This window comes from Sinohyriopsis cumingii, chromosome 1 (assembly GCF_028554795.1).
Source record: "Sinohyriopsis cumingii isolate HCF-2022 chromosome 1, ASM2855479v2, whole genome shotgun sequence".
Classification (NCBI taxonomy): Eukaryota; Metazoa; Mollusca; class Bivalvia; order Unionida; family Unionidae; genus Sinohyriopsis; species Sinohyriopsis cumingii.
In genome coordinates this window covers 105,769,266-105,841,354 of record NC_142961.1, presented here as the reverse complement: position 1 = coordinate 105,841,354, position 72,089 = coordinate 105,769,266, and the positions used below count along the sequence as shown (strand labels likewise).

Genomic DNA, 72,089 nt, shown 5'->3' with positions numbered 1-72,089 from the left:
GTTCTTGCTGTTGTTATCATATTCTTTACTGTCATCACAGAAGTGATGAGTTGTCTGTGATATAATATATTGTCACGCCATTTAACGTTAAGAAACTAAGAAACTAACGGCTCTCTTGCACTCCCTTTTCTATGTCAATACCAATTTGGCTGACATTTTATCATCAGAGATCAAAACTAATTAGGCGCTACATAGAATATTTTTAGGCAATGCTTACGTTAGACATAGTCATGTAACAGTTTGTACTTTCAACGCATTCCTTTGCATTTATTATGAGTCATGTGTCTGTTTTGCAATTGCCTTCGACCAAGACTCATGCAGAGCCCAAAGCGGTTAAGCTACACAAGAAACTAGCTTTGCACTGTTCTGTGGTAGTTTGTTGAATTGATTTTAATCAGCCCCCGATACACATATTCCTATGATGTATCCTGTACACACAGGACAGTTATTCTTTTAGGATAATTATACTTCCAATAATAATAATTAAAATAATAATAATAATAATAATAATAATAATAGCAATTTACAAGATGAGGGCAAAATAGGAGAAACCCATGCAATTGATGTAATAACTATCATTTTGGATATTGCAGGTATATATCGTTTAAGAATAGAACATATGTCAACCCTCAGAACTAATTTATCTCGGTTGAGTTGTAAGAAAGAAATCGTCCTGTCATAGGCATTTGGTTACCAAATATATGTGCGCGATGGTTACCGGTACATCAGTTTACCGCGGTATTTGGTTCACGTGGTGCGTACCACTGTACTTGATCACCCTACCGGTACTTAGGTAGATTCTGTCAGTATGGAATGTACGGAAATTCCCGAGTAATCTTACTACAAATGTATTGATATTAATAGCATGTTTTCATTTCTCATGACACAATAAGAAAAAAATATTGTTATTTTGCAAACAGTTGTATTTGTCACAAATTAATTCCGAATATTACAAATAGAATAACATTAATCACGTATCTGACATGTGTCGCACATGCCAGCGCCGTTGCCATATGAGATGTTGTGAAACATATTCGGGAGAAATCTAATATTTGTAACAAATTTCGAATTTTAAAAATGAATTGTCATTTTTATTTATTTGCTAGCATATGTTAATGTGTTAAGTACATACATTCCTTTGTAAGATTGAAAAGCATCCTACAATTCTTCGGAAAACAGACTGTTTTCTGTTTAAATTCTACGCCTTGTCTTAAGTCCACTAAATATTTTCTCGTTTGTCGATAAGTGTGTTTTATGTTTACTAGCCCTCTCTGATCAATATATTGTCCGGTTGTTTGAATCCCACTCAAGGTTTCGCTTGATATATATATATATATATATATATATATATATATATATATATATATATATATATATATATATATATATGTGTGTGTGTGTGTGTGTGTGTGTGTGTGTGTGTGTGTGTGTTAGGACAATGACTTTTACAGTGCCAAATATAATGTAAGCTACTATAAGGTACTGATAATATTTTTTTGTGGATGGGGGTCTTTTGAGCAGAGATATTTTTTTTTCTTCTTAAAGATCATTATTCTTGTTCAGATGATATAATGGATAAAATATATTGTTTTTGTTCTATAATCCAGGTCAACATATTTCTTCAGCTATTGAGAAACGGAAATTGTTAAAAACAGGGGTCAGTGCTTCTGCCCAGATGTTAGCTTATTGGTTCCTATTTATAACTGGGTATACTCTAGTACGTAGAGCGGTTATGTTCAGAAATACTGTGGTTTACCGTGGTACAAACTTTTTCGTGCTACCCAGCTCTCCACGCAATAGATCACTTGACTGAAGATATATAGAAGTAGATTTATGATTATTGCTCGTCAAGACGCGGAATATATGAATTTCAAAGATATTTAAGGTATTTTTATGTAAAATAAAAAAAGACACTAAAGTCCATAGAAGAAAGCAGACCTGATTGTTCTCAATGATATACTGATATGCCGTTAAAACAGATAATTATTGTCTCAGGTTCGAAGCAGTTAAGAAGCTGTCAATTGCCGATAAGTGCAACTTTAGATTGTTACTTGTGTATTTTTTTAAAGCCAATAAGGCTTATTCGCCTGAATGCATATTAACGAATTATGATTATCAACCTTGCGGTCGAAAATTTTAAAACGTTATACGTAACATGAAGGAAGGTAACTTGAGAGAAACCTAAACTATTTAGCTTGCATGCAAATGAGTCTACATTTACGTATGATCACAAGAGCACGAAAAAGAATGTCCTTCGCTGTCAATTCTCTTATGGGCATCAATTAGCAGCTTTTCAAATCCCGCACCTACTAAACAATAACGAGAATAATCCTCCTATAAAGAAATGCTTGATCTTCTTATTCCATAACTCCACTAAATCTAAAATAAAGAATCTTTCTATACCAAACAATGAAGCCTTCAAGTTTTTTTGGAAGATAATACGAAATATATTGGACCTTGTACTCACGCTAATTGCACAAAATGAATCTGACCCCTACAACCCTCCTCACTTGCGGGAGTTACTTGGGCAGTTGCCACATTATAGGGTGTGCATGTAGAAGGCAAGCGATTTATGGTCACAAAACAAATTATATCGCCTTGAAAATGTTATTCTCTCTTAGGGTTGAATTCGATTCTAATGGTTCACGTTGCGAGTTTTCTACATTCGAATGGATGGTACTAACAGCTTCCTCGCCAGGCGCTCAGCATTAAGAGGTTAGTGTTAGGACTGGTCGACATAGGGTCAGGATTATGTGACTGGGTGGGACATTATTCTAATTGTCTGCGCATTGATGGCCTCGTGCAAGACGTCACTATAAACTGCCACACTGCAGACATCGTAGCGATATGATTGAAAAATTGTTAAAGCTACGTTAAAAATCCGAAACACACATACACACGCACACGCACACATTCGACTGGAGTATTTTGATAGGGATGTGCCCGTATGTGTTTGTGAAACAGGAGAATATCTCAAAAAGTAATAGACGTAGCACTCTTGCCTTAACACCAAACGATGCATTGTGTTTTGTATTTGAAGCCCAAGTGGTCTTATTATGAATGAAAAAAAAATACCTGTTCTCTTCCTGAAATATGAGCCCTTGATTTCTATTTTCCCAAGTGAATAATTTAAACTTGACCAAACTTATAAACAAAAGCTCCCATATGAAAACATGCAACTTGGACAACTGGTGGGAAAATGCCTGCTCTTTTTTAGTTAAATTAAAATATGCAAATTAAATGAAGTACCGGTACAGTGAACTAGTTTAATGCAATGTACATCTACATACCATTTACTATATACTGAGCACTTAGCACCTGCTGGAGAAACCGAAATTCCTTTTGATCCTCGATCCTGACGAGACTCGCTCCCAAGGCTTCGCAGTATTGCTGAAACGGGTATACAGATTTTTGGTGATAAACCCGACTCAGTTGGATGTATGTACTTACCTGCAAATGTGGCATTTTGTTTATCAATTCTAAAATGAATCTTTTTCTGCTGATGGAAAACTCTTACCCACCCTCCTTCTGTCTTGTTTTTTTTTTAAAACTTAGAACCAGACAATCTTACTTTCAATTATCAATTAATAATGTGTTCATGCATCTATCCTTTAAAGTATATATATATATATATATATATATATATATATATATATATATATATATATATATATATATATATATATATATATATATATATGTGTGTGTGTGTGTGTGTGTGTGTGTGTGTGTGTGTGTGAGAGAGAGAGAGAGAGAGAGAGAGAGAGAGAGATGGTTACTATAGCAGCATGCCAGGGTTCCGGTCGATCCACGAATGCATAGCAGTTCTTTCCAAAAGATTTCCAATTCAGGTCACAGCCAAAAACTGAAAATTCATTATAAATTATTTGTAATACTGCTAAGAACATATGATAATTACTAATGTCATATGTAAATACTAAATAAAAAGTTTGATTAAAAATGGATTGTAAATTTTACCCAACACTCAAACTGTGTCAGGTCCATGAAATTAGATAAATTTACTGGAATAGTAATATATTCTCGATTATTCACTTTTACGTTTGAGTTGGTAAATACTTGGACTAAATGGTTAATCATTGGAAAACTGGGAGATGGTGGAAAGCAGCGGACAGAAATAAATGTCTACTTTTATTTCAGGCAAATACGATTTCAAAAATTACTAACGTAATAAGTAAAACATGAAATAAACAACGTTAAGTTCTCATTCTCCATCAGGCCTCGTTATTGCATCACAGTTAGGAAACTGCGACAAATCTGGCTCCATGTCAAAACTACTTGGTGTAATCTAAGCGTTTGGTAGTGATAGATGTTTCTGATTCAGTCAGTCTCAATTTTTAATCTAATTAAAATCATATATCCACTGTCCTACGTGAATATCTGACAGCAGCAGCATAGGGGTCATGTTTTGGCGACCTTTGAGTCAGCCAATGGAAATGCAGTTTTCAGAAATCTGAACGTTAATCAGATTGTTCGGCACACATTGATAGGATTCAATCATACTGCTGAGTCTCCCAAACGCGACGATATAAAACTTCATCTGAATGGCTGATAAAATTAGCAATTATGGTAATAACATAGGTCACCAGAACATGACCACTAAGCGGTCGTGGTCTGATCCTGACGTAGGACAGTGGAGATCTGAGTTTAATTAGATTAGCTGTTTTTGTTCTAGGTGAATAGAAATGTATATAATGTTGTCAAGTCTTAATTCATATATAATCTAGGATTACAAACAAGAAAATGTTCCGCAATCATTGCTGCTACAAATGACTTTAATAATTATATCACCATTCACTCAGCTATAAAGACACTAAAATCAAACGTGTTTTATCTTCCTTTATTATGATTCACCATACTTATACATAAGAATGGAAAGTAAGTAAATGTCTACGATACTAATGTGATATAAATTTAAAAATCGTATGATAAAATAAGATTTATTAACATGAATTTTCAGATGTTTATACATGGGTATTACTTTACAAATCGTATGATTAATTAAAGATGTAAATGTGCATAATCATATTTTAGACTGTGGCATAACATTACAAATAATTGAACTAACTGGCATAATCATTCATTCATATGGGTTACTGCTGTAATTGGTGTTTATTTTATTTATTTTTTGTTCACGTGATTGTTTAACAAAATCATAGAGCAGTACTTGTTTTACTACTTATGACTGTCTTATTTTATACAATGACATTAGCGTTCATATAGAACTGCATACAAATCGTTGTGGTGATACAAGTTGTTGACAGAATTTGGATGCAGACAAAATCTCATCCCTTGTTTTAATCCCTATCCTAGCATTGTTAACCTGATGCAATACAATCATCCTTATCAGGTAACAAGAAAATTTATATTTTTGATACGCTAAGAATAGATATCATTCAACACGGTCATCTATTACATAACTTCAGTGTTATGATACTTCTTCCGATCTCATTTTACAGTTTGAAAGCGTTGCTGCTATTCGCAAAACTGTAGACCTAGACGATTTCGTATAGAAACATGTGCTACAAAGACTCTTGTTTTACAACCTAGAGAATAATATAATCTTATTTGCTGTGTCTCACCTGTTCTGGCGAGGATTGAAACGAACAGCAGCGACACCACGTTCGTCATCTTGTCGAAAAACATCCACACACCGTCGCTTTTCAACTAGGAACCAAATCATTGCATGTGCACTGTTTATATACCAAACCCGTCATAGTACATAGTTTTTATGTATTGAATACCTATTCTAAATATGTTTCAAATAATAGGCCCGACCAACTGGCAGTATATTACCTTTGTTTCTTTTTTTTCTTTTCTTTTGTATTTGAAACCAATACCTTTTAAAATTATTTTCAGAAAGTTGACGAGTGTCAACACAGTAAAATTTGATAATGGGCATGTTGCCTTTAAGAAACTGTTAATGCAATGTTAATCAGAAGGAACATACTCTGACTAAAGAAATAGGCCACAAAAATGTGCTGGTAGAAGTTTGCTGTTTTATTGCTTTATCATAAAAAACAAAAGAAAATCACCTTTAAAAGTGTATCATTTTATCTAGCAAACTGACTGTGGAACAAAGCATTAGCCGATACATATCAAGCAGCATTTTTTTCAATAGGAAAAGTTACACGGAAGAGGCCTCCAGTGACTTTACAAATTCAACAATACATATGTACAGGTAAATATTTGTACCATTCTGTCCCTACTTCAAACTGATACACCGAATCATGTACAGTGTCTGTACTTCAGTTAATTTAAAGTAAAAGATTGGTGCAATAATCTAATATAAAGATTTAAAACATAATACTTAAAGTGATATCGACCTGTCATTTTGTTGTTATCAAGTGACTTTAACATGAAACTTGATTATGTATAGAGCTTGTTTCACTTATCACATTATCAGTTTTGGGGTTCGAACCCGCGACCTCCCGCATCCGAGGCGGGCGCTGTAACCACTAGGCCATCGGAGCGCTCTTCACGTACCGTTTTTTGCTTTAAATACAGGTAGAAGTTCTTTCTGCCTATTCGCTTGTAGCATCCATGGCGTCTTATGAATGGCAAAGTATTCATATCAGTTCAAGAATTCATTAACATTTTTGCGATCAAAACCTCAACAAATTATACATAAACATAACAATGATCTCGATCTCTCTCTGTTTGTCTGTCTGTCTGTCTGTCTGTCTGTCTGTCTCTCTCTCTCTCTCTATGGTTTTAACTTAATTTTGGTCCCTATGTGTACATTTTTCATGGAAAGGTGAAACATCATACCATAGTCCTGCTATCTTATGCAGTCTGAGACCATTTCATTACCAAGGATGTTAAATGACATGAATACTTGCAGGTTGGACAGCGTATGTCATTTAACTATTCTTATCGCATCTCTGTGATACAGGGCTCAATGTACTAGCAGGGCTGTGCTGTATTCTGCAATAATATTTGATACAAAAGCCGTATATACTTAATATAGAACGGTACACAATGGGCCTTACGATGAGTAAAATAGTTCAAATGTGAACAGTTCATGTGTACATGTGTGTGCGTGTGTACATGTGCAAGAGACAAACAGAAAGATTGCTTGTAAACAAAACACACCTCTGTTACAAATTAACAGTGCTTCATATGTCAAGTTTATCGCCTACCTTTGTCAGGAAGAAGTGAATTATAACAGGAGATCAGTCATTCCACAGACGAAACAGATTAATTCGACACTACGTAAAAAAATTACAAGTAAGTTTTAACATTCCGAATCGTAGTTAAGAACCGGCTTAACTGGTCTTCTTCTTCATCCTTCAGATGAAATTAACCCTCTGTGATACTAAAGAACGTTGGAGATGACTAGCGAAACCAAAACGGTTATTCAGGAGATGTAGAAATAAAAACGTTTTCAAGCTGCCCACCATAGCGGCTAAGTTGAAATTTTTATCTTCGTTTTTAGGAACAACATAAAGTAGGAATTCTTTTAGTGTAAACTCCCTATCAATACGAGCATTCGCTCAGTAAAAATAGAAATACAAGATTATCCAGATAGATTGCATGTGAGATCAGCACCATTTCTATGCAGAACAATCTTGACATCATAGAAAAGCTTTTAGTGAAAACATGTTGCTATGACCATCCATGCAAGAGGAGCAGCCCTACCAAGAATTTCAATGAGCCTATTTGTGAAGGTACAATCACCAATTGCGAAATATTACAGTGAAGTATGTCTTTTCTTTACTTCATAATAATATCGAAAGAAGAGTACATTACTTTATATTAAACATTATAAATTTATATTAAGAAAACACCTTACCAGCTCACACCAGTTTATGTTTTTGTTTGTTTTTTGCCTTGCCTTTAAAAATCTGGAAGAAAGAATATAGTAATTTTCTTCACATACATTTAAAAAAAAACTTTCACCAGTGTCAGTAGTGTGAAATTGCCATGATTGAAACTCTACTCTATCTCTGTCTCTAAGCTACAGTCAAAGAAAAATAGGTTACCCGGAATAAATGCACATAGAGTTTGTGGATCGATCACTCTCCCTCTCGATCTCTCTTACTCTCTCCCTCTCATCTCTCAATGAAATGCAGATTTGTCCAGGAGGTCATTATTACTCATTCTTTCATTAACTCACCGCTCCGGTGTCCTAGCGGTTACAGCGTCCGACTTTGATGCGGAAGGCTGCGCATTCAAATCCCCGGCCTAGTCATATCAAATACTTAAAAAATGATACTAACAGCTGCCTCGCTAGGCGCTCAGCGTTAAGAGGTTAGTGTTTGGACCGGTTCGACTGGTGTCAGGATAATGTTACTCGGTGGGACATCATGCTACGTGTCTCCGCCGTGATGCCCCAGTGCTTGACATCACTATAAAGTGACACAATGCAGACATAGTAGAGATAGGACTGAAAAATTGTTAAAGCTACGTTGAAAATCCAAATCACACACACACTCTTTCATTAGCTTAGATGTACAACAAAATGAACCAGGGATATCACAAATACCGATATCCCAAAGCTGATTTTTCCAAGAGAATTAAAGCAAAGTTGAGATTAAGATTGCATATTTTTCTTTTCAGATAAGGTATTAACTGACAGCTAAACAATAACACTTCATGTTGTTTTGGCATGGCAAAATATAACTCTAGTGAAACACATTTTTTATTTATGGAAAAGAACTCATAAAATGATACGTTACTTACTTCGACAATCATTTCGCATTTTTACAGCATCTTTAAAAAAAACTAAACGAGCACAACAATAAAAAAGATAATGTAAAATCAATGAAAAACCGTGTCATGCTGTGTCTCAACGAGAAACAATTGTTATAACACTTATTAATTTTTGCATATTACATTTGACATTTGCGCTACTGTTCTTTCCGATTTATTTTATCCTGTCCTATTACTGTTTCCATTGCAAAGTATAATTCTGCATCGTTTAATAATATATTTCTGCTTAAATACTGACTACATTTTTGGCGGGTGCCCCGAGTGGCCGAGTGGTCTAAAGTGCTCACTGTTACTGATCACTGCCATCTCACCTCTGTCTGCGTAAGTTCGAGTCTCAGGTTCGGCTAACGTGGGTACGTGAGAAAGCCTGCCAGTAGCTTATCGTGGGTTGGTGGTTCTTCCCCGGGTTTTCCAAAGTTCTTCCTCCACCAGTTATACTGGCCGCCATGTATCGCCTATCTTGTGCTGAAAAATAGCGTTAAACCATACAACAACAACATTTCTGGCGCCTACTTTACAAACTAATCTTCATGTGTTATATTACCTATTTTTAACACCCGGCAAATAATGTGGAGAGTAACATTATATGATAATATCAGTTCGTCCATTTATCTCTACATCTGTCTGCTCTATGTAATGTTTCCTCAAAATAACAAGTTTTACAAATCAACCATTATCAAACTTTGTAAGGGAAAAGAAAGAACGCTATCGATTTCGCTCTCAGAAAGGTTACAAATCAAAGTCACAGCGAATGAAAAACAACCAAAATGTTTCCTCACAAAAACTTATGCAAAATACATAAATGATTGTCTTGATCTTGCTTGTGTTTTAAGCAGGCGTGGTAAATTTTATCCAAAACTCTACCCATATTGCCCTGGCTATCCAGGAAGATCCTTTTCATTGTAAATAGAAACTCCACTTACTGTATGTGTGTGTGATTTGGATTTATAACGCAGCTTTAATAATTTTTCAGTCATATCGCTACGATGTCTGTTCTGTGGCAGTTTTGAGTGATGTCTAGCACTGGGACATCATGCTGCAGAAATATAGTATTATGTGCAACTAGTCACATTATCCTGACACCAGACCGGCCAATCCTAAGATTAACCTCTTAATGCTGAGCGCCTAGTACATTTTCTTCATGTCTCTGGTATGACTCGGCCGGGGTTCGAACCCGCGACCTCCCGCATCCGAGGTGGACACTCTAACCACGTGGAGCGATCTCATGTACTGTATTTTTACTAAAATATTTAGAACGAGTTTTACAAGGTAATAGCAACCATTGTGACATTGTTCATATTTTCATGAATTAGAAAGTGTTTTTAGATATATTAGTTGTGGCTCCCCGAAAAGTACTTTAAATATGCATTATTATTGTGCAGTGTAGGTCTGTACAATAATTTTCAATGCAACCTATTCTATCATCAATGATATATTTTCCCAATTTCTTACTTATTATTATCATTATTATTATTATTATTATTATTATTATTATTACCATTGTAATGAAATGTTTCAGATGTAACTTTGCAGAAATACATTTCAAAGGAAGTGCAATAACTTTATATCGTACCTTGTTGATAATTTTGTCAAAAGTTGGATTAACATGGAAGAATTGCAACTTTAAGCTAATGTGGAACATACGAGTTATCAGAACGGAGACTTCCTGATTGCAAATAAAATGTGATGCAAATAATCTAACAAATTCGAGGTATTCTTGATGCTAATCAGTATTTTCTTGCATAGAAATCTGCTGAAATTAAGAAATACTTCCCTAGCATGGCTGCTCTAGAGGTATCACGTAGATGAAAGAGAGAAAGAGAGACAGACAGAAACAAAGACAGAAAGACAGAGAGAGATAGAGAGACAGACAGACAGAAAGGCAGATAGATAGATAGATAGATAGATAGATAGATAGATAGATAGATAGAAACTGCTGAGTTACTTTTCATTTCGTCTTGATAATTATTCGTTACTTTTGAAAATGCATATAAATTAAAAACAATTAACGCCCAAAATCAATGATACCATGTTTTGTTTTGTGTATATAATTCGACAAATTCTGAAGAAATGAAACTCATACTTATGGCACAACCAACGGTTAATTGTCATTCATTGTTTGGATTACTTTGGGGCTAACGTCTCACATTTAGTACCATGACGGACGGTTAATTGTCATTCATTATTTTGGATTACTTTGGAACTGCTGTCCTCACAGTCAGTATCATGACGGACGGTTAATTGTCATTCATTGTTTTGGATTGCTTTGGAACTGCTGTCCTCACAGTCAGTACCATGAAGGACGGTTAATGGTCATTCATTGTTTTGGATTACTTTGGGGCTAACGTCTCACATTTAGTACCATGACGGACGGTTAATTGTCATTCATTATTTTGGATTACTTTGGAACTACTGTCCTCACAGTCAGTACCATGACGGACGGTTAATTGTCATTGATTGTTTTGGATTACTTTGGAACTACCGTCCTCACAGTCAGTACCATGAAGGACGGTTAATTGTCATTCATTGTTTTGGATTATTTTGGAACTAACGTCACATTTATAACCATGACGGGCGGTTAATTGTCATGCATTGTCTTGGATTACTTTGGAACTAACGTCTCACAGTCAGTACCATGCCGCACGGTTAATTGTCATTCATTGCTTTGGATTATTATGGAACTAACGTCACATTTATTACCATGACGAACGGATAATTGACATTCATTGTTTTTGGATTACTTTGGAACTAACGTCTCACAGTCAGTACCATGCCGCACGATTAATTGGCATACATTGTTTTGGATTACTTTGGAACTACCGTCCTCACAGTCAGTACCATGATGGACGGTTAATTATCATTAATTGTGTTTGGATTACTTTTCTCTCTTATCACACCTACTCACCACCATTTTATGCATGTTGTATGGATATCCAAAGTGCAAAATAGCAAACACCCCCTTACATTTTTGGCCCTATGATACCTTTGCTGGGTACATCTAGAATCTAAATACTACAATTTTAAATCAAATTACAAAGTTTCTCCCTTAAATAGTGTTGAAGAAACTGTCCTGTATTTCTCATACACTTACGCACGCACGTGAGGACAGCCAGAATTGCACACACGTGAAACATAGTCAAGCATGTGAAAGATAAATTTGGGTTTGTATAATTTTAAAATCGTAAATGTGCGACTTAATGTAATCCTTATGTTTATCATATGTTGAAAACTCCATATGTTATACATGTTAAACAGATATGACGAAACATATGACAGACATAATATTGAAACAGAATGTTCCAGATCTTTACGGTAATTGATGACATTTTGTTAAACACTTATAATCTATGACGTATAAGATCACCACAATTAGTAAACAACTCATAAGATTGTTTTAACATATATATTTTTTCTGTAGGAATAAGAAAGGTACAGTTAAGACTATTAAGGTTCGCCCGAACTATCAGCTTATTACACTCATTATGTGAACATGTACGTGTGACCTACTAATTTCTACTAATACCTACTAATTGACTAATTTCGAAGTTTACATTTGCAAATTTAACATAAGAAGGAGAAGCTTTACAGATCTGAGACGATTGCGGAGATTATGATTGCTTACCTTTAATAAATGGCATCATTTCATATATAAAATACTGGGCTCATTTGATCTATTACTGTGTGTAGTCGTCGTAGGTCGCTGTTATTGCTGTTTATAGCTCAATGAGCATGCGCAGGATAATTCCAGTATATTACTTCTGTATGGAGGGAGATAAGACTTACCAAATTATAGTTCAGCAACGGATTTTGGATAATTTTCAATAATGTATTTTCCCCTGATTATAATTTCACCAAAATGCATCCTTTTAGTTGCAAATAATTATCTTTTTTGCATCGATTTATAGTCTCAAGACCAGTTAGGGTTTCCAACAATTTTCCATTTCCTTCAATATCTAACACTTTTCTAATAGTCTTCTAACTTTAAGCGGTTTTACAGCTAAATTCCAACTATACGGTATCTACATTGGAATCGGGAGCCAACACGCTAGTTCACAAGCGACGAGACAACAGAACTCCTGAAGCTCAAATTATGCGCGTATGTACAGCAATGTGCAACAGTCAGGTTTAAGAGTCAATATAGCAAGATATGGCTGTCAACGTTAAATTTAGATTTCAATTACATCTGTATTTTATAAATTTTTATTCTGGAGTTATTTTTACCACATGAAGCTTGATTCAAGATCCTTGTCTCTTCCTACGTGTACCTATTGATGGCGCTCTACAGTTTCGTATTTTGCATCGAAAAAGAACTTCCCGGCTTTCCTCACTGGTTATGCTGGCTATTTAAAAAAGACCTTGAATATCTTAGGTATGATTCAAAGAACTTTTAATTCCCTTTATTTTGGTGTATGATTGATCGGTGTAATATGGGTTATAGAGTATATAGCTTGGCTTTACTCCAGATCAGCACTTTTCAAAAAAGTGCTAGCTCCACTTGGTCATTTTCACTTCCTGAACTTCAGGCATTTGGTAATTCATTCATTGCACTTTCAGAAGCTGGTATTGTCTAGTCTGGCAAAATTCATTTTTCCTATTTTAATAGGTGCTATGGATAGTGTACTTTAGACTAATTCAGGCTGACTTTTTTAGCACAAGTGAGCAGATATTTTAGTTAGCAGTGTGCTTAGATCATGTACAATTTCCAAGAGTTCAATATCCAAAGAAATATCATCCACATTACATTAATGTAGCATAGAGGTGTGCCAAGATTCTATCCATTGTGCATGTTTTAGATGCAAACAACTTCACCTTACATACGTCACTCTCTCAAAAGTACGTAATAACTGGTGAGCAAGAAAAAAGGACACGTTATTTCTGATTGCTACAAATTGAAAAATAGGCATCAGAATCAAGACAGACATATTCCAAATGCTCTAATTTCTATGAGGTCAAGGTCATGATCATGTATTGAAAGCAATATATTTCTTGGGTCTAATAAACCCAATTCTGGTTGATTATGGAGAATTATGAACCATTCCTATCGAAGGGTTCTATATCACTCTTGGGTGATTCGACCAATCCTATCCCTATTAGAATATTAAGGGACACAGGAGTTTCTCAGAGTCTTTTATTGTTAGGTACTTTGCTTTATACTGAGAAGACTTTTTCTAGTGAGAGTGTTCATATTCAAGGAGTAGAGTTAGGCTTTGTTAATGTTCCTCTCCATGGTGTAAATTTGTCATCAGACTTATTCTCAGGACCCGTGACAGTCTCTGTTCTACCCATTGAGGGCGTTCATTTATTACTAGGCAACGACCTAGCTGGAGACAAGGTTGTCGTTAATCCACTTGTAACTGACAAGCCTTGCTTGGATCAGTATGTGGATCCAATTGATAAAGAATTTCCTGATGTATTTCCAGCTTGTGCAGTTACCAGAGCTATGGCAAGGATAGCTCTTGAGAATGATGTAGATAAGGAAAGTATTCCTTTAACTGACACATGTATTGGTCAGGTTTTTTATGAGGTCACGTTCACTCTTTGTTTGGATCAGTCAGAAGGTATTGATCACAGTGATCCTCTTTTAACGACTCGTTCTCTTTATTCTAATCAGGGTGATAAACGACAATCACTTGTCATTGAACAGCAAAAAGATTCCGAGATCTCCTGTTTGTTTCAGAAGGTCATTAGTGAAACTGAAGCTACTGAAGTTACTGTCTGTTATTTCATTAAAAATGGAATATTATGAGAAAATGGAGACCTCCCGAGGTAACTGCTGATGACGAATTGTCAGTGAACCATCAAATTGTAGTTCCAAAACCTTACATACAGGAAGTACTTAGTCTGACCCATGAAACACCAGTGGCTGGTCATTTAGGGATCAATAAAACTTATCACAAGATCTTAACTCACTTCTATTAGCCAAAAATCAAAGTGATGTTTGTAACTACTGTAGATCTTATCATACCTGTCAAAATGTAGGAAAACCAAATCAGAAAATTCCCAAGGCTCATCTACAACCTATTCCTGCCTTTGACGAACCATTTAGTAGAATTATGGTAGACTGTGTTGGTTCCTTAACTAAGACCAAGTCAGATAGCCAATACCTGTTGATCATAATGTGTGCTTCAATAAGATTACCAGAGGCAATTCCCTTGAGGAAAATAAAATCTAAAACAATAGTAAAAGCTTTGATAATGTCTTTTACTCAGTTTATCATTTCTAACCCTGTCCAATCGGGTCAAAGGTCAAATATTAGGTCTGGAACTTTCCATCCTATTATGCTTGAATCTGTCATGCAGCAATTTAAGTCAAAAGTGAAATTATGGTTTCATAGTACATCCATGGAGAGAACTTTTGAGTTTTGTAATAATGGAGTTCTGTCTCTCTTGCTCAGTCTTCAGATTTTTCTTCAGTTTAGATATTACGGCCCTTAAAAATAAATTATAGGAGTACCAGTATATTGTAAGAGATAGCCAGGTTAAACGATCAACTAATTTAGTTGTACCTGTCCCACTCAGTGAAGATTTAAGTGAAGGAATATCATCGGATTCTACTGATATTGGAGTGACAAATCTTTGGAATTCAGAAATTATGAAAGATCTGGACCAGAAACTTTCACATTTGCAAGAGCAAGAAACAAATGAACTTAAACAGTTATTATTTGAATATGAGCATTTATTTTCAGATGTTTCTACAAGAACAAATCAAATTTCCATGACGTTGAAATTGTAAATTCTAAACCTGTCAAACAACATCCATACAGGATGAACCCTCTCAAACAGGGATACTTGAAAAAAGAAATTCAGTATTTACTGAAGAATGATTTTATAGAGCAAAGAGTGACCAGAGTGAACATTTCGTATGTGTACTAATCATAGGAAGATGAATAGTGTGACAGATTCATTCCCATTACCATGAATCGTTGACTGTATTGTTAAGATCGGGAAAGCCAAGTATGTCACCAAATTTGACCTTCTGAAAGGATTTTGGCAAATTCCACTAACGGAAAGAGCAAAGGAAATTTCGGCATTTGTGACTCCAAATGGACTTTACCAATATAAAGTGATGCCGTTTAGGATAAAAGGTTCGCCAAGTACATTTCAACGTCTGATGAATATGATTACCTCTGGTCTAGACAATTGTAATGCATACATCGATGATGTCATCATCTACAACGACACTTGGAAAGAACATTTAGCAACAATTCGGAACTTTTTTGAGTCTCACAGATGCATGTTTGACAATTAATTTATCTAAAAGTGAGTTATGTCGTGCTAGGGTAATATTTCTAGGAAACATCGTGGGACATGGACAAGTTAAACCAATAGATGCTAAGGTCAAGGCTATCTCTAAATTTCCCGTATCTGTTAATAAAAAGCAACTAATGCGATTTTTGGATATGGCCGGAAACCATCAAAAATTTTGTTCCAATTTTTCTATAATTGCTGAAACCCCGACAAATGTATTGAGTAAGACAAATAAGTTCCTTTGGACTGAAAAATGTCAGGAGGCTTCTGACAAGTTGAAAATAATACTTAAAAGCGCGCCAGTTCTTACAGTTCCAAATTTCGGCCAATCTTTTAAACTGTCTGTTGGTGTAAGTGATGTTTGGGGTTGGAGCAGTTTTGATTCAAGAACATGAAAATTGTATTGATCATCCAGTGTGCTATTCTTTCTAAGAAATTCAATAAGCACCAGAGAAATTATTCAACAATCGAGAAGGAATGGTTGGTTTTGATATTGGCATTACAATATTTTGAAGATTACCTAATTTCAGCTCCTTCTTCGATTATAGTATTTAATAAACATAACCCCCTTACTTTTATTAAGATGAAATAAAAAATAAAAAACTAAGGTAGATTTTGTTGTTACAGAAATATAATCATGACATCAGGCACACCAAGGGAAACGAGAGGTTAATCGCAGACGCACTTTGCCATTATATAACAATGTATTTTTTCATGTACATTGTGTAATTTATATGAGTTTTTTTTTTTTTATAAAATTCATGTATAATTAGGGTGTGGTAGAAAGAAAGATTTATGTAAAAATCTTTCTTTTTCTTTATGGGGAAAGTGTTATGTATATTTGATTTACTTATATCTGATTTAATATATATTTATTTCAATTTAATTGTTTGTCAGTTTTTTAAACAAATTATCTTTATTACATGATATTGTAATGTAAATGTTTCTCTAGAGATGATACTTCATTCAGAAAATAGTTTGAACTTGACTTTTTATAAACACCAGGTGTTGATCTAAATCCTGACGTTCTTTCAAAATTTGTAGCATCCACGTAAACAAGTTCTATTTTATTTTAAAACGATTGGATGTTATCGATGTCATAATAAAATTGCTTGTTTAAGATCTAAAAAAAATTATGTTCTATTTCTTAGAGTAAAATGATTGGTTTTCGTCAGAGTCACACAGAGAGTACGTGACCTTTAACAAGTATATAGTTTCTGTAAGCTTCGAGAAGATGATCACGTGACTCCTTGCTTACGTTCTGAAGACCATATCACCTCTATTTTGGAAAATTATTCTCAGTAGAAGCTGGGCTGTTAAGCTGGAAGTTGTATGTTGTGCTGTTTGGAGTTATTTCAAATTACTTGGATTCAAAAGGATTAATGCTGTTATTTTTCTGGAAAATGCATGTGTTTATATGAGATTCTTAATCAAAGACAGATCTTATAAGAAATTTATTTTGATTTCCAAAACCGGAGTGATAATTATTGTTTCTACAAGGAACTATATACTTAAAAACTACAGATTTCAGCATACGTCATCGCCTTCCATCTTGGAGTCTTTGTCGGGATTCGAACTTGGAATCAGTAGAACATTTTGTCATTAGGATTTCAAAGATTTTATTCGTGGATTATTCTTGGATTATTTTTGGATTTGATTCTATAAAACCGTAAGTTCATATGTTTTCATTTTTATAGAATTTCCAGGGAAATAAATTATTGTTTATTTCAAAACTTGTTGTTTTCACTCTCTCTTGTGTTACTGTTTATTCGAGCCTAAACACGTGACATAAGATTCGTGCGACAAGTTTGTAATCGTTCTGACACAACTGGATACATAAAGTAATGCCTGACAACAATGCAAATGTTCAAAAAACGTTTATTCATTTTTTTTACACTTTTGACAAAGTGACAACGCATTTAATATGTAAGATACTAGGACCATACTATTAAATATTGTACACTAGGATATTGTCTACCTTTACTGCCGGACATTCAGACAAAGATTTTAAAATGTACAGTTTGATAACTAATAGGATTTCTGTATTTAATATCCATCAGTGTAATATACAACGTGTCACCATTTCATCCGACGATGTCATCACCTCTGTGGTCTCCAACCCTGGAAGAAAGTAGGCACGAAGATGGATGATTCTGGATTACACACCGACAAGTGCATCAAGCTATTTATTAATTTAATTGGCAAGATGATCTTTAGTGCTTCACAAATGAGGCTAGTGGTATTACTTTTAACCAGTTTACCTCGATATTTTTTCTCCTGTTATACGTAGCACGGTACTTGGGTATTTTCCATCAATTGGTAATGTACGGAAATTCCCGAGTAATCTTGTTAAGAATTAAGTTATATTGAAAGAATGTTTTCATTTTCTGTGACACAATAATTCAAATTATTTTTATTCTTTGACAAATGCTAATTATATATATTGTGTGCTCAACTTTCTCCATGATATTTAGATAGTAATTTAAGCTAATGTTCATTTGTAAACAACATATTTACATAACTAACTTTTGTCTATGATTGTAATTTGTAAATAATATGTTGACATAGCTTTTTGAATTCCGAATATTCTAGAAAAATTTTTACGGAATTGTCCAGTTAGAAATGACACATCTTTTTAGTTCCAGAACATTCTATTTCGTCAAGTGAAATAAATAAATGAGTTTGCAGCTGTGATTAGATATAGTTCGAGCTGAATTTTTTATTTAAATATTGATTAGAATTAATAAAGGGCTTATTCACCGCTTGAATTTATAGACACTAATACATTCGATTAGTGTGAACTCATGATGATATTGAGGAACAATACTACCATGTTTAATTAATTCATTGATCTTGCTTCTAATGTAGTGCACTTACTTGACCTCGCAAATGAAGAATCTCTTTATGAAGCAATCATCATCGTTCATGTAATAATCCTCGCGGTTGAAGAGCCCAATACAGTCTTCTGTGTGCCTACTATTTGGCTCTGGGGGCGCCCACATGTTAACTTGCACCCCATTTCTCCATGAAATGAATTGAATGCGCTGATGGCTACGGTACCACATCCAATCTGTCAGAGTCCTATTGTAATATCCAGCTGTCCAAAACTCGATGATCTGTTCAGCTGAAATTTTGTATGGTTATTTCCACTATATTAGCAGATATGAAAACGATATCTCTCTCTCCCTCTCACCTCTCTCTCTCTCTCTCTCTCTCTCTCTCTCTATATATATATATATATATATATATATATATATATATATATATATATATATATATATATATATATATATATACCTGCATCATGTAATACTTAATTTATCGATGAAACAATTAAAGTTAACCGTCAAATTGTACCTGTTTTATCAATATGGCAAATGCAACCTTATTTATTCAAGTTTTGCGATCCTTAAATTAGAGTTCAAAGTCGGGTGGATTTAAATACATTACTAATGCCAGACTCTCGCCCAATAATAGCATATTTAAAACAATTATAGACTACATACCATGTTTACCAAAGTGTCGAAGAATCTTGTTTTGGAGAAATAGGAGCTCTTCGAAGTCTTCGATTTCAACCAGTTGCCAATCACGGAGCTCACAATATTGCTAAAATTTCAAGTAAAATCGATTATTTTACGCACACAAATAATTTAAGAAAATGAACATTGGAAAATCAATATTGCAATATTCTATGTACGCTGATGGGGATAGCTTGGCGACTTTGATATTGCGTAATTTTATCGATGTTCCAGATTTTGCTGGTCTAGGATTTTTAATCAACTAGTAATGCTATATTATTCAACCCGATTCATTTAGTAGATAATTATCGAGGCATTTTCAATTACGGAATCTAAATATTCGACTTCCTAGGCTGGGGTCAGCGATGAAGGAAATCCCATTTTGTTTAAATTAGTTCGTCCAAAGAGAGCCGGGAATCTGGTTCATTGTTGACCAGGCTAATCATAAACTGCTCTTCTGTATAGTTATTAAAGTGATGCCAGGATGGGACGACTTTCCACCTTCAATGTTTCGTGCCGATTAAAAAGCGAACGAATCGCTTAAATGAGTGATGTATTTTGCGAGAATATATCGTAGTAATGACGAGCCGAACAAAACTTTTGCATAGGTCAGATATGGCACGTGTTCTGATTCTACAGCAAAGAAATAAGATGGGAACTTTTCCATTTTGTATTCCTGTTGCAGAGGGTACGATCCAGGAAAACTATGTTAACCCTACCTAACACTATCAAACACTATCAAACACCATCATATACTATCCAAACGTCAATCTCATATGCGAGCGCCATAGATTATGCCGCTGTTTATTGCCAATTGACTGTCAATGGAATTCTCCTACACATTACTCCACAAGATGGCAGACAAGCATAATGGATCTTTTGGTTCTCATTTTCAGGAGTGTATATCTTATAAGAAAAAACAGTATGATACAGAAAACCATTCCAGAAATCCCATGATACTCTCATGTCATCTAGACATGATGTTTACGTGAGATCCATCCTGGTACGTTTATACCATGACAGGTATTGATAAAAAGTTACCATATCACCATTAGTGTTCACAATTATGGATGCACGCAGTTCAAAAGGTGATATATTTAATATAGTCACAACAACTGAAGACCAAGTTGACAGATTTGTAAAGATTTGTTAAATCTCACGTATAATACACAATAAGTAAAAAATTATAAATTATTGCTTTTAATACAAATAAAAAAATGTCATATAAATGTTTTGCCCTTTTGAGTAAAAATTATTTATAAGAGTTATACTAGGCAATTAGACATTGCATTTTATGCGCATTTGACCAAGACACTGAGATAGAACTAAATTATGCATATTACTTATCGTAAAAAGATAAGCAAAATGCATCAAACGTGACATTTTACATATGCATTTGGCCTTCCAAGTGGCAAACATGACGATGCCATGTAATTGGTTCTGCAAGATTGGTCTTCTTCCAGTTAACCCGGTCATGTGACTGACAGACATTTTACACGCGGATTTGTAACTCGATGGCTATCAACCTTTCTATATAGAAAGTACAGTTGTGGTTGGTATTGTCAATAGCGAAAACAATTCTTAAACACTCCTGAAATATATAGAATGGCATTATTATGTGCTTCTTTAAATTTGACTGAATGTCATCTCTCTCTATCCTTCACCGAATATAGTTTTTTTTAAATTACGAGCTGATTCGGTAAGATATATAAGCAGATGTATACTTTAGAAGAAGCTTCGTTCAGAGAGAGAGAGAACCATATGTTTTACTGATGTGGAGTCTACGGTGCAGGTGTAGGAAAGTATAAAAAAAGTAGTGATTTAGTGACATTGTTTGGTATTTGTGATATATAGTTATTGATAATGTTTTGTGTATGACATTTGAACACTAGGTAAATTAGTTTTTATCGTCGTACAATATGGATATTTGTAAAAATATGGAGTACTTTAGAAAGCATGACATAATGATGCGATTTCCATTGCTACTTTAAACTGTTTCTTTTAATGGTTGGTGTTGCGATAGTTTCATGAACCGGCCTTTCTTTTCCAGGGAAGGACTGAGATACAGATAAACTGCAAAGGCAAATATTTAGACATGTTTAACCTGATATTATCATGGCCACTAATTGTATACATGAATTGAAAGTGTTCATCTGAATTATTTACGGCTTAGTGTGCAATACCCTCAGGGAAGGAATGGATATATTTATTGCACATTGTAATGTGTATTCATGATTTATTGCACATTGTAATATGTATTCATGGTTTATTGCACATTGTAATGTGTATTCATGGTAAATGATTCTCATTATCGACCAGCCTGAAGATTCTTTGTCCATACATATCGTTTCATGTATTTTTTTAACACAATAGTAAATATATTACACCTATCACAATCCAGAAAACTTTTATTTTCCCGAAGTGTCTCAGTGTCAGGAAATGTCATGCAACATTACATTTATTATATGTATTCTGTGTGTTTTTAGAGATGGTTTCCTCATGCTTTCTTTCACGAAAGGGAAAATATTACAACACATTCTTTTATTTTGCACATTTAGCATTGAACCCTGAAAAGGATACCAAGTAAGTGGTTATAGGTTTAAACTCAAGACTCATTAATAAGCAAAGTATTGGAAACTGAATTACCAGTTGTGTTCAAGAAGTTTTAACCTTATAGATAGACAGATGGATATAATTCATGGTTGGAAAGACACATGATATGACAAAATGAATATAATCTAGACGTGTTCATTGTTTGCGTCATTATAATGTTTGGGACTGAAAATTGTCTCATTATTATTATAGGGAGTCTTAATTGAGCAAATTAAGGCCACTGGTTCAAATTTCATAAAATAGTAAGCCCGTAGGTTCCAGTCTCAGGCTCGGCCAGTATGAACAAGCTTGTCAGTAGCTTCTCTTGGGTCGTTGGTTATTCCTGGAGTTTCCCCGGGTTCTTCCTGCACTAAATATACTGTCCGCCATGTATAGCCTATCATGTGCTGCGAAAAGGGGTTCAACCCACAAAAACCAACCAACCATATGGCAAATTTTGCATCAAGCGGAGTGTGGAAGGATGTGGTTCCAGCAATAAGAAAATCAAAAACGGATCATTCTGTTTTATACATTATTGCCGTATGTCACTGGGTTAGTATATTACACAGCATAGTCGTGTCGCCATGTTAAAACTTGGTTATGATTGAGTGTTTATTATGAAAGAAATGTAACCAATCTTGGATTTATGACCTAACTAGATTCCATATTATTTACGGCATGAGAGAGAGAGAGAGAGAGAGAGAGGGAGAGAGAGAGAGAGAGAGAGAGAGAGAGAGAACAACCTCGTGAGTGGAATGGATTTCGACGAAATTGTGTAACATATTGTAAACAATTAGAAAATGTGGTTGTAATAGTGAATCTGGATATTTTTATTGTTTTATTTTTCATTAATAAGTAATAACAATCATCACTAGGTCTACAGATATATAAGCAACAGTATACTGTTGAACTATAATTATATGTACCAATCACAGTTTGATATAGGCACAGTATTGTATATTTAATTGCTTTATTGTTATGTATAATTGATTTAATTATATCTGATCTAATATATATAATTCTTTTTCAGCTTGAACTTTTTTAATATTTTTCATTACATGATATTGTAATGTAAATTTATTCACTAGAGATGATACTTTTTTCAGAAAATAGTTTGACCTCGACTGTTAGTTTCTAAATCCTGACCTTGTTTCAGAATTTGTAGCAACCTTTGTAAACAAGTTCTTTTTTATTTTAAAATCATTGGTTGTTTCCGAGGTCATAACGGGACTTTGTCTTTAAGATGTAATATTTTTTTTATTTCTTAGAGTAAAAATGATTTGTTTTCGTCAGGGTCACACTGGGTAAATGTGAGTTGTAACAAGTATTTGCTTCTATAAACTTCTAGGAGATGATCACGCGACCCTTGTTTACGTTTTAGAAAGCCCATATACCCCACGTTTTGGAGAATTAATCTCATTTGGAGTTGGGCTTTTAAATTGTTAGTTGTATGTTGTGCTGTTAGGAGTTATTTCAAATTACTTGGTTTGGAGTTATTTCAAATTACTTGGATTCAAAAGGATTAAGTCTGTTATTTTTCTGGAAAATACGTGTGCTCATATAATATTGTGGAACAGTAACAGTTTTTTTTATAAAATTTTTATTCAGCTATCAGAAATCGGAGTGATAATTCCTTGTTTCTACAAGTAACCGTATACTTCAAAACTACAGAATGCAGCATACGTCATCGTCTTCCATCTTGGATTCTTCGTCGGGATGCGAACTTGAAATCAATACAGCCTGTTGTTATTAGGACTTTAAAAAAATTATTCTTGGATTATTCTTGGAATATTTTGAATTGGATTCTATAAAACCGTAAGTTCATATTTTTTCATCTTTACAGACTTTTCCAAGGAAATAAATTATTGTATTTTTTAAAGCTTGTTGTTTTCACTCTCTCTTATGTTACTGTTTATTCGAGACTAAACACGTGGCATAAGATTATATTAACACTTCCTAAGAGACCCACAATTTAATTTTCTCGATGGTCTTTGTGGTGGTGTAGGGTCGTGCTGGGATTTTCTTTCGAGCTGAGATTGTTCTCAAGCATCAGAATAACATTTATTTCAACAAATATAATGGATACAATTTTTTTCTTTTAGTATATAAATCAGAACAAGACTATTTTCTTTCGAGTTTTTTAGTTCCGGGTAATGCTTTGCAAATAAATTCCCATCCCCACTCTTTCTGAGAATTAATAATCGGCAATGTATTTGGCATGTATCAATACTGTGTATATGCAGCTTATAAAACATGTATTACCACTGCAGAAGTCCAGATATCTTCTTTGTCTATGAATTTGTAGCAGGAGGAGCTAGGACGACACTCTTGTATCCAGTCCCTCCACTGTTTCTCAGTCACTACAACTGAGGGTAATAAGTATACTTATATTAAAATTGCAGCATTAAAACATGTGTCCATTTGTATTTATTGCATAGCATGAGGAATGTTAGTGAAATTTCAACATATAATTAATTTGATTCATTATGAACAAAGCCAAAATTACGGGAATAAAGGATCAACCATTTAATTATTTACTTTGGGGAGGGGGTTGCGAAGATGGCTAGAATTTTCTCGCGAACAAGGACTTTTTTACTTCAATATTTGTTTTCTTAAACTAATAGAATGATTATTTTGTTCCAATTTTGCCTCAGTATACAAGAGACAATACATATCAAGCTCTACATAATACTTACTTTTAGAATATAAAATCAAATTGATGTTTCATTTCCTTCTCATTATGGAAAGCCTACAGCCTCTAAATCAGGAAAATGGACGAACGTTTTAAAAACACTATATTATGACTAAGCAACAGTTCATATCCCCATCCCCTCCGGACCTTTTTAGAAAAATCTAAGATTGGTCAGAAAAATGAATTGCTCATATGCAAGAATAATCTTGAATCTGTAGGAAAATTCGAATTGAGGAGATCATACGTTCAGATATTTAGGACTGACTTTAGCAAAGAAGAAACCAGCTCATTACCGATTTATTTTTATTTTTTATTGTTCCAGTCAGAATAAAGAAAGCCATTTTGTTTTTACCTGCGAATGGCTGTCTTTCGCCGATGTTTTTGGAAATTTAATTTTCAGCGCGCAATATTGGCACTTATCATTCACCCCACACCCCAAAAAAAGGATTTTGCACAGAATTGTTGGACAAGAGGAAACGATGTGGCCACAACCATAAATCAGTATCGGATTCGACGCGACACTGATGCATTTGCGTATTTATGATACTTATTTGTTTTTTCTGGTCAGCACCCCAAACCATTGCCTGCGCTTTCTTATCAATTGCGTATTGACTTGGAAACATGGAATCCAGTCGGACAGAAGAGAGAAATTTCAGAGTAGACAGATATGACGTGCTGTCTTGCTCTAATACTCATTAATAATTCAGTTTGATACAGATAAGAATGCATGCAAAGGAGATTTCTGAATTCGTATATATCACAGTAACCCGTATGTATTCTCATTTGCGTATAAATCAAATACATGGTTTAGAATACGACTGAATTCACTTATTTACATGCCATAGATCTGGTACTTGCTCTGTTCCTCAAAGATTACTGATATGATACTGATCAATTTGCCAACATGTTTATTTAGCAGTTGATCCTGGATGTTGGCTCTCCCAGAAACGGATTACGTAAAAGAAATTGGAGTCTTGATGACGGAAATTTTTATGTGGATCTACAAAGTTAAAAGCTTTTTTTGGGGTGGGGATGGGGACGGTTTATATCAGAAAATCCGTCGTATATGTTTTAATTTTAGATTTTATTTTTCCTGGTATCAACGATTGCCGTATCTCTCATGAGTGTTGAAACCCACGCCCTTCGAGCTAAGCCTTCAACGATCAATCGAAAGTTAATATCAGAAAAAAGCATATATGATCCCTGTATTAAATACTCAATTCCTGATTGCATGTTATTAATAACTAATATGCTGGTTTCGAAGAGGACAGTATGTGGCAAGAATCTTGCAAATGAAATTGGGACTTTCATTTATTTAAATATTGCAATTGCCTTGCACTAATCTCTTGCCGTCAGGTGCTTGTCGGACAAAAACGGACTAGCTCAGGGCGTCGGCCTATCTAATTCGTACAACCTGCCATTTGTAAGGTGATTCACTTAACTGATAAACTGTAGTTTATTTGCTTTGCAACATTATTCGGTGCATGTATGCAAGGTTTATTGTACGACGAACGATTGAAGGAAACGCTTGTTTCTATTTAAAAATTACATAAAAAATAATAAGAATAAAGAGATAAAAAAATTGGTCTGAAAAATCATATGAATGTACACAAATCGTGCATTATATTTTTCAAGTCCAACCTTAATTCGTTCATTAAGTCCTTTTGCATTTAATAAATTCCCACTTATAGGAACAGAGAGGTAGGGAGAATTCCTCTCTAAATCTTCAGTTATTCAGTGGACCGTAGTATATTGTTTCACAAATTTTAAAATTGTTCAATGTTATAACAATTATTTCAATATATGGAAAAAACTATTTTTAAACATCTATTGATAACCTGGATACAGAATTATTATTATTATTGTTATTATTATTATTATTATTATTATTATTATTATTATTTTCTTGGTAGTTATAGAATCGTTAATAGAAGAAGCTCAGGACCATAATGGGAATTGTATTTTTAAAGAATGTATAGTCTGCATGACTTTGGTAAGTAAGAAAAACATTGTTACACGCAAAAGGGCGAACTACTGAGCAAAACAAACAACTTCTCAGTGAGCCTACTTTGAGGATGATGTTTCCAACATGTACATAGACCTCATTATAACTGTCATTATCAACTGAATGGGTTCTTAAAGCGCAACTACTACAAATGATTTTTCTCTAATCACACAATGACCACCCATTGCAGGTTCCAATTTAACACGTGGATGTTTGTTCTTGCATAACATTTGTATCACTCACCAGAAAGCCTTTCCAGACCAGTACGAAACACGAAACAACACAAAAACTCTTAGAAGGATACAATATAGATAATAAGTGCAACTTTAAATGATGGCAGTAATTAAACAAATTACACGGATATATTTATTTCTTGCCATCATTCCTTTCTCAGATAATGTGAGTCAAAAATAGCATATTGTCTGCATCTTGTTTTCTGTTGTGGACGTCATTCTGTCATGTACTTCTTTAGTTTAGCTACTCACTAACAATTCGATAAAGAATGCCACAAAACGCTAAAAGCAGCAGAAGAAAATAATACAATCCCATATACAAATTGAAATCGACATCTGAATGTTCAAAGAAACATAAAATGTCATTTTGGTAGTACCTTTAAGTTGGCATATATGATGACGAACATATAATGGGTGATTTAATAAACACAGCTAGTTTTATATTTTTTGATCCTTGGATATTATCGTAAACGAGAATATATACAACTTGCATGTATATTAGACTGTTACAAAAAGTATCTTCCGTCGAAAATTCAAACTTGTTTTGACTGCGCTGCTCAGATTTGAGGACTTCGAGGTTGCAGATATCAGGCAAAATTTGAGATTTTGGTTTATCAGATGGGTGTTTAGGAACACGTGTAAGTGTTAATTTCATACTATTTCATTATATCATGTGTACATATGCTGCAGTCGACATATAGTGGATATGGCATAACATTACAAATACTCTGACATACACTTTTATCAATTTCTAATTTTTGCAGTATCGGGTCTTATCGAATTTCTTCCTTTTAAATGTACAGCAATACTCTATGCACTGTATGAAAATTTGAATCAGTAGAGTCAGAGTGTGAGAATATCATCAAATCACGCGTTACAGACATTTCAGTGATTGCAATACACTTATTTCCGAAGATGGTACACACTAACGAACTATAGATAGAACAGAAACGGTGAGAAATACAAGTGCCATCTGCCTTTCATTACAACCTTAGGTATACCATATCATTCCGCTGCCCATGCTTTCACAGATCGACACTCAACTTCTGCATTCTTTGGCATCGAGGAGAAATCAGTATTGAGGACACTAGTGGACCTTGCTCAGAATTTGGACGTGTTTTAGATTTGCTGGTGATAATGGTGATAATAAAGAATTAGCCATTGCAGCGACCAATAAATTTGTGAGAGCTCAGGGGACAATTAAAGCAGAGATCAAAATCTTAAATGAACTGATATTAAATTTGGCTACAATACAGTGTCATGAAACTTATACCAAGAAAACTATAAAAACAAGTGACGGCCATAGTCCTTACTCCCATTTCAATTACCGTTTCACCACGACAGAAAGACAGAATGAAATGACTCTAAGCTTTCGAACTACGTGCAGACTGTGTTCAACTGACGAGTGCATCCAGTTTTGGCAAGTACAGTACATTTACCATCATCTTAAATGTGTCGTAAAGTGGTTTAGTCTAGAGAGAGTGACAAAGTGGTTTACACTGGAGCCTCTTACCTCCTATTGCCAGTACTGAAATAATTGACAGTCTAAATACAGTCATTGTTGATAGAAGTTGTAAATCTACACATTAGCAATTCCAAATGAACAAATACGTCAGAGAACACATACGCTTTTAAGTGCTCATAGTTCGTATTGATATCCCCACTCGAGAATGTTATTGAGCAGCGTTTACAGTTCAGAAAGGTAGCGCATACAATTGTATATGAAATCATTGCACAATGTTGTGACGAAGATCACTTTTTATTTTTAAAAAACAGGATTGAAAAGAAAGAAGAGGAAAAACATTCTTATATTATTTTGCATGGCACTAGCTTGATCAGAGACAGAATTAGGTACTAAAGGGGTGCCCAGAGAGCGAGAGATAAGCGTTAAATGGAAGGTGCCGAAGATAAGAGAAAATTCCATTCCTTATCGGCATATGAAATTTGAAATCCTTGCAAGATGCATCGACCATCGCGGATTGCTTGATGATGTAAGATATGAATGTATCTCAATTACGCAGACAGATGAATTTGAGAAGACGAAATTTGCAACAGTCGTTATATTAGTTAGTTTTGCTACAGACTTATAGTTGACGGTGTACCGTGATAATTTGGGCATTACGATTTTAGAGTTGCATTGTTTGTTGTTTCTGCGAGCATGAATAGGATTTGAATTTGAGATAATTTAGCATACTTCATTCCATACATTTTGTAAATCGACGATTTTCTTTTAGAGATACGAAATGGAATAGAAAAAAATTATGAACATCTACATTCATATTAAACGACCGACTGCATGGAGGAGAAGCATGATTATTTTGAAGAAATCAGTAATCTTGGGTGAGAATTATTTATGGCAGTGAAAAAGAGAGCGAAGCTGCTATACAAATGATAAAAATATCCTAGTGCAATTCTCTCTACTGATTTCTGCTTCTCGCATGTACAGTCACATTTTATGATATACAGTTAGTCACTATAATAGATAACTTCTATATATATTTCCTTCAATTTTCCACAGGTTTCATTAAATTCAGTTTATTAGGTATACTATCAGATGCACCAAGACTTTATTTACTTTCACTGTTCACAAACTTGGGAATCACAGTCTCAAAAATCACAAAAGGTTGTGATAATTTCGTGGAAATAGTGGCATTTGAATGTAGCAGATGGAATCTGTTTTTGCTGCTCGTTACCTTTCCGGAACCTGTCGAATCACAGCTTATAAATGTGTTATCTTACGCACGAACCCATAGACCGTACTCAACAAATATTTGATTTTCTGGCCTCTTACCTTAAACATTATTCTTCACAGTCTGGGTACTACCAATAGGATGCATTAAGAGTTGACTGGTACCGATAGCGTGATGATGCAGTCTCCACTCACCATTGTAGTACTTAGCATCCTCCTCCTCCTCCTCCTCCACATCATCATCATCATTGTTATGTTTTCCTTCTTCTTGCATTCGATGTCATCAGATGTCAAATTCCTGAAAGTTAGTCGTTGTATTGCACCTGAGCTCTACTACCATCTACATTAGACATCCATGATTTTGAATTCTGTCATGGGAATGGGAAGGGTTGAGATCCACTTAGTTCATATGTAACACGTACATCGAATAGCGTGTTTGAGTGGTAATAGAGACACAGTTATGTGATACGTTGCTTTGTTGGAAACGTTTAGCTTTTATTTGATATCACAAGTACCTTTTATCGATGCAGATACGCGTACAATTCCTATATTTAATGGGAATTGGTGCTACTTTTGAAAATACTAGGTATTTCACAATTGGGTATGTTGTTTGTCCAAAAGACTTGGTCTTGACTTGAATCAGAAGATGGATAAATGGTAAATTGTCTGTCGGAAACATCAAATATTCCGAGTTGAATAAATAAATCAAGCTGGATTTTACTGAGCCTAAATCTCTGTTTTCTAGCTATTGTCTTGCACAAATATGGTTTAACTTCTTCCAAACCATGAATCATATCAATCAAGTTCTATTTTGATAGCTTTATATTCTTTATTAAACGATTCATGTATTTTTGTTGCAATAACTTTTTCTTCAGCTTCATTAGCAATTGGTTTCTCCGATTTCCTTATCTCCTCCAGTATAATAATATCGATACTTCATTATAGTTCAACAATCTTTACATCGAGCATAATGAGTATTCCATCTAATCATTAAACGTAACACGATAAGAAGAAAACCAGAGAATAGGTTCCTCTTATGTAGCGTAAATTATTTACACAGACTATTGATTGAATATGCTTAAGCAAAGACCATTTCAGTTCGATATTTTCTTCAACCTCGCAACTATTGAAAGATTCGTTATATTCGTTCTATTTAACACCTACAAATTTGTTATTATTTTACATTTAATTTTTTTTTCAATCTTGAATGTTATCCTGCATGTCATACAAAGATACGTCCTCCACGTAAAATATTCCATAAATAGTCTTTTCCTTTAGGTCTTTTAATTTATAAACCGCAGGCTCTTTGTCCATTGTTTTACTCATCGAGTTCCATTTGCCCTCGCAATAGATTATTTTTTGTGAAAGCAACTCGACTTTTAACATAGTAGTATGAATTAAACACTGTTATTGGCTAAATAAATGAACTTCACTGTTACTCATTATATAAATAATGTTATTTATTTAAATAATTTTTATAGTAATTATTTAAATATTTCCAAAAGCTCGTATATCCACGCTTTACTATTGATCCAGAGAATCAGGACCGGATTTAGACATAAGCTAACCAAACTACATCTTAGGGTTTCACAGTCTGGAGGGGCCTCTCAAAATAATTTCAGAATTTGTTTTACAGTTTCGCTCTCTGTTACCATTTACTGAATAGGGCCTCTACAGCTTCCCATAGCTTAGGGCTTCGCCATGTCTAAATCCGACCCTGCAGAGAATAGCCAACTTGTGTTTTGTGGTGCACAATTCGTCCTCTGGACTGGACAAGTCTTTTCTTTCTTAAATCATTTTGGGCGTGCGATGCTTCATTTGACTTAAATACACGGTTAGAGAATCCAGTTTTAAACCCAGACACTTCAGTGGTTAGTCTAGCTCTAGCGCCCTAATAATCTGCGAACTACCATTAAATTGTAAGTGCCCAGAACATTGTAAAATGCTAGTATTGGATCCAAGTCTATTCATACCATCTCGAAATTAATCAAATAAGTGCAATGCTTGCTGGCATTAGCGAGTAGGAAAACCGAGTAAATTAAAAAATTATATTCCATTTTGTCCATTCGAACACTCGCTGGCAACGTCCGTGTTCGAAAATCCGAAAGTTATTTCCCCTTGAGCACAGAATTGCTTCTAGAAAAAGTGTCTCATAAAAATAGTAACATTTTTGGTTGATGATTTCACGCTTATTTCATAGTACTCAATTATGTCATATAGCGTTTTTTTTAAATATGTCTGTTTTATTGTAGTAAACACAAGTATTAATGGAGTTTGTTATATTACATAAACAATTCAAAGTTTAGGCCCAAACGACATAATATTATCTTGAAAGTTAGTTTGGTTCCCTCTCAAGTGAATTATTTTTCACAATAATTTAATCATCAAAGCTAGGCATGTTATCAATCGTTGGGACTGCTTTGCTAGATTCAGTATACGGTAATGTGTATGTTCACTTTTGTAAACAACTTTTGGGTCAATGAGGACGATTAGAAATGTTTCGGACGAAATCTAATTCCGTATATCGCAGGCATATTATTGTCAAACCTGAAAATCTATATAAATCGACACTATCCATGTATTTTACCGTATCTACCGATGCAGATGTATCTAAACTATTGTTTACCATAGCTGCTGGTGTCTATGTCTCTAAAAGTATATAAATCGTGTCATAGTAATAATTATATACTGAAATTTGGAGATATGAGTTGACTTTTATCTTATATTTGTGATAGGGGTGATGGAAAATGGCTCGGGATTTTAGGGCTAAAATTAGGCAGCCGACCTATGAATTTGTAATTTGTGCGAAACAAAACCTTTAAGAAAATTGTTTAAATGAATGGACTAGAAACATGGATCCAAAAATGAGGTCACTTGCGACGGTAGTCAAAATTTGCTAGTTTGGTTGTCCATTGTTTCTGAAGATACATGAAAAACCTGGGTGTGTGCCCATCGAAATTTATGAAACAAAAATCTGGACCCGTGCTCCTCAGAACTTCATAAAAAACCCTGGGCCTGTTGTCTTCTTAATTTATTTAAAGATATTTAAAAAAAGACGTTGAGAAATACGATTTAAAAATTTATTTGAAAAAAAATGCGCCATTTAACGTTATGAAGAAAAAGAAAAGTATGGGCCGGTGGCCTACGGTTTTCTTTAATATTTCGGAAGACAAGAATGGGATAACCTAATATATTTTTCACCCCCCAAAAATACAATTGCAGATGTTCAAAAGATAGTAGTAGTAAGGGGGGGGGGGGCACCCAACGTACAATGGGAATTAGCATTACAGACCCCCCTGGGCAAATCTACGTACAATGGAAATTTAACATGGCGAAAAATTGTGGGCAAATCTACGTACAAGGGGAATTAACATGGGAATAAATCGTGGGCCACTTTACGTACAAGGGGAATTTAACATGGGGAATAGAGTTTGGGCTTGTTTAGGGACAAGGGGAATTGAACATGGGATTTTCTTTAAAAAAAAAATTTTTTTTAAAAAAGGGGTAGGCAATTGAAAGGCTATCTCTTTTCGAGAAATATGGGGGCCCTGAAAAGGGCCTTTGGGTTTATGTTAATGTATTCATTAACATAAATGGCACCGCATTGGTCTTCTTCTTGTCCTTAGGCTACGTCTCACTGTTGGTCCGTAAATCAGCACTCTTTTCAGGCATCCTTGTCTTTCAACGTAGATCCTACGTATCCACAGGCTGGTGTTTGTCCTGTGGACAACGGTCCACTTGGATCCGACATACATGAGTATGTCCGTCCTAAACATCATGGAAGACACAAGGCTGGATGACTCAACTGTGGTCCACATCTTGAAGCGACGAGAACAGGTGAATCAATGCAGTGAACTGCGCTTATTTATAGGTAGAGGTAGGATTGAAACGGATTGAGTTCATTCACCAATCCTAACACGCGTTACAAAATTCAGTCAGCTCGCATCCAATCCGAAGAGAACAGTCTGTGACGTCACGTGGTCTATATAGATTCGTTAGCGCTTGTGTGCAGTCAATCTATGCGACAGTGATTCAACATGACGGAAATTCAGAAAACGATCCATTGGGGTGCACCAGCAGGGGAGACTGCCCAAGGGAACCCGGACTTACTTTCAGAAGAGGTGAATTGGGATTTTGTGGATTTTCTCTCCTCGCAAGAATTTGTTCCGGAACCTTCGTTACCTTCTTCATTACCGCAAGTGGAGAATTTTAGACAGAGACAGAAAGAAGAATTGGAGAAATTTATACAACAACAAAAAGAAGCGGAACAAGCTTTTCTCCTACAGCAACAGCAGCAAGAAGAAGAGGTAAGAAAAAAACAACAACAACAAGAAGAAGTAGCAGCAGCAGCAAAGAAACAGGAGGGTGAAAATCAAACGGTCACGGTACTGTTGGACATTTTAGCGGAGTTAAGAAGTCTGAAACAAATGTATCAGACTTCTTTATTACGACCGAAGAGAATACGACCTTCCCGAGCTAAACACGTCAACCCTGTGACTAAGCCTACCGTACCACCCTTAGTGATTTCAACCCAATCATCATCATCATCAACATTACGCAGTCCAGAAGTAGGCCTTGGCCGTGGCAAAGGCTTAAGGCAGTTAAAGTTGATTGCTTAAACTCACCCCTACACCAATAAAAGGCCATTTTCAGGGCCACCCACATTTCTCGAAAAGAAATACAATTTCAATTTGCCAATAACTCAAACAAAACTCCACCCATTTTACCCCTATAGTATGTGTCTGTGTATGAGTGCGTGAGTGTAGCTTCTTATTTTAAAATCATAACTCAAAGACACTTACCTTATATCATTAATTTACTCTTTTATCCATTTTTTTACAATCCAAATCACAATTCACAACATAACACTTTAATTAAAAGTTCATTCACTTCTTCTTTCTCCTTATTTAGTCTCTCTGTTTTTTGAATTTCTTCACCGTTTTTTCCTCATTTTCTTCCCTTCTTCTTTTCTTCTCCTGTTTCTTTGCCTCTTTTAAATAGAATTGTCTTCTTTCTTCCTCTTCTTCCTCTGAAGAATCCCTCTCTTCTTCTTCTGAAGAATCCCTCTCTTCTTCTGAAGAATCCTTCTTTTCTTCTGACTCCTCTTGTTTCTTTTTTGGGCAATCTGGAGACCAATGTCCTTTTTCTTTACAATAATAACAGGTATCTTGACTTTTGTCTTTTTTAGTCCCTGTTTTTGTTCTTTTTTGACGGTCTGGACACTCTGAAGACCAATGCCCTTTCTTCTGACAGATATAGCAAGTATCTTGACTTTTATCTCGAAAGGAAGGAGAGTAGTCCGTAGGCTGGTCTGAAGAGAATTTTCTAATGACCCCTCGCAAAGCTCTGACGAAACGTTCGATTTGGTTAGTCTCTTCCATCGTTGTGCTCGGCTTGAGAGTGAAATGAATAGTGAAAGGACAAGACACACACCCTTTTTATATACGCTGGTTTGCCATGACTATAAATTAGTCTATGGTGTTTAAACTTGAGTCACTTGACGTTTTGCACTCAAGATGAAACGATCCTATTCATTCGAGAAGAAAGAAGAAGAAAGTAAGAGGCAGAAACGTGATCTATCGCCTCGAACCAGGGCTGAAATCTTGGCACAAATTCATGCCAGTGATTTTGAAGAGGACATGAGTGAACCAGAATCCGAACCCTCTAAACCAAGTTCACCACCCTTAGTCAACCCTGAAAAGTACTATTCCATTCGAGAGACGGAAAAGCGCTCCTCTAGAAAATTTAGAACCACGGCTTACACCTACACAGTGAAGTTTAAAGATTTCAAGGCCGACGTACCACTGGAGAAAGCAGAAGGGTTCATCACCGAGATGTGGGATTCTTTGCTCACCGCACTCAAGCGACAATGTCAACCCAAAGAAGACGATCGCTTGACACTATCCATAGATCACGACGGTTTGAAATCCCCTGTTTGGATCGAGTTTAGCAGACCCGCAGAACTAACCCCTTCCAAAGTCATGGACAAGATTCAACACGTACAACAATCTAATGATCAGTTTGACATCACCGATGGTAAAGCCACACTGAAAATGGCCCACGTCTCTCCTCCTCAAGGGACTGGACGCAAAAAGATGTTATTGGTGGACGACCTTCGCAACACCAAAACAAGTCTCGTCCGAATTCACAATTCTCAAGACCAGATGTGTTTAGCTCGAGCCATCGTGGTGGGACGAACCTATGCCAACAAAAACGACACAGTAGAATGGAAAAGAACCTGGAACACTATTCAACGTTCCTATCGAGCCAAACAACGAAATGAAGCAGAACTCCTGTTACAACAAGCCGGACTGTCCAAAGACACACCCTGTGGCATTCCTGAGATGCAAAAATTGCAAGATGCCCTAGCTCCACGCTACACCTTGAAAGTGCACCCTCAAGAAATGCGTGGGTCTCTGTTGTTTCGAGGCCAAGATTTTAAGGACGGAAAATACATTCACCTTTATCATCACGATGAACATTTCGATACCATTACCAGTATCACTGCATTCCTGGGATACAGTTATTACTGTGAGAAATGTGATTATGGTTATAAGAATCGAGAGCAGCACAAGCATTGTGGATGGAAATGCCCAGGATGTTTGGCCTCTCCACCCTGTCTGAGCGAAGAACCAGTGCCTTGTTCAACTTGTCTGCGCACGTTTGTCAGTCCTATATGTTACCAACAACATCTGAAAATACAAGGTTCACAGAAGAAATGTGCTTGTCAACTGCTGAGATTGTGCCCTACGTGTGGACAAGGCATACTTACCAATAAGGCCAAGGCACACGTATGTCGAGGAAAGAAAAAATGTCACATTTGTCACCACATCGTGGACTTGGAACACGAATGTTACGTGCAAAAATACCAACCCCCACCAGAGAAAGAGGACGGTCACAAGAAGAAAGGCAATTTCATCTTTTTCGATTTCGAATGCATGCAAGAGACCGGCATTCACATTCCTAATTTCTGCGTGGCTCATCGAGCGTGCAAGAAGTGCATTCAAGAACCTATCTTCAGTCATTGCCCTCACTGCAGCAAGATTCCTGGAGGGCGTGAAAAAATCTTTCCGGGACCAAACACGTTAGCCGATTTTGCCCAATGGGTTTTAGACCCCATCGACAAGACGTGGAGCCAAGAGGACATCGAACGTTACGGAGATTGTCATCGTCATGCCACGGTGATGGCTCACAATTTCTCCGGATACGATGGACAGTTCCTTTTGAGATACTATACGGAACAAGGCACCGAACGTCCTAAAGTCACTTTGAACGGAGCCAAAATCATTTTCATGCAAGTGGGACAAGTACAGTTTAAAGATTCGATGAGCTATTTGGCCATGCCTTTGAGTCGAATGCCTAAAACGTTTGGAATGACAGAAATGGCTAAAGGGTACTTTCCTCACTTTTTCAATACGGAAGCCAATCAACACGCCGTTCTACCCCATTTGCCTGAGGCTCACTATTACGACCCCGACAACATGCGTACCGAACAACGAGAAGCTTTCTACGCTTGGTACCAGGCTCACGCCTCGGACCCTTTCGACTTTCAGGAAGAAATGCTAAAGTATTGTCGTTCCGACGTGGACATTTTACGACGTTGCTGTGGAAAATTTCGAGAACTGTTCATGGAACACGGAGGGGTCGATCCTTTGAAAGAAGCTTGCACCATTGCCAAAGCGTGTTCCTTAGTGTACCGCCAACGATTCATGCCTGAAAACACCGTGTCTGTCATCAGTCCTCAAACGACCCACTATGTCAAGCGTCAATACTCGGTGAAAGCCCTACGTTGGTTACATTACTTGTGCGACAAGGAAGACAAGTGTATTCAGCATGCCCGCAACGGAGGGGGCGAAAAGACCATCGGAACGTATTCGGTCGATGGTTGGGACTTAGAAAACCCCAAGATCGTGTACGAGTTTAACGGTTGCTTATTTCACGGATGTCCTGTTTGCTACCCTGACCGTGACATTAAAAATCAGTTTTTACAACGAACCATGGAAGACCTGTACCAGGACACTTGTCAGCGACGGCTAAAGTTGGAACAGGAAGGATACCATGTGGTGGAAATGTGGGAACACGAGTACGATCACCGTATGAAAACCGATCCCGAGTTTAAACGCCTCGTGGAAAGTTACCAGTTCATGGACCCTCTGAACCCGAGGGATAGTTTGTACGGAGGAAGGACCAATGCCACCTGTTTGCTGTACCAAGCCGACGAAGAGAAAGGAGAAGAAATCAAATACTTGGACGTGTGTTCGCTGTATCCCTACGTGTGCAAATATTGTCGCTTTCCTGTAGGGCACCCGCAATTGCTGACGGAACACATCGACCTGAAAAACATTCGACAATACGAAGGCTTGATCAAGTGCAAAGTTTTGCCTCCCACGAACCTATACCATCCCGTCTTACCTCACCATTGTCAAGGCAAACTGATATTTCCCTTGTGCCGTACTTGTGCCGAAACGTGCAACCAAGACCAACCTTGTCAGCACAGCCAGGAAGAACGTGCCTTGACGGGAACCTGGGTCAGCGTAGAATTGTTCAAAGCTCTGGACATGGGATACCAACTGTTAGAAGTGTACGAAATTTGCCACTTTCCCAAGACACAACAATACCACAAGGGTGATCCCAGTCAGAAAGGCATTTTCGCCGACTACGTGGATGCCTTTTTGAAACTGAAGCAAGAAGCCAGCGGCTATCCTTCCTGGTGTCACACTCCCGAAGATCAAATAAAATTCAAAGAGAAATACTACGAACAAGAAGGCATCACTTTAGACCACATCGAGAAAAACGAAGGCAGGCGATCGTTTGCCAAAGTGATGTTAAATTGCTTGTAGGGTAAAATGGCACAACGACCGTGTTTACCCAAGACGGAATATTTGACACAACCTTCCCACTACTTCCAGATGATTCACGACAAAAACAAATACATGAAACACGTGGACGTCGTTCGAGAGGATTTGATCTTGGTCAATTACGAAGAAGATCTGGACTTTGTACAAGACGACCCTTTTGGAAATATCATCATTGCGGCTTACGTGACAGCCCATACTCGCTTAAAATTGTACGAAGCTTTAGAACTGTTAGAAGAATGCGTCCTGTACTTTGACACGGACAGTTGCATCTACATCCATCACCCGATTCAACATCACCCTGACATCGAAGGAGACCGTTTAGGAGCCTGGACAGACGAGCATCCCGACGACAAGATTCTAAGTTTCGTCAGTGGTGGTCCCAAAAATTACGGCTACGAATACCGGGACAAACAAGGAGAAGTGCACACGACGTGCAAAGTGAAAGGACTGACTCTGAATTATCGTACCAGTCGAGTGGTCAACTTTGGGGTACTGAAAGAAGCCTTGCAATCGGGAGAGGATCGAAACTTTAAAGTGACCACCTATCAACCGAACAAGATTGTACGTTTACCCACTCACCACATCGTCAGTCGACCCTTGGAAAAAGTCTATCAAATCGTGTACCAGAAGCGAGTGCGACTTCCCAACCACTTTACTTTGCCGTATGGACACGTTGGTATAAAACATTGGTTGTAAGAGGATAGTTACCCCACCAGAAAGATGACTTCGCCACAGCAAGAATCGAGTGAGAAACCCGATGAGAACTCCAAGTTCAAACCCTACCATTTTCCAGTCTTCTTACCTGACTATTGTGATTGTGCCCGTCGATTGGACACGTTTCAGAAATGGCCTACGGATAGGGAAGGATTACCTTCTTCGCATGTTTTAGCTAGAACAGGATTTGTCTACTTGGGACCTGAGTCAGGATTGGGATACGAGGTACAGTGTTTCGCTTGCGGACTGAAGTTACGAATGGATCTATGTATCTATAAAGATTCAGCTATTCTGGAACATACTCGATGGTCTCCGCACTGCCCTTACCTTTCTATGGCCTTTCCACCCATCACACTACGGTACAATGTTGACGGTACCTTAGAGACGATACCTTCCAGAACAAGACATAAAAAACGTAAAAAAGGAAAGATGTACAAGCTGGAGACTGCATTGCGACTAGTATAAAAAGGGGCTATGGTCAAGATCGATAGTTCATTTTGACTACCAAGACCGAGCGAACAAGATGAATACTTTCAGAGAAACACAGAACAAGTTGTTTAGAAAGGCACAATTCAAGTGTGAGGCTTCTGAAGTGGAATGCGATTGTGAGCCTTGCGATGGATACGATGCTGTACGTTGTGACCTGAGCGATGCCGTAAAGCATCATGGGAACTTTAGTGTCCCTACCCCTATCATGGAAAGTGATGCTGTGCGTGTCAAACCTGTGGAATGCGAAAGTGATGCCGCTCGTCCTCTTGGACATTTTACTGGGTTTCGTTTTAAAGGGGAATGTTCACCTTCACGTCTACCCCCCTACGGATGTCATCCAGCCCTGAGCAAACTCCTACCCATGTCACTCAACCCTCATCGAAACGAACCTGTGAAAGACGAATATTCGTTCCCTGTGCGTTTGTCGGAATACTGCGACTTTGAAAATCGTCTTCAATCGTTCAAAGGAAAATGGCCTAAGTATCTGGGAGGACCGACCCCCGAAGAATTAGCCAGAGCCGGATTTTTCTACTTGGGCGAAGGAGATAAAGTCAAGTGCTTCAGTTGCGGTGTGTCACTTCACCACTGGGAACCGCAAGATTCGGCCTACGTTGAACATGCTCGATGGTCACCGAATTGTCATTACTTACCCTTAGTGGGACCGAGACATTGAAGTAACTTCTTACCATAATCTGTTCATGGATACTTTACAAGAGAACATTCGTGCTTTGCCTGTGGAGTTGAGAGAACGCATTTACCGAGAGCTGGTCAAAATACAAGTGAAACGTAAAGAACAATTGCATCCGTTACGTCACCGGTGTTTGAACCACTGGTACCTGAAGGCTATACAAGGATTGATTCAATTGAAAGTGTTCCATCGGACAGACATTGATGAACGATCCTCTAGTTTTAAAAAGGATTGGTTTGGTATGGACGATTCTACCTACATCATTGTAAACGTACTGCATCGAATTCCAGAGGAAGAGTTAACGAATTACCAACATCTTGAACACAATGTCAACTTGGTGAAAGAGGAAACTTCTGAACGAATTGTAATGTGTAGATTAGTGACTGAACGATTTAAATTCGACACTGAAGTAAAACCATGTTTGTGCAAAGAGTACATTTCTTGTGTCAGACCAAAGAGGATTTAGTATGACCTATTCATGGATACTTTGCTAGAGAACATTCGTGCTTTGCCTGTGGAGTTGAGAGAACGCATTTACCGAGAACTGAACAAAATACAAGTGAAACGCAAACTCAAAGTGATTCATCCGTTTTTAAATTATGCTCTGTTCCAAAGTACAAGAAGACTGATTATGAGTGGATATTACATCAGCCACAAAGTTAAACGAGGCTATTGGCCATCACCCAACGATTCCAAAAACAGTGTATATACTTATGGATACTTTACAAGAGAACATTTTGGGCTTGCCTGAGGAGTTGAGAGAAAGGATTTACCGAGAGCTGTATTGCTTCCGTTACAAAGAGACTATAAAATTAGGCTGCCATGCCACGGCTTATGTCACATATCATTCAACAGATTCCGTGGAAGGAACTCAATGACCATATTCAAACCGTGGATCATTACCATCGATTATTACAAGAACTGTATCCATTCAATTTGGGACGACAAGTGGTGTGTGTCTTAGTGACTTGTTTTCTGGGATTTCGTTTACCAGCCGATTCCTTGTGGACTCTTTACGATCAGTACTTACCATACCTCCATGGCCTTAAATGGTCACGAAAAACTCCTTTTGCTCAAAGCCTTGCGGTTTCATCTGGATACTTCTCGACCTCAACAGGAAAAAAAGATTCGTCAACTTTTAGCTACACAAGACGTGTATGACGATGTGTGTATAGCTTGTGACTTACATCCCCATTGGACAGATGTCCGTGCCTGGAAAGAATGGGGTTTTGAGGCTTGGACCCAAGAAGTGGCCCAGTATGCACAAGAGTTGTTCAAGGAAAAAGTTACTTTTCAACCCGTGTTAGTGACGGTGCCAGAAGAACCCGTCACCCAGGACATGACTGTCGTGGACAGACCTGAAAGACCCTTTCGGGAGGACACTTGTGTGACCTTACCCCCTACTATAGAACTGGTTAGAACATTACCCAAGACATGTTGTACAGACACTTGTTTTTATTCCACGTTCATGGTTATCATGTGCCTTTTATCCTTGTACTTAAGCCTTTGGATTTTATGTATTTTTGTCTTTCGTATTCATGTTTGAAAAAAAAACATTCAATAAACGTGTTCTGAAAAAGTATATAAACTCTTGTCTTGTTTGTTTTTCGTGTCACAAGTGACATTTCTCACACCATGGCTACCTCTGCTGTCTCTGCTCCCTCTTTCTCTACTGTCAAAGTCATCGACGAACACTTAGATCGTGCCAGTTGGGAGGCTTTGTAACTTCGCCATCCCTTTAACATACTCATTGCTGGACCTAGCGGTTCAGGCAAAACCGAATTCGTCAAACGTTTGATCGAACATAAACATCATTTGATCGATCGGCCACCTCAACGGATCGTGTGGTGTTACAAAGAGTGGCAATCGGCGTACAACCTCTTGCGAGAAAGTCAAGGCGATTCCATCGTGTTTGTGGAAGGCATTCCTAAAGAAGACGACGGCATCGTCTCTTACTCCCGTCAAACCCATTTGGTCATTTTCGACGACATGTTAGGAGAAGACGAAGAAGAAATTAAATTGTGGTTCACGCGCAAAGGGCATCACCGTAATGCCAGTGTCGTTTACATCACCCAAAATTTGTTTCAACAAAGTAAAGCCCATCGGACCATCAGTCTCAATGCGCATTACGTGGTCTTGTTTAAAAGCCCTCGAGATAAATCGCAAGTGCAAGTCTTAGCCAAACAGTTAGGAACGCCTTGGCTGACTCAGGCGTACGACGATGCCACTCAAACGCCACACGCCTATTTACTCGTCGATTTGAAACCTACGACCCCCGAGGATTTGCGATTTCGTACTCACTTGTTTCACCACTGGTGCCAAGACGGAGGGCCCGTCCTGTACACGTCTCCGTCCTCGACTTCATTTCAATTCCCATAAAAAAATCTATAAAAACCTCAGACTCTTTTTCGTCTGTCTCACACAGTGTGAACATGATGTCCCTTCAGTCGCATCATCCCGTCAAATTGATTCGTGCCTTGTATGGCATCAGTCGAGAAAAAAAATCCACAAACACGAGCTCGTGTCTTAGAAGCTAGTCTCAAAGAAGTCTTACGATGGTTCACGGTGACGGCACGTCAATTACTCCAAGGAATCATTCAGATTCCTCATCAAACCAAACGCTTTTTCGATCGAAACAAAGTCGCTTTGGTCCAACTGGCCGATCCCCGCATCGACACTCAAACAAAAAAACAAATCATTTTGAAACCTGGAGGGAGCGGTACTCTAGGAGGGGTCATCATTCGCTCTCTCTTAAGATGGGATCCTAATGCCCCTAAAGTTATCCCCAAGACAAAAGTCCAACGAAGCCCCAAGAAGAAAAAGAAAAAGACCAGGTCCCCAAGAAGAATAACCTCTCCAGTGGCGGGACCCTCCTCTTACCAGACACCACCCCGGAAAAAGAAAAGAAGCCCCCAGAAAAAGAAACAGAAAAAAAAGTCCCCAGAAAAAGAAAAGTCCACAGAAGAAAACTAGTCGCAAGAGAGGCACTTCGGCCAGGACGCAACCTTACACTCGCAAACCACGATCTGCCACGGCAGTGACTGCGTCTCCGGCATCCTCACGTTTGTCCACTTCTCCGTTGATGACACCAGGAACTGAAGAGTACTTGGAGACGTTGATTACACCAAGAACTTCTCCGTTGATGACCCCCAAAAGAACTTCCCCAGTGGCAGGACCCTCCAATTTAGTGGCAGTGGCTGCTGCTCACAAAGTACCTTCTCCCAAAATCAAAGTCCATGAAAGATCGGGCATGTTACAAAGTTTACTGGATTTGTCCAAGCAAGATCTGGCTCGATTTAGTCCGTTACGTACCCCTGCACGACGTGTCATGCCTGTCCTCAAACTGATAAAACGTAAAGACAATCAGTGGCTACGCGTTCCAGTATAAAAAAGGCCTGTGACCAAGTATGGTATCTGTGTTTTTTCTGGTGCTCCTGAAGACTCAAAGATGTCACCCTTAAGAAAACCCTAAGGAAAGAAAAGGAAAGGACTGCCACCACGTTTAGCCAAACATGGGGACATGTTATCTGTCCTGTCCAAAGCTTCTCCACCCCTACGAAAAAAACTCATTCAAACAGCCTCCAAACAGGTCATCGATACCGTGTGCGAATGTTGTTTGAACGTTTTGAAAGGCACGATCCCTTTGTCCAAACACCAGAAACAATGCTTAGGCAAACATCGTCACGTTCTTCGCCAAATGGTTCAAAAGAAAATTCCCATTCGTCAAAAAAAGAAGATGTTAGTGCAACGTGGAGGTATTTTACCTCTCTTGTTAGGCCCCATACTGAAAGGAGTCATGGGAACCATGTTGGGAGGACTGGTGGGAGCAAGATAGAAAGGCCCTCGGAAGTCCCAAGATCTCAGAATCGACCCCTGACAACCCCATGGAAGGACGAAAACTAGCTTTAGTGCCTTACAAACGATGGATGGAATACCATCGGTGGCAAGAACAACGCACCCCGCATTTACCTCCCAATCCCAATTTGAGCGAGATGTCCCAGTTACAACACGAATTGCAGTCCTTGATGGATCGCCAAGATTTGTCCGAAACAGAAAAATCGCAAAAGTACGGTCAACTCTTGCAACGACTGCAACTCTTTCACCAGAAAGCTTTAGACGAAACAGCTTTACCCACTCTGAAAGATTTTAAGACCTTGATGAAAAGTCCAGCACCATCACCAGTACCAGTACCAGTACCAGTGACCAAGACAGAAAAAGGAAAAGAAGAAGAGGAAGGGTTTCAAACTCCACCAGAAACAGTACGCAAGTTAACAACACCACCTACCTCCAGAATTGGATGGATTAAAAGGACGATGGCCACCCCTTCTTCATCACAAGAGAAAAAGAAAATGAAGACAGAAGGGAAGACAGAAGTGAAACAAGAACCGATATCCCCCGCTCAGACATCCTCCTCCTCTTCAACACCTATTGCTGGTCGCACACGCAAAGCATTGCAATCCAAGAAAGTACCCCAATAGAAAAAGAGTAGCATCCTCCAAGAGTGGGTGCCTTATTAACACACCAACCAACACAAAAAAATGGAAAAAGTCTTAGCCAGCATTTACTACGATCCCTCCCATCCTGCAGGTTACGCAGGAGTTCAAAAATTGTATCATGCTGCCAAAACTCGATTGAAAAGTCTCCGTTTACCTCAAGTGCAACGATGGTTACAAGAACAAGCTACCTATACTTTACACAAACCCATTCGACGCAAGTTTGCCAGAAGTCGCACCCGAGTGGAAGGCATCGATCATCAATGGCAAGCCGATTGAGCCGATGTCTCTCATTTGGCCAGTTAAAATCGTGGCTACAAATATTTCTTTTGTGTCATCGACGTCTTTTCCAAATTTGCCTGGGTCGTGCGCTTGACTTCCAAATCGAGCAGCGAGTTAGTGCGAGCCCTGCAACGGGTGTTGAAACAAAGCGGTCGTCACCCTCTTCGATGGCAAACGGACAAAGGCACCGAATTTCTGAACCAAGCTTTCCAAAAAAATTAAAGACACGTGACATTCATTTTTTTACCACCGAGAATCCCGAAACCAAAGCCAGCATCGTGGAACGTTTTCAACGCACTTTGAAAGAACGCATGTGGAAATATTTTACGCATCACCACACTCTGAAGTACATCGACATCTTACCACACCTGGTGCAAGCGTACAACCAATCTTACCATCGAAGCATCGGACGTGCCCCGCAAGACGTGACTCCCGACAACGAAGTGTTGGTGTTTGAGCGCCTGTTTGGTACGTCCCCGACGACGAGGGCTGTCCCCAAGAAAAGTGGAGAGTTGACCGTAGGAGATTGGGTGCGCATTGGCAAAACCAAACGCACTTTCGACAAAGGTTACTTACCTAACTGGACGACCGAATTGTTTCGTGTCACTGGACGAGTGCATGGCCGTCATCCTGCCGTCTATAAATTGGAAGACATGAACGGAGAAGTGCTCAAAGGAACGTTTGATTTGCCCGAGTTACAACGTGTCACCAAAAAAGAAGACGACGTGTACGACATCGAAAGCATTCTCAAACGCAGAACCCGTAAAGGGGGTAAACGACGTGTCAAAGAAGTCAAAGTACGTTGGAAAGGATATCCACCCAGTTTTGATTCTTGGATCGACGCTTCGCAAGTCATCGACTATAAAAAGAAGTGACCATCATGCCCTTTCACACAGACGCAGCTACGTTGACCACTCCTCCTTCACCTAGTTCTTCTGTGCAAGATTTACAAAAACAACCCTTGTGGATGTGGTGCGGAGAACGTGTGCCTAAAACGCAAATCGTCTTTTCCTGCCAAATCTTCGTGGTGTATTGTGTCATCGGAGCAGCCATTGCCAATTTGAATTTGCAACAAGGAGACAAACAATTGTGGACCATTTTATTGAGCAGTTGCATCGGTTACCTGCTTCCTAATCCCTCCCTGAAATTCTCCCCGAACGGGAACCACGGGAACCTTGTGTCCAGTGCCAGTGCCAGTCACCACTCCAATAACAACAACCACAACCCCAACCAGAACCCCATTTTGGGCGGAGACACGCCTCTGACGTCCAGTAACCCCTCGGACAGCCACAGAACTCTGGAATTATGAGTCACCAAAACCAATTTTACTTAACCTTACCCAGTGACATTTCCATGGAGGTGTTTCCCAAGAACACGTTGTGCTGTTACACGGCCAAATTACCTCAAGCCATCCCCTTAGATCACGAAGCCCATTGGGAAGTGGCTTTAGTAGAAATCATTCACCCGACCCAAGTCCACAACGTCCTTCCCAATCAAAATGTTTTTACGGTGGAAGTTCATGACGAGCAAGTGCAAAAGTACTTGAATAACCCCAATGTCAAATATGACAATAAATCCTATGATAGCAAAACTCTAACGTGGACCTACCACTTGTTCATTCCCCCAGGCTATTATGTTAGTGGCCAACATTTGGTCAGCACCATAGCCTCCAGGTTTAATGTCGTGTTTCTGAAAGCTTTGGAGAATGCCCAAAAAAAGGTCACCATAGAGTACCACAAAGCAGCTCGTCGCTTCCTGATGAAATTTGAGCCGAGTAAAATCGTGTCCATTGTATTTTGTCCTGAATTGTTTGACATGTTGGGTGGGGATACGGAGATGAGGATGGCCATGCTCAAGAAAAACGAATTGCCAGTCATTTCCGACAACGAGTCTTTTAGCAAGTTATTTCGTTCCCCAGTAGAACTGAACCATGGACTGAATTTGATGTTTGTGTACTCTGATGTGGTGGAGTACAACGTGGTGGGACACACCTCCGTGCCATTACTGCGTGTCATTCCTTTCAAAGTGGATAGTACCACGACCAATGACGAGGAAGGTGGAAACACTTATCACGTCCACCGCGAATTTGTACATCCTCACTATTTGCCTGTCAGCAAGTCGTATTTGGACACGGTCAACATTGCTATAAAAGGAGATCTGGGACAAAATATTCCATTCACCAAAGGAAAAGTCACGGTGAAACTCCATTTTCGAAAACGGTTCTCTCACGACTCGTAAGTCATGTATCCAGTGTACCGAGGGGTTGCACGACAGCGAGGACACGGTTTAGGAGATATGTTAAAATCAACCTTTCGTTCGGTGGCTCCGGTGTTGAAACCGATGGTGACACGCGGATTGCACGCCTTGAAAGATGCGGCTCTGACGCAAGGCAAAGAATTTCTCCAAAATGTCATCATCGACAAACAAAACCCTAAAGAAGCCTTCATGAGGGAAAGCAAAAATGTCTTGCTGCAAATGGGTAAAGACCTTTTGGGCCGACGAGACACACCTATAAATGCTCTGCACGCTACCGAGTCAGGCATTCAGCAAGGACAAGGCAGAAAGAGACGACGAAGAAAACACCCTTTCACCAGACTTCAAGCGAGAAAGATCAAGAAAAGAAGAACCGTTCGAGACTTAGACGTTTTCGATTACTGAGAAAGAACAGAACAAAAAATGATGCACCGAGAGTCATGCGCTTGTTCCAAAACGGAACTGGACCTGTTTGCCATGCCACCTACCATGATGACCATGCAAGAATCCCAATGGGTGGAATTTCACCCCGTCTCCTCATTGACCGATTCCGCTCCCATCGAGTTTGAAATCAAAGGACAGCCCGAAGATTACATCGATCTGAATAGCAGTTACTTGTACTTGAAAGTCAAAGTTCTAGATAAGGATGATGGTGGAGTAGAAGACAGTGAGAATATAGCTCCCGTCAACAATTTCATGCATTCCTTGTTCAGCTCTGTGGACTCGTACATGAATAACAAACTAGTCAGTAGCAGCATGGATACTTACCCTTACCGTGCCTACCTGGAAAATCTCTTGACGTACGGAATAGATGCCAAGAATACTCATCTCAATGCCTGCGTGCTATGGGAACCTGACGATGCGGAGAAGTTCGACAAAACAGATGGAAGCAATGACGGCTTTGAGGAAAGAGAAAGCAAAATCTTAAATAAGAAGAGTTTAGAACTGATGGATCGTTTGCATTTGGACATGTGGTTGCAAGAGAAATATTTGCTGAACGGAGTCAATGTCCGCTTGAGACTGAATCGCAGCAGTGCCGCTTTCCATTTGTTGGCTGATGCTCCTGCTGGCAATCCTAAAAGCCAAATCGAGGAGGCCAAACTCTACGTACGACGCGTGGAAGTGTTACCCAAAGTAGGTAACGACATCAGTCAGACGTTGAGCAGAACGACCGCCAAATATCCCATACGACGCGTGGAAGTGAAAACGTTCACCATTCCCGCTAGCCATCATTCCATGATCGAAGATCATCTGTTTCAAGGACAGTTACCCAAACGTTTAATCCTTGGTATGGTCTCGAATTCAGCCTTCAACGGAGCCTTCACTAAAAATCCTTTCAACTTTCAACACTTCGACGTGAAGAAAATCGAAGTCAGTCGCGATGGCAAGACCTTGTGTACCCGACCTTTCGAACCTGACTTTCATCCCAATAAAATGAATTACTTGAGATCGTACTTGTCCCTGTACGAAGCCACTGGACAGTTAGGAACCAACACCAGTCACGGTATTACGTACAAGGATTATGCAGGAGGCTACGCTTTGTGGGCTTTCGATTTCACTCCAGACCAAGGCAGCGACGAGGGACATTTCCACCCTATAAAATCTGGCCAGATTCGTGTGGAACTTCAGTTTGCAAATCCTCTGCCAGAGACAGTCAACGTCATCCTGTATGCCGAATTCGATAATACCATAGAAATCAACAGTTTGAGAGAAGTCATTCTAGATTATTAAAAGCCATGGAAGACTGTTCTCCCTCTTTACCTAGTGGAGAAACTTTGGACATGAAATGTGAGGAGACCGTGGAAGGAGAATCCCAAGACAAAGACGAAGAAGATACCATAATGAAGTCAAGATGGCCAGAACAAGAAGCCCATTTAGTCTGCTGTTTTGCCAAACACTTGGTCGAAAAAATGACAGAATTGATCAAGAAAGAGTGTTATGGATGTCAAAACGATCATCCCAGTCAAATTCAACACGATAAATGCCTGATGTTGAGTCAAGAAGAAAAATTGGACGAGTATCTGGACGAAGCTTGGAGTCTCATCTCGGACGAAGACGTGTGGCATCAGTGGTATAAAGACTTGCGTGAACATTCTTGTCCACCATTAATCACTCAAGAGATCCATCGTATCGAAGCTCTCCTGAATCAGAGTGAGGAGACGAAACGAAGAAACGGTTATTTGTCAGACATTTTCAAGCAAAAAGTCAGGATCGAATTGATGACTTATTATTACCTGTGAAGAAGAAGAAAAAAAACACACAAAACATGGATACCTGGGAACTTTATTACCTTTTGAACCACAGTTCGTATACGGCTTCTTGGAATCCTGTCGTCTGTGCTAAAGATGAACTCCCTCATCGCAAACCTCAAGACCATCAAGCTTACGTGATCAACACGGACGACAGTCATCTCCCAGGAACCCACTGGGTAGCCGTTTACTTTCCTCAAGAAGGATGTGTGGAATATTTCGATTCGTACGGATTGCCTCCTTTGGAAGATGATATCATTGACTTTATGAGAAGAAATGCTCAGACCACCCGATTCAATAATGTGAAATTACAAGGCACAAATTCCTTGGTGTGTGGACAGTACTGTGTGTATTTTCTGCGTCATCGCAGCCTGGGCTATTCCTTAGAACATTTAGTTACTCATTTTGATCCTCGTCATTCTTCTAGAAAAGATGTGAAAGTAGATCGATGGTTTTGTGACCATTATGCTTATCTTTTGTCTCAAGCTAGGAAACGTAGTGTCCATCAATGGCCTAATGACTTCCAACAGTGGAAATCACAATTTCATTCACAACGTTGTCTGCCCTGTTTAAAGTAGACTGTGAATTGAAAAAAATGTTTGGCATTTGAAGAAAAAAAATGTTTGATGTTATAATGTTGGATTATTGTTAAAAAAATGTTAGAGTTGTTGTTGGTTAGTGTTAAGTGATTATTGAATAAAAAATGTTGTGTTTTGAAAAAAATGCCTTTGTCTTTTGTTTAGCTATAAGAATGTTTGATTGATGCTCTTTCACTTCTTACTATCCCTCTCATGTCACTCATTGAACGTTGCGGCTCGAAAATGGTGTGGCGGATGTTATCCTTCACGTCCGCGCTTTGACTTTAAGAACCGGGGAAGTTTCCAGTCTAACCATCCATTGTCGACTCATCCTCCTACGAAGATGTGCTCCAAACTAGCTAAGCTAAACGAAGCCTACGTGAATTTGCATAGGGTCAGACACAGTCTGATACCGAAGCCAGAAGAGATAGAGAATGTGAGAATGCTAAAAGTCACTGAAGACCTGATAGAAGAGCTGTTCAGAGAAGAAGTGAACAAGGAGAAAGAAGAATGGACAGAGAAGTATAGACTTCAGAGACAACAGCAACAGCAGCAACAGCAACAACAACAACAACAGCAGCAGCAGCAACCTGAACCTGACAGAGGCTTTGTCGATTGTCGTATCGACACCAAAGAGTTCTTCTTCTCTTTTCGAAGAAGCAGACCTATCGCCAGAAAGTCTATCCTCAGAGGACATCGCATTCTTAGAAACTAAAAGATTGCCATAGCAAACAAAAAAAAAAAAAAAAAAAAACAACAGCCCTTTTCAGGGCTACCCGAATACTCTAGAAAAGAAATAACAATCTATTTGCCAATGTGTGTAGGTAGAGTAGTGTGAATATAAACACTAACTCTTTTTTCATAATGTGAGGGTATGTGTTTGTGTATAAGATTGTGTGTTTGTAAGTGCTCACGTACGTTGGTGAGGATAGTAGATTAAGATGATGGGTTTTTTTTGGGCTGTTTGAGGTGTGGGGAGAGTAGATTGGGGGTTTGATTGAATTGATTTACGTTTGTGAATAGTCTATTGAAGTGATTAATGAAAAAAAATTTTTAGAATAGGAATGGGTAGCATAAAAAAGTGAGTGTTTCTTTTAGGTCCGCGCGTTGTTTTTTTTTTTTTGGTCATGATCTAGGTAAGATCAATTTTATGTTTTTAGGGGGATGTTTTCCTTCACGTCCGCACTTTTAGTATAAATTGAAACTCGTTCGGCAGTCCAGCTACCCTTGTTGATTGATCACCACCAGAAATGAACACGAGACTAACGAAACTGTTGGAACTTCATGTGCATCTGGAATATGCCAGGCGCATGCTAAACGAACTGGCCGCGGAGGCCATTGTCTAAGAGGGAAGGATGAGAGAGGAGGATGAAAGAAGAAACAAAGAAGAGGAGGAGAAAAGATACAAAGAAGAGGCAGAGAGAAGATACAAAGAAGAGGCAGAGAGAAGATACAAAGAAGAGGAGGAGGAGGAGGAGAGAAGAAACAAAAAGAGGAGGAAAAGGAGAGAAGAAGAAGAAATTTCAGAATCCCAGAGACCGAAAATTGGGATTCCTAAGCCACATATCCTGCCTCTGCTCTCTCCCCAAAAAAAGTAAAAAACAACTGGGGAACAAGATGTGTATGTGGCGCCAGGCCTGGAAGGTGCCACCATTAACCAGGTGTCCATGAAGTTCAAAAAACAAACCAACAGCCCTTTTCAGGGCTACCCAATACTCTAGAAAAGAAATAACCATCAATTTGCCAACGTGTGTAGGTAGAGTAGTGTGAATATAAACACTCTTTTTTATAGTGAGAGGGTATGTGTTTGTGTGTTTGTGTTTGTGTGTTTGTGTTTGTGTGTTTGTGTTTCTAACCGCTCACGTACGATTGTGTGGATAGTAGATTATGTGTTTGTTTATTGTTTCTTAGCGTATGTGGAGAGTATAGTTTGGGTTTTGTAACCGCTCACGTACGATTGTGTGGATAGTAGATTATGGATTTGTTAAATGTTGCTTCACTTATGTGGATAGTATATTATATGAAATGAGAAAGTAGGGGGATGTTTTCCTTCACGTCCACGCGTTTTAAGTAATGTTCTAGGTAATATCAATTTTATGTCTTAGGGGATGTTTTCCTTCACGTCCGTACTTTAACTATAAGAACCCACAAGGCTAGTCGTTCGCACCATTCTACGGAAGAACCCAAGAAAATGAGTATTGAACTATTTAATGAGCTAAAGGATAGTTGGTACTGGATGACAGATGCAGCCTATGTGGTGGAAAGGCTAGAGAAGGAGTGGATGCATGAAGTTACTAAGGACTTTGTCAAAAGTCAAGTGACGAGTCTAAAACTTGCCAGGGATCTGATTGGGGACATGATTGAAGAGGAGGTTAAAAAGTTAAGAGGCTTCATACAACTTGACTATGTGAAAGTAGGAAAACTGAAAGAGGCCCTTGATTATGCTATTGAAGTGAGGTGTTTTTTCACAGATATTTTGGAGTGGACTGAGTGGTCCTATGTGAAATGGGGTTTAAACCAAATGATGAAAGCAGAGGAGATGATGAGGAAAGTGATGAGAGAACAAGTCAAGATAATAAAAGACATTTGGACTGTAGAAAGAAAAGAAAAAGAAAACAAAAAGAAAAAGGAAGAGTTTGAGCGGCTCAACAACAATTGGATGAAAATTCAAAACAAGTTCCGAGCCATGGGTCACCCGGACTGGATACCGGAAAATGAAAAGAGAAAGAAGAAGGGAATTTGGGGAAAGATTAGGGGCTGGATGAGGAAATGGAGGAAATAGAAGAAGAAGCAGAAGAAACCCAAAGGCCCTTTTCAGGGCCACCCACATTTCTCGAAAAGAGAATGACTTTCAATTGCCTACCCCTTTTTTTTAAAAAAATTTATTTTAAAAATTTTTTTTTTAAAAAATCCCATATTCAATTTCCCTTGATGCTATACAGTCACACCCTGTTTAAATTCCTTTGACGCTATACAGTCCCCTATTCCCATGTTCAATTCCCCCTTGACGCTCAACAGTCCCACGATTTTTCTCCATGTTAATTTCCCTCGACGCTATATGTTCCCAAGGGGGGATCTGTAATGCTAATTCCCATTGACGCTATAGTATCCCACTTCACTACTCAGGTACACTGTACAACTGACTTGTCTTATTTCTATATATTTTGTGCAATTTAACATTTACTTTTCCTTACAGGTTTTCATTGCCCATATTACACTGGACAACAAATTTTTACAAAAGTCATGTTACTGAAATAAAATTAGTCAATTCTTATCAATTTTTATGTGCTGAACACGAATATGACAGTCAAATTGCAAAATTGGCTCTAGTTTTTTTGTAATCTGCAAGAAATTAATGTTTACATAACGAAATGCATTCCAATAGTAAAAGGTCAACTGTAATAGCCTACCTATAAAAAATCAAGTCATTGACTACATCTTAGATTTCTTCGCCTGTCTCTTGTACAGCTGTTCGGGAGCATCTCTGAGGAGTGTCCAGCAGTAGTCAGCCAGCATTGTAGTGGACCATTTTCCCTGGTATCTTTGTTCCATTGTTGCGATATCTTGATGAAAACGTTCGCCGTGTTCATCACTAACAATACCACAGTTGCTAGGAAAGAAATCCAAATGGGAATGAAGGAAGTGAATCTTTAGAGACATATTGCAGCCAAGTTTCTTATACTTCTTAACATGTCTTCTACTACTTCCTTATAGTTTTCTGCCCTAACATTTCAGAGGAAGTTTGTAGAAACTAGGCGAAAAGCATTCAATGCTTGTTTCGCGTCACCTTCCAGCAAGTTGTTGAACCGGTCATCTTTGAAAAGCTCTCGAATCTGAGGACCCACAAAAACTCCCTCTTTAATCTTTGCTTCGCTGAGTCGAGGGAATTTTTTATGCAGGTATCGGAATGCTGGCAAAGTCCGGTCAATGGCTTTCACGAAGTTCTTCATCAAACCTAGTTTGATGTGAAGGGGTGGTAGCAAGATTTTCTGAGCCTCAACCAGAGCTGGGTGTTGGATATTCTTCTCTCCAATGGCTACATTCTGCCTGTGAGTCCATTCCTTCCTCATGTAGTGCATTTCCCTTGCTCGGCTATCCCACTCGCATAAGAAACACATGTATTTTGTATATCCTTGCTGCAGTCCCATTAAAAGGGCAACTACCTTCAAATCACCACAGAGGTGCCAGCTGTACTTGTTATACTCAATGGAATTCAGTAGCTGCCTTAAGTTATCGTATGTCTCTTTCATGTGGACAGCATACGCTACTGGAATAGATGGAAGAATGTTTCCATTGTGCAAAAGCACAGCCTTGAGACTCAGTTTCGAAGAGTCCACAAATAGTCTCCATTCTTGTGGGTCATGAGTGATTTTTAAAGCATTCATGAGGCCCTCAATATCGGAACAGAATATCAGATTACTTTCCTTTCTGAAGAAAGGCTCCAATTGCTGGTGGCGCTTTCGATATGCAGTAATTGTGACATCTTCTTCTAGAAGATTCCATTGTTGGAGTCTTGATCCTAGCAATTCTGCCTTGTTCTTTGATAAGTCCAAATCACGAATCAGGTCATTTAGTTCTTCCTGTGTTATTCTGTGTGGGGTTGATGATGCACCACAGTGAAAATCTGGATCACTGCATGCTGATGGACCAGGAGAAGAACAGGTCGACTCACCTTTGTCTTCGTCAGATGAATCAAGAGAATATTCTGCTGGAGGTTCTGGAATAGGAAGTCCCTCACCATGTGGAACTGGTCTCAATGCAGACAGAATGTTTGGGTAGACTATTCTCGACTTCTTTCGCTTCGTTATTCCGCCAGAAAGAGGAGGAACCAAGCAGAAGTAACAGTCATTTAGGTGGTTGCTTGGCTCTCTCCACACCATTGGGACTGCAAACGGCATTGATGACCTTTTGCAATTCAACCACTGTGAAAGCTGTGTTGTACATGTAGCACAGCATATATGCGGAGCCCAAGGCTTGTCTTGGTCACCAACCTTGCATCCGAAGTAAAGATGATATGCCTTCTTCACTTGAGAATTGATACTTTTCTTCTGGTTGGCAAATGTCACTTCCCCACAAATATAGCAAAAATTGTCCGCGGTATTAACACACTTTCGAGGCATTACTGTTCTTTATTGTACGTAAATGGATAAAATAATAAGTTTTATGTAACAGTAGCTTGAACTGTCTCGCACAACGTCTAAAATATTTTAAATGCTGAACCTATCTGATTGGGCTTTATATAGTACACTGCTTACGTCAGCTTCAGCAGCCGCCTGGCATTAGTATAATAGGCCTACACATGTATAGTACACTGCTGACATCAACTTACTTCAGCAGCCGCATGGCATTAGTATTGCATTGCATCAGAAAATGATGCAATCAACTGTGGATGATGTGAGCATGATGGTATTATGCAATGTTACATCATTATTCCGGATGTTGCTGCAGTCCTACTGGAGAAATTTACACAGTGAAACATAGAAAATGAGGTATATGAATATCTTCAAAACGAGAGCCAATACAAATTTTTCACGGTTATATTCGTGTTCGGCACACCAAAATACTACAGATTAGGGCCTTTTCAAGTCAGTAATGATTTCACTGTTGACCAGTGTTATATGTCATATATACTTAGATTATAGATATGATATATGTGGATATAAAACCTTACGAACGCTGTCTAATTGTCAAAAATATGCCCGTTTAATCTGTTCAATTTCCTACGCTGAAACATTGCCAGGTTGTGTATTTAAGGCCTGAAAGTAAATATTATTTTTGTTTTTGTATGCTTGTTGTTCGTTTATATTTTTTCTTCCTTTTATATAGATTTATTTTGTATTGGGGCGAGGATGGCTTGGGGAGGTGCAATAATAAGTGGTGTCACTAACAAGGTATTAACTTGTTTAAGCCTACCCTAACATTTTTTATCAACATTACCGTTCGTATCTGTGCACGCAACAGCCAACAGTGTAAACTCAGATCTGACAACTCATGTGTCATCGGATTAGGGCCTATGCTCTTTGCTGGAGGACCTCGAGTGGCCGAGTGGTCTCAGACACAAACCTTTACAGATCACTGATATCTCACCTCTGTCCTCGTGCGTTTGAGTCTAGGCTCAACCAAAGTGATTATGTTAGGAAGTTTACCAGTAGCTTCCCGTCGGTCTGTGGTTCTTACCGTGGTTTTTCTGGATTCTTCAACCACCTAGTATATTGGCCGCAATGTACAGACTATCATTTTCGTATGTGTTCAATATTTCTATAATTTCCTTGTAGCCTCTGGGTCTTTGGTGTTTACAGTCTCGACGTGTGATGCCCAGCTTATCAGCACGGAAATTTTCTAATTGCAGATAAAATTGGATTCAAATAATCTAACAAATTCGAAGTATTAATGATTCTAATCAGTATTTTCTTGCATAGAAATCTGCTGAAAAGGTATCATGCATACGAATGTGTCTTGATAAGAAATACTATATATGGGCTGAAATTATACCTAAGATCAATGCGTGATCCTGTGAATATATGAGAGAGAGAGAGAGAGAGAGTTTTAATTCGTCTTTATAATGTGTATTACTTTTGAAAATGTATATAAATTCAAAGCAATCAATGCACAAAATGAAATACTACAGTGCTTTAGTGTGTGTGTGTGTGTGTGTTTGTGTGTGTGTGTGTGTGTGTGTGTGTGTGTGTGTTTTTGTGTGTGTGTGTGTGTGTGTGTGTGTGTGTGTGTAGGGCTTGGCAGCACGTCAGCATAACAAGACAATAATGGCTATACAAAACCGATGTAAAGATAAACAACTGCAAAATCTTTCGGTGTTTTATTTGTAGATTACAAACCAGTAACAAATGTGATGCATGACAATGGATAGATACTGATCAACATTTTCGGAAATTGGAAACATCTATCTCCCAAAAAATATAATACTTGCGTTGAAAACATATCCCAGTGGAATGGTCATTTTGAAATTGGATGTATTGTACCAATTGTCCTATATGAGTGGCAGGTGACACGGATTAACCCCAAGTGATTCTTTTCACCCAACAATCGGTTCTCCATGTCTGAAAAATAGATCACATTCTTGAGTGACTCTAAGTAGAAGAGATAAACAGGTATTGCTCATTTTCTCTCTTGGTATGTTTCAAACTGTTTTTTTTAATATTTCTAAGATAACATGATAAATGTTTTCTTTATGAAAATTTAGTGGAGTCATTGCGAAGCAGCTCTATTTCTATCTTTAGAAGCGGGAGAAATGTAGGCCTTTTTGAAAAGCACTTTTATTCTTGACATACCAATATCTCCCATGAATAAAAATTTTAAGATGTTTAAAACGTGTCTACCTTTAATAATTTTATCAAATATTTTACTTTTAAAAGAGATGTTTTTGTTGCTAAATTGACTGAAAAAGTGTGAATTATTTGTCAAATAGTATAGCTAGGTACTTGATTTATTCACTTTTCTTCGCGATACAATTTAAGCATTGAATGAAAAAGAATTATATTTACAGTGGGGCATTTTCTTCGTCTTCCTCCAAGGTAAGTCATGCAGCACTAATATTTTACTGTCATTCATATATTTTTTTAATTTTAAAATTTTCCATTTCAGGCTAGTGGGGAGACATAGGGTGTCTGACCTTTAATAAAGTATACCAAGAATACAATGGAATATTTCCATCGTCTTTACATTCAATGGTCTTACAATCGATCACTCTCATTTCAAATATAAATTACAGATGTGGTTGTTTGTGCATATAGCGTTAAATTTACCTTATAAACCAATGTACGATTAGGATTATACATTGATGGTCATGTGTTAAGCATGCGATATATATATATATATATATATATATATATATATATATATATATATATATATATATATATATATATATATATATAAAAACTTGCCGTCATATCGATATTTGCCATGAACATACCCTTGTTCAGCTCTAACGGAAACATGTGCGATTATCGTCTCAAACACTGGACAAAACGGCAAAAGCAAAGGCATACCTATCGGTTGTATACTTCATTTGCTAGACCTTCTCGTTGAAAACAGTAGTTGTCAAGTCCATACCTCCTCAAAGGAAATTTTGCAAGAGAATATCGTACAGGTAACTATCGCAATATTCAAGCTACATGCACTGTTAGAGACGCGTCTCGGTACGGCCACTCGGCATGTCAGTTGAAACTGTTTTGAATGTTTGAGGGGGAATTTTGCACACGTTAACTCTGCGTATTGAATCTTTGGAGCTCAAATTGTTGGCAAGCCATAAAAAGGGATTAAATTATATATGTGAAAATAAATATCATCCATAATTGTTTCTCATATCCATGGAAAGATGTCAAAAAATGTAAGAAAAGAATTCCATGTATGTGAAATTGAGGCTTCCTTTACATACGTGAAATTCCTTTAATTCATGAATGTTAGACCCTTATCTTGCATGTCTTACTTTTTTCTTCCTTTGTTTAAGTGAAATCAAGTCAAACTAGTTCACGTGTGTGAAAAGAATTTAATAATTGTTAAACAAAGATACATTGCACAAATGTAAAATTCTTTCTTAACAAATTAATAATTCTCTTTCACGCATGTGATATTATGAAAGTATTCTAGAGATGGCAAGCAAGACAATTTTGGATTTCGTGATTCCTACGCCGTTGGTAAGATTTGTGTCTGATGTGAGACAGCTTCATGGTTTATGAAAGGCAAGAAATGTATATGACAAACTTTGCTGCTTACTTGCACGCATTCTGGAAGTTTCATATTGCGTGTAGTAAACAAGAGCAGATAGCAAGAGAAAATATAAGGAGAGTCCTGGTTGATCTAGTCAACGAGTCCAAAGATGTAGGATTATGTGGGCAGTTTCATACCTTAGCATATTGCTTTAATTCGATGAAAGTTACCTTGCATAGCATTTAATATTTTTGAAGTGTTCTACATCATAGTAACTGATCTTGCCTTTCTTCAAGTCATTACCTTGAAAAAATCTATTCTTGACAGATTGACATCATTTATCGAGTAATTATTAAACAAGTAGCTTTTTGAGTGTTTTGATAGCTGAATTGAAAATTAGATTGTCAGCTTTGGTAGCTAATGTTTACGCTTTGCCTCTTGAAGTTCAGAATTTTGGCGCATTATATACAAAGAGAGAGTGCATAAGATTCCTATGTCTATGAACAAAGATATATTGATAGGGCTGTCACAGAGGTTTAGCGACAGATCTAAGTAGATATCTAAGTCCGATATAACCAGATCCCATCTCCTATCAAGGCCAAATATGGACTCGCCAACATTATAGTTAGTTTTGTGAATAACCAGAAGTCTATTCAAACAAGAACCAGCTGAAAATGCTAGGCTGAAAAAATGTATAGAACCGAGCATTGCATCTATAACAGATTATTGAGGGTCAATCAACTAATCGAAAAGAAAAAAGATGATCACATTTCATTATACTGGACAATACAATCAATAATAGTAGGTAAAATGGAAAATGAGGAGGATGCTGGGTCCCAAATTAAGTCAGACCAAGATGTACATAATCTTAATACCTGGCTTGGAATTCGAGCTTCTGACAATCAGTAAAGATTAACTTTATTATTATATCCAATCTGGATTGGACAAGTTCCGGTTTTGTTTGCATTACTATCTAGGGTTCTGTAATGGACCTATATTATTTTTCATCTCCGTCTGTACATGCGTCGCTTATGTGTTAACATTGTCCAAGTGTAGTTACTTTTCTGGCTCAGAAAAATACAGGTTTAGACATGACCACCCTCTACTCCATGTAAAGATAGGTATGTCAATGGAATAAATGTATCATCTATAAATATGTTTTGGACTAGTGCAAGAAAATTTTGCTTTTTTTAAATATAGTTTGAATTTGCCTAAACCGACATTTACGAAATATCGTTTGGTGTGATAATTTCGAAAAAACAAATATCAACTGAATGCATGTAAATACCTTTTTATCAACATATCTATTTATTTCCATATCATCAAAACTGTATTCGCTCAGCGTAATTTCATCAAATCTGAGAAAATAAAATTTCTTCATACCGTACAGTCTAATTGTTTATTATAGTAAACCCAATATAAGAACAATTATCAGATAGGTGTGTACATGTTATTTATTCTATATAATGTGTCAATATATTTTGACATCATTAAAATATTTTGTTAATGTGTATTTTTCACTAATTCTGAAAAACTGATACTCGTACTAAGGTAAAACAAAAATGATTTCTATGGTGAAACCAGTCCAAATATAAGCTACACACTATTTGTACACACACACACACACACACACACACTATATATATATATATATATATATATATATATATATATATATATATATATATATATATATATATATATATATATATATTGTTTAGGTATCCTGGTTTATTCAGCTGCTCAACGTTTATTACAAAAATGCAACCAATGTTATGTAATACACTAAGCTTACTTTTCTACCAATGCAACCAAATGGAATGTAATACACTTAGCTTACATTTCTACCAATACAACCTAGTCGTTATGTAATTCACCAAGTTTATTTGTATCACCAATGCATCCAAATAGTATGTAATACACTAAGTTTACTTTTCTACCAATGCAACCAAATATTATGCAATACACTACGTTTACTTTCTACCAGTGCAACCAAATGTTATGTAGTACACTAAGTTTACTTATCTACCAATATAACAAAGACGTTATGTAATACTCTAAGCTTACTTTCCTACCAATACAACCTGAGATCCCATGTTTGTTTCAGAGAGCTGTTAGTGAAATTGAAACCACACGAGTTCCAGTTTGTTATTTTATGAAAAATGGTGTCCTTATGAGAAAATGGAGACCAGCTGAGGTACCCGCGAGTGACGAGTGGTCCCTGAGCTATCACGTGCTCGTTCCGAGGTCATACTGACAAGAACATTTTAGTCTATCTCATGAAATTCCATTGGCTGGTCATTTACAAAATCAATAAAACTTATCAAAATATCCTGAATAATTTTTATTGGCCGAAAATTAAGTAATGTTATTAAATACTGTTGATCTTCACACACTTGTCAATTGATAAGAACATCCAATCAAAATAATGCCCAAGACTCATCTGCAACGTATTCTCGTATTTGCTGAAGGTTTTAGCAGAATAATATTACACTCTGTTGGTTCATTTCATAAGACCCATCATACTTGCTGTCCATAATGTTTAAGTACGCAACATTTCCAGATGCATTCTCTTTTAGAAATATCTAAACCCAATCTATTGTAAGTTCTTTTCTAGCACTTGTTGGTCTTCCCAACAAAATGTCTATCCTGATTAAAGGTAAACTTTAATGTCTGCATGTTTCCAACATATTGTGAATCAGTTAGACATAACAGTTTAAAGCTTCTACCTTTCATCCTTAAAGTCAAGAGAATTTAGAAAGATTTTATCCAACTTTGAAGAACATGATTTTGTCATATTGCATTTTTACAGGAAAGGATTTGGACGAGCTCGTTTATTTGCTGTTAGGTTATCGGTTCAGGAATCACTGGGGTTTATTCCTTTTGAACTAGTTTTTAGACATACTGTGCGTGGACCATTGAAGTCATTAAAGAGAAATCTTCTTTTAAATGAAGATTAAAAGTTACTCTTCTTGACTATGCCTGATTTCATTTTTATGTCGTCAACGTCTTTGAAGTAGCAAGAACTAATCTACACCCTACTCGGTGAAAAATGAAATTAAGGAGTTTTCAGTCATTTTGTGATAAAGTTCTAGCTCTGTTGCCCATACATCAAAATCCTCTTGGGGCTAAATTGTATTGTTCTTATACAATAGAAAAGAAAGTAAATGACCAAAATTATATCATTTACACTCATGGGAAGCGGAAACATATATACATTTGTCTTGTAAATGTGTTATAGGAGCATATTGATAAAGACAACACATATAATTATTCCACAAACTTATTTGTACCTGTCCCACACAATGAGGATGTAAATGATAGAATGCAATACCACTGTAGTGACTATGTTTTAACGAATCATCAGAATTTATAAATGTAAACAATCTGGACCATACGAAAAGTGGTTGTTCAAATCGTGTTACAGCCTTGCTATCAAGTCTATATTGAGTCACAACGAGGCTTTAGAGCAGAGAATGCCAACATCGATATGATTTTCCGAATGATACAACAGCAAAAGAAGCACAGAAACAAAGAAGGCCGCTCTACATAGCATTCATTGTCCTTACAATGGCCTTAAATCTTGTCAGCATAAGCGGATTATTCAAGATGCTAGAAAAGATTGAATGTCTCCTCAACTTGATTTACTAATCCATTGTTGTATAGGAATATGCCAGATGAGAAGTAGCTGCCCTGTCTTACTGATTTGTGTTCTATAACTTTGTTGAAAAGAAGAAAAGAAGGATGATGATGATGATGATGATGATGATGATGATGATGGTGGTGGTGGTGGTTGTGGTGGTGTTGGTGAATCCTTAAATTTTTAACTTATTTGTAGCCCCGTAACTTACTCGTCTTCACAAATAAAGTATGCAGCTCTGTCGCAGTTATCGTCATTCATGTAGAAATTCTCATGTTCAAGAAGCCCTATGCAGGCTTCATGACCATTAGGTTCTCCAGGCGCCCACATCTTGAGTTGCATGACGTCATGGTTAGGATACCACATCCAGTGACCTATGGAACTGTTGTAAAAAGCGCCGATCCAAAACTCTATTGCTCTGGGATCTGAAAAAAGGATCTAATATTTAGCTGTGTATACTGCGCACTGAAGGATCTGAACTTACTGTATTTGACTAAATGTCACACTAGGGCACAAACAGATAAATCCAGATCGTCCTTAGCATTATTCTTGATGATTTAGAGATATGCAGTTCATTTGCCTTATGAATTATGTAAACATCGTTGACCCTGATCTTGCTCATGTAACGGCAGAAATGGAGTTCCATTTAGGTAGGCACTACACTCGGTGATGTCCTAGTTTTGATTCACACAAAGGAAAGCCTCATACTGAAAGTGTCAGAGAAAACATGGAAAGCATTTAAAGCCTAATTTAAGGGATATTTGATAAATGTAAAGGAAGCATACCTATCCATGAATCTGGTGTTTCCCGAAAGAAGTGCTATTTCTTCAGGTGTGTCAATTAGTATAGATACACTCAAAATGTCTGATTCAGACATAAAGCTGTAAGTTACTTATACAAAAAATAAATTTTAATTACACTCTTGGAAAGTGTAGATTAAGTTTATAAATATGTAATTTCCTACTTTTGGTTTGCGAATTTCAGACCTCATTAGTTTATTTCTCAATTTGAATACACCGAGAGTTATAATCTGTAAATAAGCATAATGACAATAACAAAAACCGATAGATTTTTCATTTTGACTGTACATATTCAGAATTTTGTATTCATATTGATGGATTAAATTAATTTGACATCGTATAAAAGCTTCATGCAACTGTGTTCAAACTTTTGTTGAGATAATTTCGCAGTACATTCTGTCGTGATCAGAGCCGAGACAGACCAGAGTAAATTTTGGGAAAACTTGGGCCATTTTAAAGATGTGTTATAAAATGGTATCTTCTAGCATTGCTAATAATAAAGGCGGACAAGAGAAGATTGTTCTGTCTTCGGTGAGAGTGAAAAACGTATTGGCGGTTTGAAGAAGTAATCTGGATTGGCTAAACTAAACGAGGGTGTGCGTGTTCCCAGACGGAAGTCAGGCTTTTAAGAAATTCACCTCGCCCAATTAATCATAAGCTCTGAGGTTAGCCAGAATTTAGCCCCAAGACTTTATAATCTGTATTATTCTCGTTAAATTGTCCAAGGGACGCGTGTCTGAAATCACAGTCGTTTATTTTCGGTGGAGTAAATTAGAGTGTAAAACGGAAACTGGCAATGTGACAAAAACTTTATAAATGGGTTAACATGTTAAAATTTCTTTATAAAATGGAGTATACATCACGTAAAAACAGCCTAAACCCAAAATTGGATTCTGCTTAGCTGTTCGGCCTCCCTAACTACTGATACAGTGGCTGACCGATTAAACTTGAAGCCTAATTTATATGAATGTCATTTGGCTGTAGAAGGAAAACTAATTAATCTGTATATCCGCAAATTTCAAAATCTTTCTATACCTTTGATATTAGACAGATTACTAAACGTTTCTACTTTAACAATTATGGCAATCAAAGTTCATTTGGAACATATCCTACTACCCTTTCAAGTCTATCTAACCGGTCATTAAAGTAACCCCCAGAGAGAGAAAGAGAGAGAGAGAGAGAGATGGAGAAATAGAGACATACACAGACTGATGAACAGTCGCCCTACTCACCGTCAATATGATAGTGTTGTCGCAGCTGGTTTCGGATAAAGCTGAATTCAATGTGATCATCAATCTTTATCGGTATCCATCCACGGCTAATGCAGTATTGCTAAAATTATTGACGAACATTGCTTGACTTATATTATTTATATAAAAGCCCCTACATCACACTTAGAACACTGAACAGTCGATTGACCAATTAATCTAAGTCAAGATACTTAAACCCAAGTTGATATGGATGCATAACTGTTGTCCAGGAGACATCCAATACTCAACTTTGGCAGAATATGATAAGTAAATAGTCCTACCAAAGTTTTATTAAAATGACAACGTTTTATTGGAGGAGCTATTTGAACACGATTTTCACCTGGTTGCTATGGATGCCAAAACGTTCCTTGGAATGCTATAAAAAGATCATCTCCTGTCATCAAGATATGGTGTTGTGAGATCAGAAGGTATTAAATATATAGTTTTACCAGAGCAACGCAGACGATAGGGAGACCATAAGTAATACTCATGAAAATTCTGTGACAAATTTGCCCAATGCCATTTGGATAAAATAAAATATACTTTCACCTGCCCGATGATTTTACCATGAGCATTAAAACAGAACAAGTTCTCCACCTGGTTGAGAACCAAACGATCGATTGATAGGTCACCAAAAAGACCATTTTGTAAGAACACGTTGTGAGTCATTTTCCACAAACTGTAAATCGATATAATTAACATATAATGCATTTTACTGAAACGTATGCCTTGTGTAAAATACTTTTTTAACCATAGTAAAATAGCTGAAATATGTTTCAGTAGCTAAAGATGCTATGTTCCTTCAACATAACTCTACCATATCTTGTTTTTAAAAATGGCTCCTAAGTTGAAGATAATAGACCTCCCTCTGTCCTGTTCCAGAAATAAAATTAAGTATCTATGATTTGAACTCAGAATACTATTTTGAGTGGTTCTTTCATCATCGACAACTACTGAACGTCATCCGATAGGAAATAAACAGACAAGACAAATCAACAAAATACAGACCACAATGCGCACGCATACATGCCACCAGATATATGTAATATATTATTATTATTATTATTATTGTAAAAAAAATGTAAACCATATGTTTATCAAATTATCCAATATACAGATGTACTATTGCAATACTAATAAATATAGTGGATTTAAATAATGAAATGCCACAATTCTATTAAAATTCAAAGAACGTTCAAGTTTCAAGTTTTCTTTCCTCTTCTATCGTTCCATCCGGTATGTATACTTGTATGTTTGAACTTGTAATAAACATAAATAATTTGTCTACCAGTATTGTGCCATAAGTAGCTTGCAAAATTAGTAAAACATGAATTTTAACAAAATCCTACTTATCAATATTTAATGATTCTTCATAAAAAGTTTTAAAAATCTTCATGAAGTATTTTTCTTCTCAAAGCATAAATGTAACTAAAGAAAGACAAATAAATTTGTTTGAATTGGTTAATCTGAGACTCAAACACAACTTGATGTTTCTTCAACATCAGGCACTTAGACGCCTATAATTATCACAGGTTTTAGTTTGGCTTCCATTATCCAAAAATATACTGCCACTGTACCTAATTAAAATAAGCTTTTTTTTAGATTGGTTCTTTCGTCATTTGTTTAGATGTGTGTATAATTGTATTATTAGTCTCTATTATCGTTACGTACATCACCATGATACTGAGATTGTATTGAATGCAATAATCATAAAATAAATGTATATAATTTTGCATACCGTTGCCGAGTACCAACGCTCATCATGTTCTATGAATCTGTAACAGGAACTGTTGCACACTGACCAATCTCGTCCTTGTGCCAGGACTGAAGAATATATGAATTTCAATTAATAGATTATATACAGAGCGATAATATTTTTGTAATATACTGTATCATAAACATAGAGTGGAGGAATATAGTATTATAGCTGAAATACGTTCCATTGGATATATATATATATATATATATATATATATATATATATATATATATATATGTGTGTGTGTGTGTGTGTGTGTGTGTATTTTTATCAGTATATGTACCTAAATACACGACACAACATAGACTAGACCTAGTCTGTACAAGATTTATACCCGAACCATTCTGGTCGCGACTCCAACACGCTAGCCACTGAACAATCGCTACTCCAACACGCTAGCCACTGAACAACCGCAACTCCTGTTTTAAAAGCATATAGCTTTCAATCTCTTTTCTATAGCAAAGATACAGTCTGCATCATTATCATGACATCTGTAATTATGATTGTGTCATTGTCTCACCTGTTGATGTAAGGATTGAAGTAATCCATACTATTAAGAAAATCATGTCTGAATTGGAATGTGCATACGTTGTCAATTGTGTTTACAGAGACATATCTTATGAATTGGCGTTCTTTTAAGTGCCAATGCTTCTTAAAAACTGCCTTGCCTTGTCGAGGAATACTGAAAATGCTCTTTCTGTTATTATTTTTTTCGACTCTTGTACAGGGAATACTCAAAACGTGTCTTTATAAATAGTTTTTTTCCACATGTACCTTTCAATGTGTAGCGGGTGGATTTGACTTTTCATAACAAGTATAACGCACATCAGCCAAACAACGGATACCGTGCAGCACCAAGTGGGTCGACAGAGAGATAACATGCGGACCCTAGGCTTGAATTTGATCGTAGATAATTTGGTTGATACCGCTTATCGAATGTTTACAAGTTTTCACTACAAGTACTACTCTCTGAAGAATACACTGGGCAACTTCGATATCAGTCAAATAACTAGACAGTAAATTAATATTCCTGTACCAACAAAGGACAATACATAAACACAACAATACACTTTGATTGTTGCTGTGTTCTGCGATTACTTTTATCAATTTTATTTAACAAAGAATAGAAAGAAAAAAAATCATGTACAATACATACATTCCCCGATCACGGTAGTATGTATGTATGTATGTATGTATGTATGCATGCATGCATGCATGTATGTATACGTAAGTTACGGTCTCACCCATGACTGTATAAAGATTACCTATTTCGGTCACATGGAGCATCATCACAGAGCTATTACTGGGCATAAAGTTTGCTTGTTTTGGTCATATGGAGCATCGTGATGAACCCATGACGGGGCATAAAGGTTGCTTATTTCGGTTACAATGGAACATCACGGACCCATGACAGGGCATAAAGGTTGCTTATTTCGGTTACAATGGAACATCATCACGGACCTAATACAGGGCACAAAGGCTGCTTATTTCGGTCACATGGGGCAACATGATGGACAATGACTGAGCATAAAGGATGCCTATTTTGGTCACATGGGGCAACATGATGGACAATGACTGAGCATAAAGGATGCCTATTTTGGTCACATGGGGCAACATGATGGACAATGACTGAGCATAAAGGATGCCTATTTTGGTCACATGGGGCAACATGATGGACAATGACTGAGCATAAAGGATGCCTATTTCGGTCAAATGGATCATCGTCAGATAAATACAAATTCGTTACAGTTACTGGCGTATTCGTCATCTATATTCCAACAGAACATTCCAGGTATAATGATATACAATCTATTGTAGAATGTGTAGGTCTCGTTACGCTTTCCATCTTGTGACCTTTTGTCTAGGCTTGAGGTCTGCATTCCGTCCAATAAAATATATATATAATTAAGTTTGCAGTCAGGGAAAACTTCTTCCAGTGGTGATATGTACCCTACACTGGCTATCCATATGATCCAGAATCAAACACAAAATTTGTTCTCTGTGCTACGTTTCACTGACGGACTCTAGTCCAACATACCTATCCGTTTGTTTTTGTAATCGTATCATTATATATTTTTTTATCTTATAGGTGTAGTCTAATGTTGTAAAGCGCTTAGAGCTTCTAAAGATTAGGTGCTATGCAAAGTCCTCATTATTATTATTATTAGTAGTAGTAGTAGTAGTAGTAGTAGATTGCACGTTTGTATGACTTCAAAGAACTTTTTATGCAGTCAACCTAAAATAAATAATAAATCAATTGAATTAGTGTATGCGTTCGTAGCGTCAGACACCTCCATGTTCACCTTTCAAGAAAGATCTATAAATGTGTTCAATTGTTCAGGTTTTCAATGGCGGCATTCCCAACTTTTGTCACATGGTTATATACAGTTATTCAGTATTTCTGAATCACGAAGATGCGTCGCACCAAAGTCATTACAACCAGATTGCATGCCATCGTTTAAATTCTCACTATGTGGGACAGGTATAACTAAATTGATTTAATGATTAACAGGGCTATCTCTATATACATATTCCTTTAGCATATTTATATGGCAAGTTGTTTCTGTTTCCGCTTCTCATGAGTGTTAATGATATAATTTAAGTAATTGAATTTCTTTGTATTTGTATAAGGACAATACAATTTAGCCCGAAGATGAATTTGAGGTATGGGCATGAGCTCCTGAACTTTATCACCAGGATGGATACTCCTTTCATTTGTATTGCTGTCATACTTAATGTCATTCTTGACTGAGCAGACTGAAGATTAGGTCCTGCTACTTTATAAGCCTTTGATAATTTATATTTGAAATCAGAGACATAATCTTCAAGATTAATTTCTTAATCTTTGGATGCAAAATGTTTCTCTTTTAAAAACTTCAATGGTCCACAGACGCAATTCTGTCATATTGCAGATGGTGTTGTCATTCCAAAGACTATTCATGATTTCATAGCATGATGTGATTGGCGTTGTCTTTCTTGGAACTATTCAGATTTTCATAGCATGATGTAGATGACGATGTCAGTCTAGAGACTATTCATGATTTCATAGCATGATGTAAATGACGTAATTCCGAAGGCTATTCATGATTTCATAGCATGATGTAGACGGCATTGTCATTCTAGAGATTATTCATGATTTCATAGCATGATGTAGATGACGTTGTAATTCTGGAGACTATTCATGATTTCATAGCATGATGTAGATGGCATTGTCAGTCTAGAGACTATTCATGATTTCATAGCATGATGTAGATGACGTTGTAATTCTGGAGACTATTCATGATTTCATAGCATAATGTAGATGGCGTTGTCAGTCTAAAGACTATTCATGATTTCATAGCATGATGTACATGGCGTTGTCAGTCTAGAAACTATTCATGATTTCATAGCATGATGTAGATGACGTTGTAATTCTGGAGACTATTCATGATTTCATAGCATGATGGAGATGGCGTTGTCAGTCTAGAGACTATTCATGATTTCATAGCATGATGTAAATGACGTAATTCCGAAGGCTATTCATGATTTCATAGCATGATGTAGACGGCATTGTCATTCTAGAGATTATTCATGATTTCATAGCATGATGTAGATGACGTTGTAATTCTGGAGACTATTCATGATTTCATAGCATGATGTAGATGGCATTGTCAGTCTAGAGACTATTCATGATTTCATAGCATGATGTAGATGACGTTGTAATTCTGGAGACTATTCATGATTTCATAGCATAATGTAGATGGCGTTGTCAGTCTAAAGACTATTCATGATTTCATAGCATGATGTACATGGCGTTGTCAGTCTAGAAACTATTCATGATTTCATAGCATGATGTAGATGACGTTGTAATTCTGGAGACTATTCATGATTTCATAGCATGATGGAGATGGCGTTGTCAGTCTAGAGACTATTCATGATTTCATAGCATGATGTAGATGACGTTGTAATTCTGGAGACTATTCATGATTTCATAGCATAATGTAGATGGCGTTGTCATTCTAGAGACTATTCATGATTTCATAGCATGATGTAGATGACGTTGTAATTCTGGAGACAATTCATTTTTTAATTGCATGATGGAGATGGCGTTGTCAGTCTAGAGACTATTCATGATTTCATAGCATGATGTAGATGACGTTGTAATTCTGGAGACTATTCATGATTTCATAGCATAATGTAGATGGCGTTGTCATTCTAGAGACTATTCATGATTTCATAGCATGATGTAGATGACGTTGTAATTCTGGAGACTATTCATGATTTCATAGCATGATGTAGATGACGTTGTAATTCTGGAGACTATTCATTTTTTCATTGCATGATGTAGATGACGTTGTAATTCTGGAGACTATTCATTTTTTCATTGCATGATGTAGATGGTGTTGTTATTCTAGAGACTTCATATTGTCATAGCATGTTGTATATGGCGTTGTCATTCTAGAGACTATACATGATTTTATAGCATGATGTAGATGGCTTTGTCATTCTAGAGATACATGATTTCATAGCATTGTAAATTATTGTAAATCAGCATGTCTGGATTGAAATGAAAGCAATGTTACGTATATTTGATTTAGTTTATATCTGATTTAATTTGTGCTTGATTTGATTTGATTGTTTGTGGGTTTTAGAATCGTTCTATTTTCTTAACATGTCAATATAATGTAATTTTGTTTACAAGGAATTTGATATTTTCCAGAAAATTCAGCTTGACGTGAATCTTCGAATAAATACCTAATAATAGAAACACTTGTTTCTATTTTTGACTTAGTTCCTGGCTTTGATTGATGGTCAAGTAAACAAATTTTATTCTCAGAGTAAAATGATTTTACGTGATTTTTATATGTATAAATGATCACTGAATCCTATATTTCGCAATTAGGCATTTCCGAAATTGCGAAATACTTAGTATTAATGGTAATCTTGAGAGAGAGAGAGAGAGAGAGAGAGATCATAGTCTTTTGGCTTTTAAGCACTTGTCAAGTTGTTTTCTTCTGTTGCGACTAGTTTTGAGTTTTTGTGTTATATCTTAATTTTTCTTCAGACTATTTGGACTCTAAGAGATTAATTCGTTTATCTGGAAATCTTATTGTATTCATACAGAATTCTTGAGCAAGTACATTTCTTAAAAATGTTATTTGGAATTCCAAAACCGGAGGAGTAATGATTGCGTTTCTACAAGGAACTGTAGACTTCAACACAACACATGTTACAGCATACGTCATTGCCTTCCATCCCAGATTCGTCGTTGGGACTCGAACTTGAAATCATCAGATCATTTTATTATTAGGACTTCTAAAATATTATTCGTGGATTTTTCTTGGATTGTTTTTGGATTTGATTCCTAAAACCGTAAGTTCACATTTTTTAAATTTTTCAGTATTTTTCCAGGGAAATAAATGATTATGTTTTTCAAAGCTTGTTGTTTTCACTCTTTCTTGTATTGCTTTTTTTTGGAGCCTAAACACGTAACATAAGACTTGGGGGCTCGTCAGGGATTATTTTGAATTCTGGCTGGAATATTTCGGAAACAATTGTTTTTTGAAATTTGAATTCCCCTAGTTTTTGAAATTTATAGTGGAATCGACAAGCTTTTTCTAAAATGTCATCCAAAGTGGAATTCTTTCTTTCAAATCCTAAAGAGGAACAATTAGAAT

The 72,089-nt window shown here is 37.2% G+C and overlaps 3 protein-coding genes across 4 annotated transcripts in view; all 3 read right to left on the bottom strand.

Annotated features, from left to right (window-relative positions):
* The window catches only part of LOC149807507 (ladderlectin-like), a 10,236-nt gene extending 4,503 nt beyond the window's left edge, over positions 1 to 5,733 (bottom strand). For both annotated transcript variants that reach the window (XM_089940680.1, XM_089940672.1), the window contains exons 1-3: positions 5,601 to 5,733; positions 3,780 to 3,865; positions 3,291 to 3,390 (exon numbers count right to left, since the gene is read on the bottom strand). In XM_089940680.1, coding sequence (XP_089796806.1) covers positions 3,291 to 3,390; positions 3,780 to 3,865; positions 5,601 to 5,664 — 250 coding nt within the window. In that variant the 5' untranslated portion in view covers positions 5,665 to 5,733. The remainder of the gene's footprint in view (positions 1 to 3,290; positions 3,391 to 3,779; positions 3,866 to 5,600) is intronic.
* Positions 5,734 to 17,936: 12,203 nt separating this feature from the next.
* Positions 17,937 to 28,651, bottom strand: LOC149807506 (C-type lectin domain family 10 member A-like). The gene is made up of 5 exons (XM_089940591.1): positions 28,534 to 28,651; positions 24,353 to 24,456; positions 19,487 to 19,586; positions 18,858 to 19,104; positions 17,937 to 18,101 (listed from the first exon to the last, which is right to left on the bottom strand). The coding sequence occupies exons 1-5, from the start codon at positions 28,577 to 28,579 to the stop codon at positions 18,065 to 18,067; spliced, it is 534 nt and encodes a 177-aa protein (XP_089796717.1). The 5' UTR covers positions 28,580 to 28,651; the 3' UTR covers positions 17,937 to 18,064.
* A 28,464-nt stretch (positions 28,652 to 57,115) lies between these two features.
* On the bottom strand, positions 57,116 to 67,033 carry LOC149807505 (C-type lectin domain family 7 member A-like). The gene is made up of 5 exons (XM_089940472.1): positions 66,953 to 67,033; positions 66,412 to 66,497; positions 64,656 to 64,755; positions 62,835 to 63,048; positions 57,116 to 57,371 (listed from the first exon to the last, which is right to left on the bottom strand). Exons 1-5 carry the CDS (start codon positions 66,996 to 66,998, stop codon positions 57,347 to 57,349), a joined length of 471 nt encoding a protein of 156 aa, XP_089796598.1. The 5' UTR covers positions 66,999 to 67,033; the 3' UTR covers positions 57,116 to 57,346.
* Between the last annotated feature and the right edge of the window lie 5,056 nt (positions 67,034 to 72,089).

What these genes read in the sequence shown, in the direction of transcription:
- LOC149807506 (XM_089940591.1), bottom strand. Translation starts at nt 28,579, where the DNA reads ATGACTGTATTTAGACTGTCAATTATTTCAGTACTGGCAATAGGAG. An exon ending in TTCAGTACTGGCAATAGGAG is followed by an intron (nt 24,457 to 28,533) that starts GTAAGAGGCTCC and finishes TATTACCCTCAG; the next exon opens with TTGTAGTGACTGAGAAACAG. An exon ending in TCGACACTTTGGTAAACATG is followed by an intron (nt 19,105 to 19,486) that starts GTATGTAGTCTA and finishes ACAAAATTTCAG; the next exon opens with CTGAACAGATCATCGAGTTT.
- LOC149807505 (XM_089940472.1), bottom strand. Translation starts at nt 66,998, where the DNA reads ATGATTTTCTTAATAGTATGGATTACTTCAATCCTTACATCAACAG. An exon ending in AGCGTTGGTACTCGGCAACG is followed by an intron (nt 64,756 to 66,411) that starts GTATGCAAAATT and finishes CAATAATTTTAG; the next exon opens with CAATACTGCATTAGCCGTGG. An exon ending in ACAACACTATCATATTGACG is followed by an intron (nt 63,049 to 64,655) that starts GTGAGTAGGGCG and finishes TCCTTTTTTCAG; the next exon opens with ATCCCAGAGCAATAGAGTTT.